Source organism: Coenobita brevimanus, chromosome 49, assembly GCF_032717465.1.
Source record: "Coenobita brevimanus isolate Jiangsu-jjx chromosome 49, ASM3271746v2, whole genome shotgun sequence".
Lineage (NCBI taxonomy): Eukaryota > Metazoa > Arthropoda > Malacostraca > Decapoda > Coenobitidae > Coenobita > Coenobita brevimanus.
Window position 1 is genome coordinate 6,645,383 of NC_137002.1, and position 72,089 is coordinate 6,717,471.

At 39.7% G+C, this 72,089-nt stretch overlaps 2 protein-coding genes across 2 annotated transcripts; one reads left to right on the forward strand and one right to left on the reverse strand.

The window, feature by feature from the left end:
- Nucleotides 1-10,331: 10,331 nt before the first annotated feature.
- On the reverse strand, nt 10,332-15,928 carry mRpL22 (mitochondrial ribosomal protein L22). The gene is made up of 5 exons (XM_080272046.1): nt 15,895-15,928; nt 14,747-14,850; nt 13,718-13,843; nt 12,859-13,072; nt 10,332-12,263 (listed from the first exon to the last, which is right to left on the reverse strand). The coding sequence occupies exons 1-5, from the start codon at nt 15,920-15,922 to the stop codon at nt 12,040-12,042; spliced, it is 696 nt and encodes a 231-aa protein (XP_080128172.1). The 5' UTR covers nt 15,923-15,928; the 3' UTR covers nt 10,332-12,039.
- A 5,487-nt stretch (nt 15,929-21,415) lies between these two features.
- LOC145399486 (uncharacterized) lies at nt 21,416-51,440 on the forward strand. The gene is made up of 24 exons (XM_080272092.1): nt 21,416-21,458; nt 21,501-21,575; nt 26,148-26,271; nt 30,625-30,658; nt 31,083-31,302; nt 31,719-31,814; nt 32,067-32,235; nt 32,980-33,106; nt 33,861-33,969; nt 37,826-37,834; nt 39,788-39,915; nt 40,469-40,580; nt 40,860-41,032; nt 41,676-41,956; nt 42,116-42,311; nt 43,268-43,546; nt 43,839-44,138; nt 44,266-44,269; nt 44,301-44,560; nt 49,072-49,269; nt 49,702-49,820; nt 50,317-50,491; nt 50,940-51,103; nt 51,221-51,440. Exons 1-24 carry the CDS (start codon nt 21,416-21,418, stop codon nt 51,438-51,440), a joined length of 3,615 nt encoding a protein of 1,204 aa, XP_080128218.1.
- The last annotated feature ends 20,649 nt before the right edge of the window (nt 51,441-72,089 follow it).

Genomic DNA, 72,089 nt, shown 5'->3' on the forward strand with positions numbered 1-72,089 from the left:
ATTTTCGTCCCTTCGCAGCTTAGCCCACGTAGCTCAGTGGCAGAAAAAGACAGTACTACGGCTCTATATCCTTCCACGGCAGATTTTTCGTGTCTAGTGCCATTTTCTTGTGTTTATCTTTGGTTACTGCCCAACACTCGAGATGCTGAACTAATTTCTTTTATATCGGCAAATTCGAGTGTCGCGGATTTTGGCGGGAAAATTCCGAGTCAGCCCCAGAATGTAAACAATTCCTCTGCAGCGATGCCAAGTCACGGAGATTGGACGTGTTGATTTTTTTCGTTATTACTTGCTTCAAATTTGACTTTGTTCGAAATGATTGCAAACGTAATAAAGGTTCGTTTTTATTTTGTATTTTTGTGTAGGCTCTGGCAAAAATGGGGTAAATAGAGTGATTATTTCTTTTTTGTCAGGACTGGTAACACCGCCCTTACCTGGCCAAACATGCAATTTGTGTGGCCATGTGTGCGTGATGTGAAGCTGTGTGTGTGTGTGTGTGTGTGTGTGTGTGTGATCTGTATGGCGGGTGCGGTCAACCTTGTGTGTGTGCGCACATGTATGGTGTACTAAGGAGTAGTTGATGTGCTACACGTGTAGACTGTACTGATATTTACCTTTTGTGTGTAGGGTACTGTGTGCGATTATGGAGAAACACGATTTTACTCGAGTTAGTAGAGACTTTTGCACCTGGAGGGATTAGAGAAAGAGTAAGAAATTCCCAAACACCTTTTCCGAAGCGACTTATTTTGCTTATTGGTGTTGTGTAATTATATAGAAACAGACGATTTTATTCAGATTTTATTCGGGTCTGCAGAAACTTTTGCACCTGGAGGGGTTAGATAAAGGATAAGAAAGGTCCCTAACACCTTTCCAGAAGCGACTTATTTTGCTTATTGGTGTTGTGTAATTATATAGAAACAGACGATTTTTTCAGACGATTTTATTCAGCTAAGCAAAGACTATTTAAACTGGAGGGGTTAGATAAAGAGTAAGAAAGCTCCCTGATACCTTTTCCTAAGCGACTTATTTTGCTTATTACATCATACTCTCCACTTCTGTTATGTTTGACCTTCCAATCTCGTCACACTCGGCATAAATAACGTACACTAGTTGATTAACCAGCCATATCCAGAAATAAATCGCTAAGGAAGAGGTGGTAGGGAGCTTCCTTACCTTCATTAACCCTTTCACTACGAGACTCCAAGCTGAATAAAATCGACTAGCAATACAAATAATAAATAGTTCACTTTATCCCGTATTCTCCCTAACACCTCTTCCTAAGCGATTTATTTTGCTCGTTACTCCTTACTGTCCTATTCTGTGCCATTCAGCTAATTCTAATACCACGATTTTCAACATAAATATCATACGGATTGATATTAACCAGCCATAGCCAAAATAAATCGCTCAGGGAAATTTGTTAGAGAGCTTCTTTAACCGACGAGAAAGCGGAGCAGCGTAGTTTCCTCTCTCTCTCTCTCTCTCTCTCTCTCTCTCTCTCTCTCTCTCTCTCGGCGTAAAACTGCCATCCCTCCATCTTGAATGTTTAGCTGTAAAAAGAGACAAATACTAGAATACGATGCTAGTCACGAAGAAGTGCTATGGAGAGGTTGTAGGACCATAGTATTATAAACAAACAAACCTTTAACATTGCTATCAGTGAGTCAGGTAGTGATGGGATGAGGTAACGAGAGAGAGAGAGAGAGAGAGAGAGAGAGAGAGAGAGAGAGAGAGAGAGAGAGAGAGAGAGAGAGAGAGAGAGAGAGAATAATATCACTTGGGATGAGAAGAGGAAGATAATTCTCTGTCTGTCTGTCTGTCTGTGTCTGTCTGTCTGTCTCTCTCTCTCTCTCTCTCTCTCTCTCTCTCTCTCTCTCTCTCTCTCTCTCTCTCTCGGCACCTGAGTATACCGAGTTATAACAAATTAAACTACGATACTAGTCACGAAGAAGCGCAACCTGAACCACGTAAAAACAACTATAGCATTAAAAAGCACCACACAGGGCCTCCAGATCTGTAAGGTCTATGTAACCCCCCCTATCCCACACAAGGCCACCCATAATCTCCCCACTGTCCGCGGTTAATGACAAGGATAGCAAGAATTTCGGATAGGAAGTAAGGATAGGGAAGGTGGCGGAACTGATTACTGTGTACGTGAGTGGATGGATGAATGGGTGGATTAGTTGGTGGATGGATGAATGAATGGATTAGTTGGTGGATGGATGGATGGTTGGGTTAGTTGGTGGGTGGGTGGGTGGATGGGTGGGGTAGTGGGTGGGTGAGTGGGTGGATGGATGGTTGGGTTAGTGGGTGGATGGATGGATGGTTGGGTTAGTGGGTGGGTGGATGGATGGGTGGGTTTGTGGTCGGGTGGATGGATGGGTGGGTTACTGGGTGGATGGATGGATGGTTGGTTGGGTTAGTTGGTGGATGGGTGGATGGATGGGTGGGCTTGTGGGTGGGTGGATGGATGGATGGTTGGGTTAGTGGGTGGATGGATGGATGGTTGGGTTTGTGGGTGGGTGGATGGATGGGTGAGTTTGTGGTCGGGTGGATGGATGGGTGGGTTACTGGGTGGATGGATGGGTGGGTTACTGGGTGGATGGATGGATGGGTTTGTGGGTGGGTGGATGGATGGGTAGGTTTGTGGGTGGGTGGATGGTTGGGTTAGTGGCTGGATGGGTGGATGGTTGGGTTAGTGGGTGGATGGATGGATGGTTGAGTTAGTGGGTGGATGGATGGATGGTTGGGTTAGTGGGTGGATGGATGGATGGATGGATGGATGAGTGGGTGACTGGCTGGATGGATGAGCATATAGATAGAGGGATGGATGAGTCAGTGAATGGATAGACCAGCGTTCCTCAAACTTTTTCACTTCCTTCTCCACTTGTGGGCATCTTATCATCCTTGTGACCCCTCTTCAGTTATCTCTCAAGCTCCTCACAAATAATGATAAGAGAGATAAGAGAGAGAGAGAGAGAGAGAGAGAGAGAGAGAGAGGCCTGTTTTGGTGCTGTCCACTTACTGTTTACAGCTGTCAGTCAGAATGTATATATCGTTACATATCAGTGGGATGCATGACGCTGTTTGCTTTCAGTCAGTCCAGTGATTCCAGCTGTCTCTGATAACGCACATCTCATATCTGGGTGCACATCATATCTGGGTGCACATCTCATACCTGGGTGCACATCTCATACCTGGGTGCACATCCAACCGGTTACGGCTTTTACTTCTTATGTATGGGTGGTGGAGGAAACAGATTGACTTAAATATGTTGTGGAAAATGACAAGAGGACTCTAAATGTGATTTCACCAACACACTCTGGTATGCCACTTACATCAGCCCGCCATGACCCCCCTAAAATCCTGCCTTGACCTCCTTGGGGGGCCACAACACCCAGTGTGAGAACCAGTGGGATAGATAGAGAATGAGATGAATACACAGACAGATACACAGATGGATACACAGACAGAGAATGAGATACACAGCCAAATAAATGGTTGGATAGATTGATGGGAGGCTGGACAGAGATATACACTGAGTTCGGTACAGTGCATAGAGTGATGAATGGATGGATAGAAGGTTGGATAGATAAAAGATGGATGATCAGATGTATGGATTGATAGATACAGATAGAAACTTATACAGATGAATGCATGGATGAGCCGATAGATGGATGGATAGATGAGTGGATGAATGACTGACATTTCTTAATATTTCATTCAATACCATGACGACTTTACTCAGCTTTGGGGAAATGACTCGTTGTGGATGGGTTAATGGAGGTGATATCTTACCCCTGCACTACGACAGGTCACATCTGTAAGCTTACCCCTTCACTACGACAGATCACATATAAGCCACATGTTGTTATTAACCACGTGCTTGTGTTTACATTGACCACGTGCTAGTGTTTACATTGACCACGTGCTTGTGTTTACATTGACCACGTGCTTGTGTTTACATTGACCACGTGCTAGTGTTTACATCGACCACATTCTTGTGCATACACTGACAACGTGATTGTATTGACTCTCTCTCTCTCTCTATCACTCACTCAGTCATGTTAGTAAATACTGAAAGCAGGTGTTTGAGCTTACTCTTTGAATTTATGTGGTGGTATTTTTTCAACATTCGAGAGAGAGAGAGAGAGAGAGAGAGACAGACAGAGAGAGAGAGAGAGAGAGAGAGAGAGAGAGAGAGAGAGTTAAAGGCCGAACCTCTACGAATAAATTCTTCGGAGACATCCCACCATGTTTTAAATTGGAAAGGTAGATAGATACAATAGATAAATAGATAGCAAATAAATAGGTAGGCAGATAGATGGATTGACCGACCTACCAATAGACAGGCAGACAGAAAAATATATAGATAGGTAGATAGATGGAGAGATAGATAGATAGACATTACAGAGAGTAGGCTATAAAATAATGGAAGTGTAAGAAATGCAGTGTGAATGAATAGGAAGTCAGTAGTTAAATAAAAGATAGATAGATAGATAGATAGACAAACAGACAGATAGATAGACAGACAGACAGATAGATAGATAGATAGATAGATAATTGATGGGAGTGTATCAATAGGAAACAAGAAACGTATGCAAAATAAGATAAAGGAAGTCTGCAGTTGGTATGAATGGAGGTAATTGGGTGGTAACTGATATATGAATGATTATCTCCACCCTTATTTATTGGTTATTGTGTGTGTGTGTGTGTGTGTGTGTGTGAGAGAGAGAGAGAGAGAGAGAGAGAGAGAGAGAGAGAGAGAGAGAGAGAGAGAGAGAGAGAGAGAGAGAGAGAGAGTCGAAATAGCAATGTTAATATGATAAATACTTGTGTACACCTTCATTTCGTGGTATTGTGGAGAGAGAGAGAGAGAGAGAGAGAGAGAGAGAGAGAGAGAGAGAGAGAGAGAGAAATATGAGTGATTTGAATGCTGATATAGTGATCCAGGCTGAACCCAGTATATGCCAAGGAATATCTATCGATTTTCATATACACGTGTCAGCTCCGAGAGAGAGAGAGAGAGAGAGAGAGAGAGAGAGAGAGAGGAGAGGGGGTGGGGGCTCAAAAACTGTTTCATGTCTGTTCTGTATCACCATAGCATGTGAGAGGAAATGAAAGAATTGAAACCACATATGTTTTTGTTGAGTTGCCATAAGAGTGTATCATTGTGTGTGTGTGTGTGTGTGTGTGTGTGTGTGTGTGTGTGTGTGTGTGTGTGTGTGATTTTTGTATACTGTGCTCTCTGTGTATGTGCAGTATGTGTGTAGGCTTTTTGCTGTGTATATATGTGTGTACAGGAAGATATGGCTGTGTGTGTACGTGTGTGTGTGTATGTGTAAACAGATGTGTGAACGTGTGTACTCAGGAGGCATGATATATGTGTGTGGTTAGGTTTCTGAATAGCTTGTGTACATAGGTGTGTGTGTGTGTGTGTGTGTGTGTGTGTGTGTGTTATATAAGCGTACTTGTAAGCCTCTTAAGTAACACTATGTGCTGTGTGTTACTGATCAGTCTGCTCTTCCTGCTTCCCTCTTCCTTCTTCCCTCTTCCTTCTTCCCTCTTCCTTCTTCCCTCTTCCTTCTTCCCTCTTCCTTCTTCCCTCTTCCTTCTTCCCTCTTCCTGCTTCCCTCTTCCCTCTTCCTTCTTCCCTCTTCCTTCTTCCCTCTTCCTTCTTCCCTCTTCCTGCTTCCCTCTTCCTTCTTCCCTCTTCCTTCTTCCCTCTTCCTGCTTCCCTCTTCCTTCTTCCCTCTTCCTTCTTCCCTCTTCCTTCTCTTCCCTTCCTTCTTCCCTCTTCCTTCTCTTCCCTTCCTTCTCTTCTTCCCTCCCTCCCTTCCACATAAATGGAATAATATATACAGTATGAGATGATGATGATGATGATGATGATGATGATGATTGTTATTATTATTATTACTATTAATATTATTGTTATTATTATTATTATTATTATTATTATTATTATCATTGTTCTTATTATTTCCTTGGGGTATGAATTTTGTAAGGGGTAGGGGCATATATTTGGCATGAGAGAGAGAGAGCGAGAGAGAGAGAGAGAGAGAGAGAGAGAGAGAGGGTTAAAAACTAAAACACACACACACACACACACACACACACACACACACACACACACACACACACACACACACACACACACACACACACACACACACACACACACACACAATAAAACACTGTAAAAAGTCTTCCTGTATTTTGCATATGCCAGGGTGGAGTAATACATCACCACCAACCACAGCCACCACCACAACCACCACAGCTACCACCATAACCACCACAACTACTAAAATAACCATCACCACTACAGATAAAACCACTTCCACCACTAAATCAGTCACATCATCATCATCATCATCATCATCATCATCATTATCATCATCATCATCATTACTACTACCACAACTACCGCCACTAAAACAGCTACATCCATCATCGCAACCACCACTACTACCACAACCACGACTACTACTACAACCACTACCACCATTACAACCACTACCGCTACTACCACAACCACTACTACCACCATCCTAGCACCACCATCACGATTATCACCACTACCATCAAAACTACTAACATTACTACTACCATCACCAATCCCATACCAACACAGCACACCAGACTACCACCACCATCACCACCACAACTACCACCTCAACAACAACAACAACAACAACAACAAGATGACGATATGGTTGAAACAGGTCTATGAGATGTAACCTTGATGTCAACTTTTAGTAAGAGGCTCACCTCTCTCTCTCTCTCTCTCTCTCTCTCTCTCTCTCTCTCTCTCTCTCTCTCTCTCTCTCTCTCTCTCTCATCTAATCCATCTTGGCCTAAAATTGCCATCTCTCCATCTTGAATGCTGAGTTAAAAGGATGGATGAACTCTACAATATGATGCTAGGCATGAAGAAGTGCTATAGACTTCTAGGATGCAGAGTTGTAGCATTGTCTTTTTCAACCACTGAGATGTAACAATAAATTATCACTGGAATTTGATGCTAGTCACGAAGTGCTGTGGAAAGGATGTAGCACCGTCTCAGCGTGGCACGGAGTGGGGATGTCAAGCTTGTTATGTTGTCTTGGTGCTGGGCTGCGGTTCCGTTATAAATCCTTCTCTTTTTAAGGCAGTGGTGATGGAGTTGATACTGGCTCTGACGTGATGCCGATGGTCCAGGTTACAAGCATCCGTCTAATGTCCCTTTTTTTATTTGGATACAAGCATCCGTCTAATGTCCCTTTTTTTATTTGGATACAAGCATCCGTCTAATGTCCCTTTTTTTATTTGGATACAAGCATCCGTCTAATGTCCCTTTTTTTTTTTTAGGCCAACACACGCAGGCAAGTTGGAGCCTTTATAAATGATAGGATACAAGCTATGTGAAGTAAGCCGCAAAAAAGGTGACACTCTGGGCCAGGCTAAAGTATACTAGCTACCAAATAACTCATCATCATCATCATCATCATCATCCATATCTCTCTTCTCACCCTTGTTGGGGTAAGGTAGGATCTAGAGAGCCAGGGAAAAAACATGATAGAGGGAAAAACTAGCCAAATTCTGCCCAATTGAATGAGCACACTCACTCACCATTCAAGCCCTCGGAATCCTGCCTTAGATCATTATTTGCCCTACATAACTTACATTAATTTTAAGCCTTGGACTCCCACTGCCTTCCCTTCCCAACATGGCTGTCTGAACCTAGTGTTTATCAATGCTGGTGCAGGGTTGAGTGGCCTGGCCTGCAAGGGAATGATGTAGTTATTGGATGGTAACGAGAGAATCACAATGTTGCTGCAGTCACTCCAGGTGATGGAGAGGAATGCCTTCACGTGGTGGCACCCATCTGACAGGGAGTTAGAACTGCCTGGAAATGCAAACGTCCCTCATTTCCCTCCTTATCCCCTGAAAGGAGGTGGTAAGCTGTGGAATGAGGGGAGCTATGGCCTGTGGTCCCTGAGTTTGCATTCACGTGAGCACTGTGTCAAAATAAGTCTGTTCTCAACCATTTTACCATTTCACCCTTAAATGTTGTTATTATTTTATTATTACTAGGAATGCTGTTGCTCAAAATCTGGCAACTTCTCAATTCAGTCCTGTGACCTCAGGAATAAGAGACAGAATCGGGAGGCAGCAGAGTCTGAGCAGCATGGAAAGCTATCACAGACCAAGGTCGATGCATGCAAGCATGTTAGAGCCTTTATAAACGATACGATACGAGTGAACGATACCTTCAGATGATTTTATCTAGTTAGAAGACACTTTTCACAATGGTAGGGTCAGATATAACCTTCATCAGCTCCTTCACTAACAGAGGTCCTTTCTGCACTGAGTAAAATTGCCTGGTGGAAGAATGAACGTAACTGAAAATATATCACTGGTTTGAATAAAGTCAACATGTGTGAGGACGAAATGCAGTATTAACACTCTGGCATTGACCTACCTACTGTTTCCTGCATTTAATTTTCGGTGATGTCACGTGATTTTGCTGTGTTCATCAGAAACCTAGAAAAAACTTTGTAACTACAGTATTTCGTTCCAACTTAGGATGGAATATATTCATCACCATACAGACCTCTCTTCCCATCAAAGAATGGAGTGAGGAAGGGTCCGGAGATCAAGAAAAGAAAAAAAACAGTAGGGGAAACTAACTAAAAATCTACCCATTTGAATGAGCACACTCTCATTCATTCACCATTCAACCTCACAGAATCCTGACTCCACCCCAAAGGCTTTAACATCCACACTTATGCATTCACAGAAACTCACTGCAGCCAAAGGGTTATGTGGAACAGCTTCAAATGAACAGTGTCCAGTGACCCCTGCTTTTGGTTTATGATTGAAAGGTGAAAAGCCCTTCAAAAAACACCAGTTTCTAATTATGAAATACTGTATAATAAGCTACAAACAGTGTTCAGTGAAGAATTGGTGTCAAATCATTGGCAGTTTATTAATGAAACAACCTTTAGTGAAAAATAAAATTGCATGGGTTACCTACATGATGGGCGGACAACAACCTTGAGGTTCATGTTTTAATATTCCTTTCATGTGCCACCCACCATATACAGCACCATAAGTGACGTAAGAGCTGGGGAACTGCTCAGTGGGATTCATGCTTTTTTCCTGTACAGAAATAGCAAACTACCAAATAATCATTGAATTTAAATTTATGCCACTACTATTACCCCTGGGAATAGAGAGAAAAAGAATATTGCTCATTATTTCTTGCAGCTTGTAATAGGTAACCAAATGGGCAGGAATGGGGATATAAATCTCCTTTTCTTGTATTGAGGAATATCACAATCTCAATATCCATTATATGTGTCAAGCCACCTATGATAGTTCATATCCCCACCTAATCCTTTATTCGTTTCCATAGTCCTAGGCTCTCTTTTGGGAGTCCGCCATCCTCCTTTTGAGGAAGGGAGAGAATTGAGGGATATTGGTATAACCAGGCAACAGAGCTGCCTGGTTACATCACTGCCATTGCGTGATGGCATCCGTCTATAGCACCAAGTGTCCCTCCAGCATACCATCCCAGTTAAACAAGAGAAACAGGTTTAGGAAGGTGAATGGTACCATATTCAGTCAGTATCACTATTCAACCAGACAGTAAGACACTGAAACTTTCATAGTACAGTATTTAAAAATATATCCATAATCACCAATGTTGCACTGAACCAGCACTGTACAGTATTTGTTATAACTGATGACATAACCACTCATCTTTCATCATGTCTTAAAGGCATACTTCCAGTGAAAATATAAGTAAATAAATAAAAATTACTAATGTGAAGATAAAAAAAAATATTATTTACAAGCTCATCATTTCCCCCAACCCCTCTCTCAAAAATATCAAACTGGAAATGAAACCATGTAATATAGGGTAATTTAAAAAATTTATTCTCAGCAATAATGTACACACTTTACTTACAATAAACAATGTCATCTGTACAAGAGGAATGATGCCATCAATCCACCATCTTCGATATCAAAATCCATTCAGATTCATGCAACAATCTGTGTGAGTGTCCTTGAAGGGATACTTTGTGTTCCACCAGCAACTCATCCATTGTCATTACACTCAATAACAGACAACTGCCTCCCTTCCACCACACACTGTCATTACCATAATTAAAGTCCATCCTTCTTTTTTTATCAATAATTTTTGCTTTCAATTCTTCTTGTGTGTATGTGTGTGTGTATTTTTACTGCCTGATAAAATACTTTCCATGCTCATCCAGGGTGACTAAAAAATACCTGCACACACGCATGCATTAGTGTGTGTGTGTGTGTGCACACACACACACATATTGATGATAACTGTTATCTTCATTATTCTGCTCAGCTCTACCTTCATTTCATCTTTCCTGCACACCAGGAAACCACTTACTACACTGGGTGGTAACCATACAGTAATCCTTCAATTATCCGACGTAACAGAGCCAAAGGCATATCCGGATAGTGGATCCATCTGGATAATGAACTTCTCCCCTGGCCCCCCCTTGTCCAGTCGCGTTCAGGAGAAACGATGCACGCATATTTGTTTAGCATACAATAGCATCCTTTGCTGGTAAGATCTGGAACCAAATCCCTCACTTATTGGCACACTGATGACCAGTACACCAGGCAGTATGTGAAATTATTCCAAATTTCACCAGCAGTAGACTCTACAGTAGATAATATGAGCAGATGTGTATCCCTACTTATGAACACGGCTGTACATACCCTAACTTTGAAAGGCATTGTGGAAGGTTACCATTGTACATTGTTTAACACTTATTCCTGGTGTTTGACATTACCCTATCTGGCAAGCAGACCTATAAACCACAGCCAAGCAATAATCAGTCAACCAGACCCATCAACCACAGGCAAGCAATCAGCATGGCCCTAAAAAACATGAAAAAACCAGCCCAGCCGGGCGCAGCCATTATTTCCACCTGGATGCAAGCACTTTGTCTGCATAAAAATGGAAAAATATACAAATAATGGTTTTGAACAACCAGATCACTGCATCCTAATAATGAATGTGTCAGGTAATGGACGACCGGGTAATAAAGGGATTACTGTAGAGCCAAATTATGGCACATGGTGGTTTAGTGGATAATTAAGGTGCTCCAAACGGACTGAGCCAGGGCAGGTTTATATTTAAGTGGTGGCTGGAGTTTATTGCTCGCATAATGCCACTCAGGGATGAGTAAGGCTGGTCACTCTCATCTTAAATGTCAGGACCAACTTGCCTAGTCCAGGGCTTCTATGCTTCTCATGGGGCAATACAGGATTGGAAGATGGGGGGGGAGGAAATGGCTTTTGAATGAAAGTACAAATGAGCAGCACCTGATAAGCTGTCTGAATAACAAGTTCTACCGTAACTAACATTCAGCTCGTTAATACTCTACCATTCACCGCTCCATCATCAACACCTTGTGCCACAGTGAAACAGGACAGACCTGCCTCGAGGATTAGGCCAACCTTCTCCTTATACATTCCCTTCCTCTACAATGCACCTTTTTTATCCTCCTCTCTCCTCCCACTCTGTCACTCATTCATCCCTCAGTCATTTCACTCTGTCACTTCTCTCTCTTATTCCTCTCTTTGCTCTCACCTTTTCTTCCTCTTCCCTCTCCTCTCACTTTCTACCACTATTCCTCATTTTCCTTTCCCATTTCCTTTTCCCCCCTCCTCAGTCACTCTTCTTCCTCTTCCCCCTCAGCATGTCAGCTCCTCTTCCTCCTCTCTGCTCTTCTTCATCTACAGTACTCAGGGTATTCTTCTCACGTGCTGTTTGTCACACGACTCCTGAATCATCTCTCGTGGTGCAAGGGGTTGGCACTAATAGTAATAGCATTCTGGTGGCTCCCTGTCATTGATAATGCTCCCCACTTCACTCTTCTTCCTTGTCCCTCTCTCCTCTCTCTTTTCCTTCACTCTCAATAATTGTTTTCCTTTTTCCTCTCTCCTCTCACACTCTATCATTCCTCCTCCTGTTCTTTCCCTTTTCCTTTCCACTGCCATCTACAGTGACTGAGGTATTCTTCTCATGCGCTGTTCATCAAGCCACTCCTGAACCATCTCCTGTGGTGTTAGGGGTCGGCGGTAGTAGTAGTAATGTTCTGGTGGGTCCCCTTCTTCCAGAGTTACAAAATAATGGCAGTGTTTGTACTCCACCCTGCCATACCTCCGTCTGGCATGGCGGCGGTAACCTTTGAACACGATGCCCTTACCCACGAATGATTCAGCTGCAGAAAGAAAAGTTATTATTACCATTATTATTGTCATCTTGAAGGAAAAGTTATCACTCATGTTTTAGTGAATATCATCATCTAAATGAATAATCACTATTGTCATGTAAGAGTAAAATAATGTAAATACTGTACTCACTATCATCACCATCTTTAAAAGAAAGAAAGAAAAAAAAAAAGCACCACCACCATCATCACCATCTTCTTTTTTGGTTCCCAGTGCTGTGAACTGTTAAAATGATGAACTGTACCCACAAACTTTAACTGAAAATTAGGTTCCAGTTAGGGTAATTGTTTTGTTTTGTTTCGTTTAGAAGGCTCTAACATGCTTGCATGCAATGGCCTTGGTAGCCTAATGGTGGCTCTTCATGCTGCTTTATCTCTGGCAGCTTCTTTATTTAGTCTTTTATCCCTGAGGACACACTTAATGACCTCCTCCCAGGTTGTTTTCAGGCTACCTCTCGCTACCCTACCCCCGATATTAACAGTTCTCACTTTCTGCACCCAAATATCAACCCCCATCCTCTCCACATGCCCAAACCATCTCAAACTACCTCTCCTCATCACAACATTAAAACACCGTGATACTCACAAACCCATAAGTTACTCGGATACTCAACACAGTGTTCTTTCACAGCCAGCTCCCGTGCCTCCTCCAGTGTCTCCCTGGCTGCCACTGCACCCTTCTTGTGGACAAACTTAAGCTGTGCAATGGCATCATCAATCCTCAACCCTCGCACCAAACAAGCCACATACCACATCTTTGATGGACTGTACTTGATGTTGGTTTTTTGGTGGCAGATGAACTGAAATATCACAGGAATAAGAGTAAGTAAAGGATTAATGAAGTCTATATAAATTTAACTCCTCCAGTTCCTAAAACCTCTCTTATGTTGAACAAATTTGTCTGATGGCACATGAGCTGAAACCATGTTTTTTTTTTTTTTTTATTAATCCTTTTATTATAATGACATTTTAAATTTTACTTTTGGTATTGCCAGATGAGGTTTTCTGCAGTATACTGGGTTCACTTCTAGATGAGCCTGACATCACAACACCTGCAAAAACATAAGAGCAACATAAATGCCCTTTGGATAAACATGAGACAGAAATGCGTGATGTGATAGGAATCGTTATGAGGAACACACTGAGGTGGTTTGGCCATGTGGAGAGGATGGAGGGTGAAAGACTGACGAAGAGAGTGTATGTGAGTGAGGTGGAAGGGGGAAGAGGGAGGGGGAGGCCGAGGATGAGATGGAGGGATGGGGTGGAGAGGTATATGAGAGAGAGGGGTGTGAGTTGGGAGCAGGGCAGTGAAATGGCGGGGGACAGGGCGACTTGGAGGCGATTTGTTTGTGGCCACCCCAAACGGGATTGAGGCATCTGGCAATAGATAGACAGATAGATAGAAATGCGTCATACAGTACTATATTGCTCCACAAGACACTCACAGCCGGTCTCTCCTTCTCCCCATGTGGTGTTGGTGGGTAGATCTTCTTATTGTTGTTCAGGAACTTGGTTGGGACAAAGGGCCTCTGCCAAGACTGATCCACAGCTGAGGTGTGTAGTAACTGACTCTGTGGATGGTGAAGCTGTGAGGTAGGGGATACTACAGTCTGGGAATCCATCATCTTTCCAATTTTGTTTAAAAATTAAGACATAACCATAGTGTTAAATGGGCTGATGCAGTTCTCTCTGAGGGTCATTTGAAATTAGCAGCCAAAGTTTCCACTAGATTAACATGGGTCTTCAATGGCTAGACTTTTTCACAAAGTCTACATCAAATATTTTGAAGAGATTTTATTTCCTTAGTGCACAAGCTTCATGGAGTAGATGCACACTGATTTCTGGCTTCACAGCATCCATATAAATGAATAAAAGCTACTTTCAACAAACAAAAATGCCAGTGAGAATGTTAAATACTCCGCAATACAATTTTGAGTACTAGTAGTCCTCACGGTTGCTGCATAACCCTGGTCCAACTGATTCCGCAGACCAGTCAACCACTGGTAAGCAACTGCCTTTATGTAAATCATGGATGTATTATACTCAAAAACTGAAATTCAAAATAATTTCTGCATGTGGTGCTGTAAACTAGGAAGAAAATTTCAAATTAGCTATATATATAATTGCAATAGATCTTTAACAGGAAATTTTTATGTAAATTACCACACACTGAAAAAATATACAGTACTGGTACAAAAAGGCAACTCAAAATGAGGACTTAATGTACTATACTTAATATGAATATCAAAATGGGACATACCAAGGACTTCTGTAATTAACATGAGCATCAAAAGTAAGCTCTTTTTATATAACAAGAGTTTATTGGTAATACAGATAGACAGAGACACAGGGACAGATAGATAGGTAGATAGACATAGATATATGTAGATAAATTGATATGTATCTTACTCTGTTTAATATAACATCAATAACATCAAAAAAGAGGATTTATAACAAGGAGTGTCTGCATTTACCTTAGCACCAACATGTTCTGTAAGAAGACCTGTGGGTTGGTGTGCATGTTGCAGAATTACAGAGGCCAGGGGTCCCAGTCTGCTCACCACACTACTCCTCACACCTGTGTAGGAAAATAAGTAAAGCACAGCAATATACTCTTTTTCTTTAATTTGGCCTATAATTTCCATGTCCCCATCCTAAGCAATGAGCTATAACAGTAGATTAAAACTAGAAAATGTTGCTTGTCATGTTGAGTGCTATGGAGAGTTTGTAGAGTTGTAGCTAGTACTGTTTTTTATCTGCCACTGAGTCTCGTAAAACAGGGTAACTATATAGTAGTGCCAATTAGGTATTTCTTCTTTATTTGGGAGCTACTACTTATTTCAACTCAGATGAAGGTAAAAGTCCTTGGTTAGGTTAGGTTAGTTAATTTTTTGTTTCATTTGGTTAGGATTTCGTCTTCCACAGAGGTGTTGTCCAAAATGGCAAATTTACCATCAATTCTGTGTCAGGAACTGAACCCGGGACTATCTATATGTGAGCCAAGCGGCTTGCCACTGCACCATAACGAGGCACAAGTTGTCTCTGCTTGTCACACACACTTAAAACCAACGTACCCCCACCGAACTTCCACATATTTAATATAATCAGGTAAATATGCAGTTCTGGGCAGTTAAGGTTAATCAGATGTATTTTTCTACCTAATTACTCTAGCATAATATCTAACCTAACTTTACGAAATTAACCAAGGTGTGACAGAAACTACAATAACACCTCAAATACTGGTAGTTTGTTTGAAAATAAATAAATGCATCATATTAAAGGGGTTAAAGGGCATTGCTTCTAATTCCAGTAAGAATTTAGCAAGATGGATATAAAGGTCCTACAACTCAACAATGACCAGAAACATGGATTACTTGTAAAGTCCCCAGTTGCAGTTTTTAGGCAGATTTTCATGCTACTACCAAATGATTTTTAAACTGCAAAACATAAACATATTATTCGAGAGAGAGAGAGAATGCTTTGGTAGAGCTCAAACTAAGTACACCAGCAAATTCATGACAGTCCACGTAGCAGGTATGTAATCATCTTAGTATCTAAAGTCAAGAAGTGACGTGTTCTTTTAATGATTATAGTTGTAAATAATTGCTCTGGTATTATTTACCGAGTATTCGTGTTAAAGGGGCAGCCATCTTGCAAGAAAGTGAACCCGTATGTAATGTTTATGGTCTATTTAGTTTACGTGTATTAAAATCTGAGCAACTTATAATTATGCTTTACAATGATGTCAAACATCCCTAACAGTGTTAGATATTTTTGCTTACTAACATTGAAAATATAATGTTGCTGGGGTCAGCAAGACCCGTATTTATCAACTATCTTAACTAGTGCAAATGAAAAATGTCTCCTTAGTAGTTAATTGTTGTCATAAATAGTGACTTTTATGTATTTTTCCACTTTAATGTTCGGTTGTGAAGAGTATGGCAGTCGTATGAGTCAAGGCCTACGTGTAAACAAGCACCTCATAGGTAAGGTGACCCAAACAATGTTTATAAAACTGAGATCAAGGATATATTCATAAACTTTTTAATCCAAGGTGTGTTCAGGTTCAAGTTCGTTGTTAATAGTACTGTTAATTCGTACAGCAACCAAACACTTCAAAGCTGAACCACAATGAATATATAAGTGAAAAATACGACAAAACAACATTATTCCTGGTGTTAATTTACCATTGAGATATTGTTCAAATTTGCTAAGACCTTTTTTATAAGTACTCCTTCCGATTATCCCAGGTGGTGTCGTCTGCTTGTTTGTCATGACGTCACTCAAGCTTATGACACTCATTCTGAAAGTAAATTAGTTTTTAAAAGGAAACAACATTGTGGAAATACGTTAAATTGTTCTTGTAATTATATTTGTTTTTACAACATGATAATATCTGTGGGACAGATCATATACGTAGTCAAATATAAAGCAGAAATACATTCAGAAATTGCTCTCTGAATGTAATTGCTGAGTTACATTTGCGTTTTTGAGATGCATGATGTTTGCTGGATGCTGAGATAGATTTCTATTTGATAGAAATTAGAATGAGCTGGAGCTGAGATGTGATGAAAGACTTTTGTTTTTACAAAATCTCGAGTCGTATTTTTTTGTGAGTTATAAAAGCCTGATACAAACACACGTTAATGCCACCGATTTTGGTGATATTCTTAATGATTATCATTGCCACGCGATACCAATTCAATTTTGATTAATTTTTATTGTAAGTATATGAAGAAAGGTTTATTAATTATATATAAAAGGCCTTATTTATTATCTTGCCGTAAAATAAAAGCTTAGACAAAGGAAAATTATAACCCGAAGTCAAAGCCAATCAAACTCGGACAAAGGCGACCAAGGCAGCCATCGATATTTGACATCTCATATATGGTAAGGCTTTTGTGCCATTTATCGCTGATTTAGGGATACTGAGGACCTGCAGCCTTATTGATAGTTAAGTTAAGGTATTGTGCTTCATTCTGTTCTATTTGGGGTATTCATGGGACGAAAAATGGCTTTGAAAATCAGGTTAAGAGGTGAGCTACTGGGAATTTGCATCATTGTATTGTTTACCGAGAAATGGGTTCAGTTTTGTTTACTGTAGAGTGTTTGTATTCAGCTGATAGATCTGTAACCCCTTTAAGCCCAGTTAATGGTCAGGTGAAATCAGATTTGAGGATTAATTTGATCAGTAACTAAAGGAGACTGTCCTACATATAACTAAGGCTCATCGAATTCCACGATCACAACTAAGTATTCAGGCAGTGAGAGTGGCCCAGTTCCTTCAGATGAAATCAAGCCAAAGATAATTGATCTTGAGTTGTTACCTTGATGGTGTTGGTGATGCCTGGGGGTGAGTCCATGTTTTAATGTTTTTAGGTGGAGAGGAACAGGCAGGGTAAAAATGTAGAACTTCCAGAAGTTTGTGTGTGTGTGTGTGTGTGTGTGTGTGGTGTGTATTTAATGCAACTTGATTATTAGGTTGACAGGTTAAGAAAGTTGTAGGAATGCATAATTTTTAAGTTACTATAAGTCCGCATCATCCTCCACTGAATCCAGGCCAAAAGAGACCTAACTCAGTTTTGAAACTGATATTCTTTGGTTCTGAGCTTGGTGTCATATCAATTACCAGTACCACATCCACAGAATTTTGGTGTCAAGTGAATTACATTATGATTAAAAACCTTATCATATGCTTATTAGCATCTGTGAATGATTTTTTTTTTTTTTTTTTTTTTTTTTTTTTTTTTTTTAAATAATATACAGTAGTTACGTTTAAGTTTTATTGTAAGCCCCAAGATCAGTTGACTTAATTGGGGGATAGACTGTCGGTATATCAGATGATTTGATACAGGCTGTTTAGTATGGAGAATCATCCCCTTCTCCCGAAAGGAGGATGGTGGACTGCTGGGGAGAGGCATCTTCATCCTGCAGTCCACCAGGTTCACCCTTCATATGAACCTGGGGCTACAACTCCTACAACTAGCTTACACTTTGTTCCTGCTACCCTCATATGCATTTATTCAGTGTAGGAGAAGGTTTTTGAACTGTAAGAGTTAGATACAGCCCCCATGAGCTCCATAAGTGTGTCTTGCCATGATGAGTAAAATTGTGAGGTACTGTACTAAAAAGAATAAAATGGTCAGTTTGTGGTTATATATAAGTGTGGAATCTGGGAAAACAGAAACAGATGCCAATGATTACTGTAGTTACGGTACTGTAGAAAGGATATATGGCTGGACTGGGGGGAAAGGCTTGTATGAGGGGGGGGAGAGGTTGTATCTGGGAAAATAGTATTATAGGTAGTAGTAGTAGAGGTAGCAATGGTACTGTAGTAGTAGTAGTAATGCTACTATAGTATTAGAACAGGTACTGTAATGATGGTACTGTAGTAGTAGTGGTAGCAGTAAAGTTAATGAATTGTATATCCTGTTCCCTAACAGTTCATATCAGGTTCACTGCAGGACCAGACCATCTGCTTAGAGGGAGTGTGATTGTCATCAGGTTTACCCTCCATGGTGGCAGAGTATGAATGAGGATTGGGTATTTGTAGGAAAAGTGATGCCTGTGAAAGTGGAAGTGGTGTATTGGCTTTGTTTAGGTGTGTGAAGAGACTTTATGTCATCAGAAGAACCAACAATGTTTGAGGATATGGTGGCAGTAGAAAAGGACAGACTATAACCAGTTTCTTATGTAACAGTTCCCTGACTTGTTTCATTGCAGTTCCTGGCCAAGCTTCATTTTCACTGATAACCACACAACCTCAGTCCAACTTCATAATTGAGGTTCAGTATATTAAATGCAACTACCACTTAGTATTCAGGTTACAGGAGTGGCCTAGTTCTGTCTGATGAAAGCAAACCATCTGCACCAGCTTCCACTTAAAATGTCCAACATAATTTGGGCTTGAACCCTTGACGTAGAGCACATATATCATAAGATAAGTACACTGACTGCTGAACCACTGCATCTCCATCATAAACTTGTTATTGTTGTGACCCTTGGATCATCTGGCCGTGAACCAGCTGGATAGCAGACTAATGCTACCCATATGATACAGTCCACCATCCTCTTCTTGGGCGATAGGGAGGTTTAGGTCTGGTAGTACTGTAAAGAGGTTGGCCAGTGTAATACCAGTACAGTCTGTGGGAAAGTTGCATTGTCATCATCGTCATCTAGTTGTGGGGCGAGCATGTTATGATTCTCAGATGGGAGATTAAACATACGTGTGGCTTGTATCTCATTAGGGTCTAGAGAGAGAGAGAGAGAAACCCTGCCTTAACCAAGTATTCCCATGCATATCTTAATTTTACCCAGCTTCACCCCCATTTTGCCTACACTAACATATCTTAATCAGTCCTACTAAAGCATGCCCTAACCTTTTACCTTAACAACAGCCATGCTGGTGTGGGTGGTGATGCCTGGGGGGTGGTAGGAGTGGAGCCTGGATGAGGGGGATGTAATATGGACTAATTGACTACTCAGGGAAGATTGGAACTTAGCAAATGTTGATCATCTACTTTCAGGATCCCCCTGTGGAGTAACTTGGCATACGTAATAAATCACATTCTGTACTGGACCTACTTTAGCAATTTGTTTTGTTGTTTATAGAGTGCTTTGATTATGGATATTCCATGGTAGGACCAGACCTCTCCCTCTAGCAGTCTCTTTAACCAAATTCTAATCAGGCTTTCCCAGTGTTAAGAAACTGTTTTCCATTCAGAGTGTGACGCTAAGTGAAGATGACTGTTGACAGCAGTGAAATCTGCTTTTTATCTAACATATTCAGATCAGAGACCCACATTCTTGTCAGTTATGGAAGCTCCATAACACCTCTTCCTTAGTGATTTCATTTTTCTTACTATACATTACAGTCTCCTTGTGTGTTACTTAAATCATTCCAATATTACTGTATTCTGTGTAAGATACAGTATGACATTAATCTGCCATATTAAAAAATAAGTTGTTGAGGAAGAGGCATGAGGGAGCCTCTAAGTGATGAGAATACTTTTGGGGGGAGGGTGCCATGTTAAGGTAAATCATTGACTGCAGAGAAAGCTACTGTAAATCAAACCCGTGTAACTTAAAATATTGTTGTGTGATAAAGTGGAGTCACATGGAGAGACAGGCTGACGAAGGAGAATATAAAGGAGCGTTGTGGTGTTGATGTGGATGTGATAGGAAGCGTTATGAGGAACACACTGAGGTGGTTTGGCCATGTGGAGAGGATGGAGGGTGAAAGACTGACGAAGAGAGTGTATGTGAGTGAGGTGGAGGGGGGAAAAGAGAGGGGGAGGCCGAGGATGAGGTGGAGAGGTATATGAGAGAGGGGGGTGTGAGTTGGGAGCAGGGCAGTGAAATGGCGGGGGACAGGGCGATTTGTATGTGGCCACCCCAAACGGGATTGAGGCATCTGGCAATAGATAGATAGATAGATAAAGTATGGAAGTTAAGCTTGGACGTTGTTGGAAGGACATAAGTCAAGAGTGAGAGCAGTGGAAATGAGTTACTTGAGAGGAGCCTCTGGAGTCACATGGATATAAAGGAGCATTGTGGTGTGGATGTGGATGTGATAGGAAGTGCTAGGAGGAACACACTGAGGTGGTTTGGTCATTTGGAGAGGATGGAGGGTGAGAGACTGATGAGGAGAGTGTATGTGAGTGAGGTGGAGGGGGTGAGAGAGAGGGGGAGGCCGAGGATGAGATGGAGTGGAGAGGTATATGAGAGAGGGGGGTGTGAGTTGGGAGCAGGGCAGTGAAATGGTGGGGGACAGGGCAACATGGAGGTGCTTTGTCTGTGGCCACCCTGTATGGGATTGAGGCGTCTGGCAATAGATAGATAAAGTGCACTTATTCAAACTGGACAACAATACATGATGGTTTTCAGCTCAGTTAATGGCTAGGTGGAGTCAGATTGGAGGTCTGATTTGACTGTAAACCAAGGAGACTCAAAACTGCCTCATAATTAAAGCTCATTGAATATCATGCAACTCTGACATAGTACAGTATACAAGTTGTGAGAGGGCCCAGTTGTGTCAGATGAAAACAAACACCTGCAGTCAGAAAAAGAGGTGAGTCACATGAGTGAAGGGATAGCTGTAAACAAATCCATCTTTCCCTTTCAGAGTGTGGTGCCATGTTAAGATGACCGTTGACAGCGGCGGTGTGGGGGTTGGCGGTGGTGGTGGTGGGGGGCGGGGAGGCATGGGGGAGCCTGGAGGTGTGGGAGAGACAGAGACCAAGGAGATGGAGAAGGAGCTGAGGGCAAGACTCATACACTACCCATCATCCTACAGTTCTCAGGGTAAGTTATGGTTTCCCATCCATGCACACTTGTCTTGTGCTCATTTTCTGTAGTCTGTTAAGTAGTGATCCTTAACTAGTTTCCGTTGATATTCCACTGCATTTAATGTACCTGACACTTTCCATTGATTTTCCTTTGTGTACATTGTCCCAGACTCATTTATGGCGACTCATATCCTCATTGTATCTTACGCAGATTTTGGAACACTTACGATGTCCACAATTAATTTTATACTGAACTTTTTGTAACCATAATGTCCTGTTTTGTTTGACATGTATATTATTGCCGACTTATTTTATTTTCTGGTGTGTATAATGTCCAGAACTTAATTTACCATGTTAATGTTCCCAGTACAGTAAAAGTCCGTTTTTTCGGCATCTATGGGACCAGGCAAGTGCCGAAATATCAAAATTGCCGAATTATCGAAAACCCTACCCACTCAGTACCTTATATGTTTCGGTGAACACTATCATCATTACTCATATCATTACAAATGTGTTTGGAGAGAGTACTGTATACTGTTTGATACTGTACAATACTGTAATGAATACAGTACTATACATGAATATGAAAAATAAAGAAATTAGTGAACATACTGTATATAAATGTAATGGTACAGTAGGCCTACAAGTTCACATGCACTTACCTAAACTTATAGTAGGTTCCTTATTTACATATGTACAATAGAAGGGGTTGATTGGAGTCTGCTACTGCTGGAAGAAGTCCCCAGCAGTAGAGGGTCCTGCAACAGGCTCTAAGGACTCTTCTCCCTGTTGCTGCGGCAGTAGAGCTTGAGGTTCAGAGACTGCTGTTGGTGATGGAGAGGAGGGAGCAGAGGAGCTTACGTTAAACTCATCCATAATCTGTTTCCTACTCATGCCAGCCTCTAATTTTTTCAACAGCTCAATTTTCCGAGCAATAGTCAACATCTTATGTGTACGCTTCTTGCTAACACCAGTTAACTTTCCACACGTGGAGGCCATTTTCAAAGCACGCAGAAGATGTTTATACTGTTCACAACACATGGCTGGTCCATTCAGGTGTTACAAAGCTCCTGTCTGATGTTACGGTGCTTACAGCACACTCGAATAGTAATTTCAGAGGTATTTCGGTACGAAGTTCACAAAGCACACAGAAGAAACAAGAGAAGTCGGCAGTAGCACGGCAACAACTCGGAAGAATGGCGAAACAGATTCTCTTTCCCATGCTAGACTCACTACATGTTTGTCCTCTCTTTATGCTATAGGAGAAAGAGCTAGCCTCTGAGCTTCATGGCAGTGGTAGACTCGTTCCATCACTTTCACTATCTCACTCACTAAGGCGGGTAAAGGCGGGTAGCTAGCTGGCGAGCCTCATGGAGAATTTCAAGACTGACGAAAAAAATCGGAGAATCTGCCGAATGATCGGAGATTTTCGTAAATGGGACTATTTCTCAAAACTGCCGAAATGTCAGATTTGCCGGGGAATTGGATGCCGAAATATTGGACTTTTACTGTATATAATTAAGTGGTTTTACCCATTTTTCATTTTACAGTAGCTTCTCTCTTCATGTTTTGTTTCTTTTTCCCATTTCCCAGTCAGATTCATTCCGTTTCCTATTTTTGAAAAGTTTTATTAACCATTTCTGTTTTCCTTCAGACTGGTTTTTACACATTGAGATATAACATCATTTTTATTGTTTTTTTCACTTATCGTTGTTACATGATGTGAAGTTAGTAGAGTGTATGGTAAATTCCTACAGACTGGGAGGCTATCAAGACCCTAGATTAACTTGTTTAAAACTTATCCATCCAAAATCTACCAAACCTAATACAGCTAAGAATAATTGATTTAACCTTGCCAGAATCTAACCATGTAACCCCATGAGGCTGACCATATCATTATTATATTCGTGCCATCACTCAATGATTTTATTCAGCATCGGAGACTTTTTAAAGCTTGAGGAGTTAGATATAGTGAAGGCTTGACTAACTCCTTCACTGTTTGGGTACTGTCCTGAGCTGATTATAACTGTACGGCAGTGATGTGGATGAAATGAAAGTGAAGTTGTCTGGCAAAATGGGTTAATAGCAATTATCGTGTAACAAAATGGCTGCCTACTCTGCAGGAATGTGCCAAATTTTATTGTTTGGTAACAGTTTACCCTGTATTTACTGAAAATGTTAAGTATTATCTCATTGGAAGCATTGTATATTATGGACCATACTTTTATCAACTTATGAGGCTTCCTTAGTAATTTATTTTATGTAGGAGGCTTCCTTGTACCTTAGTAAGTTATTTTATGTAGGAGGCTTCCTTGTACCTTACTGAGTCATTTTGCATAGAGTATCTTAACATTCTTTCTTATGTTATTTGTGTTATTTTACTCTTTACGTAGTTGACATACGTATCATAATATATAAGGGACTATTAGTGCACCATGTGTAGATGTACTGTATATTTTATTAAGGAAGAGTCACAGTGAAGCCTCCTAAGCGTAGAAGATTATGGTCATAAGTCCTTAGTAGGTTTTGGTATGTGTCATGTATCACTGATTATAATTCCCAGATGTTAGTAAGTTGTTCTTATTTCATGGATTATTCCCTACAGTATCCCTCCACAGAAGCACCAGACCAGTGTACAAACAGTCCTCATTAGAAGTCAGATGTGGTAAAAAAAATTCACAACTTTTTCCATATAGTTGCCAGTGTAAAGATAGGAAAACTGGCCAACCAGTTTTAAAGGTACCTAGGGAACTTAAATCCCATTAGACTGGGTATACATGTATTTTATGCTGGGTAATGCTGGACAGTTTTATTCAGCTTTGTTAAGGTGTCTCTTGGCACTAGGGTTTGTAGACATTCTTAGTAACCCCTTCAGCTTGGATATGACTTTTATATGTCCCACATCCGGTAATGCTTTTTCTTTTCTTTTTTTTCATCTATGCTGAGAGTTAATAAGTGACTTGTAATGAGGACTTGTTGTACAGTACTGAGTGTAGTAGAGCTTATTGTGATCAGCCTGGATGTCACTTAGATATAGGCCAACCCTGGGACAGAGTACAGCAGAGCTGCAACTCAACATGATTATAGGCATACTGATATGGTGCTAATGCCATCTAGGAGGTACATAAATTTGTTCAAATTGTAACATTAACTGCCCAGATTCAGATATTTTGTATAAACAGTGTACATAATTAGGTACCTGCAGGCCTAAGAGTCCATTTTAAGTTTACCCAGTTGATTATAAAAAATGAATGGAGTACAATATCGTACTATATTTTATGCCGAAATTGTACTTTATTCTCATTTTACCCCAACCTGTGGAGTTCATCAACCAGCAAAAGATTGCCAACAGTTCCCTACCAACATAAAGTTTACAAACATTCCCTAGTGTTCCTCAAGCATCTTAGAATATCCTACCTTCTCATGGTTTTCTGTTGTGTACCTCTTACTGCTATCCGTTCCATGTAGGGTACTCTTCTTATAACACCTTACATTGTCACAACCAGCAGGGAGGTGTCAGCAAACCTTTGATCATAATAAAACCACTTAATATTGTGGACCATGGTAGCTAGCTTGGAACCCCTACACCTCACAAAGGGTAATATGGGACTGGCTGTTAACATTGTAATAAGCCCCTCCAGCCTGTATGCCTATAAACATGGTGCATTGTCAGGTGTGAATGAATTCATATTGATACTCAGCCTGGCAGTGGCTCTGAGATGCTCTTAGTGCAGTACAAATACTCCTCACATGCATCTAGGATGTGGCACAATGTTGCATAAGGTGAAATAATTAATAATTTTCATACAGTGATGCATATTTTATTTTCTTGGTGCTGCCTGATTGCTTTATTCAGCCTAGTAGCACCTAAAGGTTCATATGAAACATGAACCTGGTGGACTGCAGGCTGAAGTTGCCCTTCACTAACAAACCACCATCCTCCTTTTGAGGGAAGGGAGGGAGTTGAGGAACTTTTGTATAACCAGAGAGAGAGAGGAGCCTCTCTTTTATAAAGCAGCCACCATGTTAAAGTGTCCGTCTCCAACATCTGTTCAGTTTACTAAAAACCTATATACAGTACATTCCTTTGTCACTCTCCTAGGCTGAGTAAAAATGTAGGAGAGGTAACCAAAATAAAATGAAAATGGCATTCTCGTTTTGAAATGGTTAATGATGCACATAACATAATCTGCTTCATGGTGGAGAGGCTGTAAGTACAAAGAACTCATACTGAATCATGACAACTTTACCCAGTCCCATATTAATTTAACTAATTTTCCTGAGGTGTAGGTGCCTGAAACCAGGCTTTTTAGAACCATGTGGATTATGCACATTGACTGGTATGTTTTTAATACATAATCCCATCAGGAACATAGGCAGGTCATGTACTCCAAATTTTTTTGAACTGTTGTAGCATGCATCTTCATACCATGGTATCTTGCAAGGAGTAAGAAGACTAGTGTCAATTCTTTGTCAGTTTATTGATTAAAGATAAGTAGCAAAGCAGTTGTTAAGTGAGGAATATTTGGTACTGTTTATAAGCTTGAGGTTCAGATGATGTTTAGCTTTGTTGTGGCGTGCCCCGCAGTTGCCCCTTCCCTGTGCTGCCTGGCGCGGCCCCTCTTCTCCACCACCCCGTCAGAACCCTTTTCCTACCTCATACAGTACCAGATACAGGACAAGCCGGGCTCACAAGGTACCATCCACGCCCCGCTGCCGCCTTGCTTTGAACGATTGGGAGTTCCCCGACCCCGTTTTGGGATATCCCATGCCTGATGCTGGCAGGCTTATGGTGTGGGATGGCTTGGTTGTGTAAACTGATGCAAGTACAGTAGTTTATAATGCACAGACATGGCAATAAAGATTCAAATAGATTTTGTTGTGGATGCAGTCACCTCCTAACCTCATAAAAGACATACAATGCAGAAGATAACACACGTACGCTATGTAAAGCTGTACCTTACAGCGTACACCACTGATGTTATATTGTGCAGCAGTTACACAAGACAGCAATAGCACATCTTGAGTGTTGTGGACCATTGATCCACCCCAGTGCAACTGGTCAGTTATCTCCAGGCCACATAGCAGCTTAGTCAGAGCAGATCTGGAGGTTGTTCAAAAACCTCAGTGAATATTAACAAGATGCAAAAGAAACTAAATTTAGGGAGGGAAGCAGAAAAACTTACAAGACATGTATACTGTAGCATACAGTACTGTACTACAATGAATACCAAGAAAATTATCTTAGGAGACAGTAATATAAGAAGATAATCAAAGTTGCAGCATATTAATTAACAAACTGTAGATAAAATGCTGTATTGTATAGTAATTTGCCAACCTCACTTACTCCCATCACCAAGAGCCTGCCAGTACAGCTTAGCACGCCACTGAATGATCCGCAACTCTACAGGAATCCGGCCTGTCTCCCTCTGACCTGGTTGTTTTTAGTTGTTTCTACACAGCACCACCAAGTTGACCTTTTCTTTCTCTGTCTCTCATTTACAAGGGCCTAAGATTTTTCCAGGATATATATATAGGCAGAAATTTAATACTGTACTTTATTGTTATTGTGTTTTTGTGAGATTTCAAATATCAAGTTCCTCTTGACTTGCACTTGAGTTTTGGGATCTTACCAAAATAATAATATTTTAAATATTGTTTTATTGCTTTGAAGTCGCAGGATTCTTTTAAAAAGGTAAATTACAATGCACATTTAGGAGCAAGGTTGAAAAGACTTCAGGTTTGTATGCAAACTGGAAGTTGTTATCAAAGTCAGATGGTAGTCATGTTACATTGAGACCATCAGGGTTTCTTGATTTCATGTTTTTTTTTATGTGGACTTGCTCAAACATTTTTCAGCAGAAAATCAAAATGAGAAAATCTTGACTTTTTATTCTCACAAAAACATAGTAGTAGTATTTGAATGATATTGATTGCTGTATTAATTTTACCACTCTGCAAATTGATGATGATATAAGGGAAAACTTGTTGTTGCATGTAAGAAGAGAGCTAAATATGCAGTAGGCTGAGACAGTTATCAAAGGAAGAAGAGTGCTTGAGAGAACAGGATAGATGTACCAGGGATAGAGCAGCCTTGAAGTCTTTCACAGGACTAGGCAAGCAGTGAGATATTCAGTGGGTGGGTAACTCGACCCTGGCCCAGTTTTCCAGCACCTGTTGCTTTCTCCCTTCACCATGATCCCCTTGGTTTGTGTTGATGTTGTGTTCACACTGTACACTACACTGCCAGCATGTTTCTTGTCTGCACCTGGGAGGGGGGATGGGAGGGATTTTTAGGGTATTTGTTGGGTCGTGTAGGAAGTGCCAGGCAGTTAGAGAGTCTGAATAAATTGTATGCAAAAAGGTTGAAACTCCTAGTAAGCCAAGAAAGAGCTGTGAAATAAAACTTCATTAGAGAAGCATTTGAAGATTTGGAGATGAAATGATGTCGTCTTATGAATTTGTGGGATTACAATTTTGTACTGCTGTTAAGTGTACCCTCATTTTATTTGATTAGATTTAAATGATATGTGTGTTATATCTGTGTGGGTATGTTTGCTTTTATGTATGTATACTGGAAATTTTTGTAGATGTAGCAGTACACTTACAGCACAATACTGTACAAGTGTATAGAAATTTGTGTATAGTGTGTGTGTGAATGTATGTTTCTTATTAGTTAGAGAAATCACTGAGTAATATTTATGATGTTAATATAGTGTATAATTTGAATAAAAACTTTGCACTGAACCCACACATTTTTTTCAATATATTGCACACAGCACAAACAATTATTAAAATTTACCCCAGCAGACATATTATACTGATTACAGTTACATTTTTCAGCATCCAGGCCTTCTCAACAACTGTATAACTAATCCAAAGATTTGTTTTTGTGTTGGGAGTGTAATGGTGTAAGGTAGTGAGACTTGGGCAGTAAAGTGATACATCCTTGAATGACAATCCTGGGGGGGTTAAGACTGTGAATGAAAAGTTGAGAGGAAGGTTGGGACTTGAATGTATTATTGCTGGTTCTTTGAAAGCAGTAATAAGAAACAGGGAAGTGAGCATGGAAGTGAAAAAGTTACTACATGACAGTATTGTGATACCAACTCTAACGTATGGAAGTGAAGCTTGGACGTTGTTGGAAGGACACAAGTCAAGAGTGAGAGCAGTGGAAATGAGTTATTTAAGAGGAGCCTGTGGAGTCACATGGAGAGACAGGCTGACGAATGAGGATATAAAGGAGCGTTGTGGTGTTGATGTGGATGTGATAGGAAGTGTTATGAGGAACACACTGAGGTGGTTTGGCCATGTGGAGAGGATGGAGGGTGAAAGACTGACGAAGAGAGTGTATGTGAGTAAGGTGGAGGGGGAAAGAGGGAGGGGGAGGCCGAGGATGAGATGGAGAGATGGGGTGGAGAGGTATATGAGAGAGGGGGGTGTGAGTTGGGAGCAGGGGAGTGAAATGGCGGGGGACAGGGCGACTTGGAGGCGATTTGTTTGTGGCCACCCCAAACGGGATTGAGGCGTCTGGCAATAGATAGAATAGATAGATTGTGATGAGAAGGAGTAGAGTGACATATAATGAGTTAGTGAAGGGTAGGAGGAGGCATGTAACTTTTGGAGGGAGCTGTGCATGATCAGATTGAAGGGGTTTACTCTTTCAGGATAGTGATTTCCAAACTTTTTCATTAAATTCCACCTTCATGAGCCCTCTGGATCCCATGAATCCTTGGAGTTATTCCCCAGACTTGTAAAATAATTATGAACAGTAAATGATTCTGATGAAAGTAGTGTTAACATTATGCCAGTTAATTATTTATTGCTAACTACAGTACTTGTGTAAATTATGCATATAGAGGATGTTACTGAACTTTATTAATAAAATGTACTGGATTATGCTCATCATTAGCATGCAAACTGAAATAACTTTGACATTGCTAGCTTTACAGCAAATTTGAATTGGGTTGGGAAGATTTTCTTATTGCTTCTCTTCATCTGAGAGTGAAAGAAAATGAGATGTTAAGTGTATTTTTTATTTGTTATTGCTGTTATTTATTTATAGGGGTTGGAAGGAAATGATTATCAAGCAATTATTAATATATTTTTCCCTGTAAAACAACTAACTCAGTGTCAAATGGCCACCCTTTACGGGATTATGGTGTCTGGCAATAGATAGATAGATAGACTTTTTTGTGTAAGAAAAATTATTCAATTTTTAGAACCATATTTTTAGGAGGGAAGGAAGGAACATCAATATGGTTATTCTCTGTAAATGAAGAAAATGGTACTGTGTTTTTGTTGCCCTCCGTTAATGGGATGGAAGGAAATAATACGTAATGGGAAATGAAAGTGTGCAAATGTGAGGTATGGAGGTTGATGAGGCTAGGCAATTAACAAGGAATTTAGTTGGTTGGATGGATTATTAGTATTATTAGTATTTTTATTTGATAGTTGACAGATTGATTGGCAGGTGTATCTAAAGGCATATCTTAAAGAAAAATGATGATATTGCAGAGTGTTAGGCTTGTAAGGTAGAGCCAGGACTTTGCAGGCTTGAATGGTACGTGAATGTTTGTGTGGCCCATTTCGCGGGACATGCTGTTGATAGTTCTTCCACTTGCATATTGTCTGTGTTCTTGTATCCTGCTTCATACCATCTTTTGACTGGAATAAGGGTCTGGATGATGATGAGAAGTATTTGTTGTACCTGCAGTAGTCATGGGGGTCCTGTGAAAGTTTCTTAATCTTGGGGTGTGAAACAAAATTGTGTTTAAGTCCAGGCAGTCTCTTTTGGTTGAAAGGAAATTATTGTCTTAAATTTTGTAGGTTTTCTTGTGTTTTTTTTATTTATTTATTTATTTAATATATGTGGAAGGAAGATAATGGTGGTGTTAACTTGAAGTGGAGGAAAATGTTACCCTTTTTGTATTGTTTCTCTTGGAAAAATGTAATAGCATAACATGTAAATATAATGATGTGCCTGGCCCATCCCTGCCCCCAGACTCCTCCCAACCCAACCACATCAATGGCAATGGCAGTGGCAATGGCAGCAGTAATGGCAGCGCTGCTCTAATGGGATGGACCAATCAGTCACAGGTATGGCTGCCAGTCCACCTTCACACAACTTTGTAAACTTGAACGCCACTGTTGTTAGAACAGCCACTCTATAGTAATGTGGTTTAACTTTCACTTATATATTGATGGTAACTTTTTAATACTGTAATAACTGTCTCATGTACAGTATATTAGTAGTTAGTTTTTTGTATTGACACAGTGTGCATTAATGACATAGAAGAGGTTATTGGTGTTTAATTTCCAGAATGAACTGCAAAGAGAGATACATTATGAAGTTTCCAAAACCACCTGTATATATTATTTACAACTCTTTATTATTGACAGCTTGCATCTGTAATGTATAAGGGGATATTGATGCATCCAGAATAAATCACAAAGGAAGAGGTGTTAAAAAATCTCCAGGTCCTCTCAGAACATGACCCTAAACCTGCCACACTAATCTCAGGACAATGACACCTCAGCCAACGGTCTCCCTGATGATTTCCCTGTGGACGACCCAGATAATTTGACGACGCTGTGGCCTGATGACCCTGATGCCAGCCACCCATTCACCAAGGCGGCGTTGCAGGGGGACACCAAGACCATCAAGGAGTACGTGGCACGGCAAACCTTCGACCCAAACTCCAAGAAGGCACAGCACGCGCTATTAGTTGCTTGTCGTGCTGGTAAGTGGGGGAATATTTTTGTTTGCTGGTCAGGAATTGTCAGTGAACTTTTGGTTTTGATCGTACATCCTGTAGTTTTTATGTGTAGTATGGTAGTAATAATAAAAAATAGTGTTTAGTAGTAGTGCAAGATTGGTATTAAAATTGGAGTGGCTGTACTTTAAACCTGACAAAGATCCTTCACTTCTTTCAGCTCAGTTGATGGCCAGGTTTAGTCAGCTTGGAGGGCTGATTTAACTAGTAACTAAGGAGATTCATTCCTGCCTGATGATTAAGGCACAGTGAATTTCATGCAACTACACCATAGTACTCGAGATGTAAGAAGGAAATAGTATTCAGGTTGTGGAAGTTGTCTAGTTCCATCAGATGACAACAGACTGAGTCTAACTCTAATCATCTTATCTGTTAACCTACAGGATACACTGAGATGACACAAGTGCTCCTGAATGCGGGTGTTGACGTACATTGCAAGGATGCAAAGTCAGGGTGGCAGCCTATACACATTGCAACTTGTAAGTCAATACCATACTCTGCATTTTCAGTTACTGTAGAATAGTGTGTACCTATTTACTTTTTGTTGTTGTTGCATGTTTTGTATTATTTTTTATTTTGTTGTGTATAGTAAATATTAATTATAAAAGCCGTAGTGCTTATGATAGGGGCTTATTGTATTAATGACGATAATCCTTACATGGGTTTATGATAAAGGTTGAGGGGATGATGATGGTGATGATGACAACATGTTTCTTTCCCACACCTCAAAGATCGGGACCATGTGGCAGTAGTAGAGTGCCTGGCGATGCATGGTGAGTGGCGTCGCGGTGTGGGTCTTGTGAGGTACCGCGGCATCACCTGTAATCTTCTACACCTTGCTGCGTCATGTGGATGTCTGGCCGTCCTGCGCTACCTCCTATCACACACTGTCAGGCTTGGGTGAGTGCTGTGTGATTGACCAGGGCCCTTTCATGGAGGTTGTTGAATTCTCCTTTTTGTTTTTTCTCAGTGGTAGGTTTGGTTTGGACTTGGGTGTAAAGCCTTGAAATTGGTTAGGAGATTGTTAGAGAGAGCTTGATAATTGAATTCCTTCTATACTGCAGTCATTTATTTATTTATTCATTGAAGAACCAAGCAATAACTTGAGCCTGCAAGACATTCCTTTTCAAAGAAAATTCTCTGTCTGTCTCTATCTACCGTACTGCACATGAAAACTATCTCTGTCTATCAAAGAAAATTGATTGAAGAAATTCAAGATCTGTTAATTTTGGATGCATGGAAACATTTCATTTAAAAGACTGGAACTGATCAGCAGTGTGAAAACTGACCAGTTCTGTACGTGAAAGACAGGGTGCTGGTTAACTAGTGCATCAGAGTTAGACAGAAAATAGTGGAGTGTGTGTAGCTGCAGTTGTTTCACCCTAACTTGGCTCGGATTTTGTACTTTTTTATCTCATTTCACGTAGCTCAGTGCAGAAAAAAATTGCCTTGGCGCTATACACTTTCCATGGCACTTCATCATGATTGACATCATATTCAGTCATTAATCTGTTGTTACAATCCTGCATTCAAGATAGAGAGATGGCAATTTGAGGTGAAGTTGGAGTAAAAGGAGTGTAGCTGGGTATTGGGTTCAAGTGACAGTAACCATTTGTGTAAGAGTTGTTGTTTCCCTTCCGACAGGCTGCACATCCACACAAGAGACGCAGCACACTGGACACCCCTGCACCATGCGGCATTGGAGGGCCAGCAGCAGGCAGTTACTCTGTTATTGCAAGCTGGTGCAGAAATTAATATGGCAGACCCACACGTAAGCAGCCATGCTTTGTTTTCACATTATGAGTGTTTTTCCTACTTGTACTCTTCGTTGTAATCGTCCTGTCTGCTGCAGGGGAGCATCAGTTCACTGCCTGGGATGGCCCTGCAGGAGTGGTTGCTTGTCTGCGGTTGATGGGTGTGCTCGGTCAGACAGATTGGGATTACTCAGCAGCAATGACAGCTTTACATATACAGGGTAGACTTTACATTTAGTGGGTAAACTTTATGTATGCAGTGCACATGCTAGTTTCACGCCTAATTGGTATCACAATTGTGTTGCGAAACAAAAACTCACGAAACTCATGCTTGTACTTTACATGTAATAAGTAGTAATTAGTTCCGGGATTAGTCACTTCTTAGGCTGGGAGCAGTGGTTAGTTACCACCTGCCCCCTCACTGCTCCCCACCACCACTGTTGAGTCCGATGCCTCAACATCAAAGCCCTCAAAATCCAGTGGGAGCTCATCAAGCTCACCAATGTCATGAACAAGTGACTGAGGAGATGCATGTGCATGCAATCACTCGCTGCCGGGACTTGTGAAACACTCAATAAAACGGCGAGACTCCTTGCAGAAGAACATTCCTTTGCGTCGCTAAAGTATATTTTGCAAAACTAGTGATCACTCTGTACCATGGTAAACTTTACATATACAGTACTAGAGTAAACTTTACATATACGGTACTAAGATAAACTTTATGTAAACTTGTAGCATTGACTTATTTCCACTTTCATACATTTTTTACAGGGTGTGACAGCACTGCACGTGGCGGCATATAAGGACCACATAGGCATCGTACGCTTTCTGCTGTCGCGCGGTGCCAACCCTAAGATGATTGTACGCTCACCCACGTCAGGTTAGTCTCAGCTGCTGTATAGTTTGTTCAGCCGTTTGGTTCTCATGGCCTTGAAATACGGTTGGCCTATGAGATTGATCCAAGAATAATTTAAAGGCTTGAATTATCAGTGTATGGAAAGACACTGGGTTACAGTCTGCCACTCAGGGATGAGTGAGGCTTGTCACTCCGACCTTAAATGTCAGGACCAACTTGGCTAGCCGCGGTCTCCTATGCCCCTCATGGGGCAACACAGGATTAGATGATGTATGTGATGTATGTATGTACTGTACTAAGCTCAGTACATGACACAGGATATAGCTGAAATCTTCTGCTTACCCTCTTGTCCAACCCCATGCAGGAAGGGAGTTCTGTCAGAGTTTTGTAGGCAGTTGAAATTTTTTCTAGACTGGATAAGTAGCAGTGTCATCATGAACTTGTTTCTTATGCTCTGTAGTAAAACTTCAGTCTACCATGCTGAAATTGGTACTTTAGAGGGACACCTTAATATGGTGGCACCAATACAACTAGGCAGTGTCTGTACCGACATCCCTGAACTTCATTGTCCCCTGAAAGAAGGATGATAGACAACAGAAGGGCAGCTTCACCCAGCAGTCCTCTGGATTCACATTCAGAAGAGCCTGGGGCCAAAACAACAGCAGCAGCCTTGAAAGAGAGGAGTAGCTCTTTGTTTAGTATGGAATCCTGGCTGTGATAAGAAACTACAGTATAGCTCTCAAGTATACCATTATGCCCATTTCTATTGGGATTGGGATCTGAGTCATCCTGTTCTGTGTTTTTATTTCCCAGTTTATGGAGTCCAACCCACCTCTTTATAAATAAGAAACAGGGTTATAGTGATGATGATTTTGAAATAATTTTTTGTATCACTGAGTACTTTCATGATAGTTCTCCTAATTTTGTGTTTTCCTTTTCATGTTTATTCAGTATTGCTCACTTCATAAGTTAGAGAAAAGGTTTTGATGATGGTGATGATGATGATGTATGATGTAAGAATTATTGAACTGCAGGACATCTTAATCGTAGTTGTCTTATGTTTGTGTTTTCTTTTTTTGTGTTTTTGAATCCTACCCACCTCATTCATAAACAGAAAAATGGGTTTGGATGATGATGTTGCAGTAATGTACTTGACTTGCAGGACATTTTAGTTATAGTTCTTCTTTTGCGATTTTTTGTTTTTGTTTTTTAATCATTCCCACCTCATGCATAAGTGAAAAAAAAAAAAAAAAAAAAAGATAAATAAAGGATAGGTGATGATGAAAAAAAGGATATGGTGATGGTGGTTGTGATGGTGGTGGTGGTGGTGTTGAAAGAATTATGTTACAGTCTTAGAATTAGTGGGCACCCTTTTGTGTTTGTCATTTTCTGCTTATTAATTCCTACTCATCTCACTGATAAGTGAGAAAATGGGATAGGATGTTGGTGATAACTTTGATGATGATGAAAGAATTGAAGTACAGTATTAAAATCAGTGGGCATTGTTTTATGTATTTCATTTTCTTCTTATTGATTCCTACCCACTTCATTCATAAGTGAAAAAAGGGATGGGATGATGAAGACTGAAATGTGAGGCAAGACTGGCCCTTTCATAGGTACGCCTAGCAGATTGCGTCACCGCCGACCCACACGAGCGTCATGTGAGGAACGTATGCCTGTTAGCGGACCGGGCATGGCCTTCCGCACGTCCTCCCTGGACAACCTATTCCGCCGACGCAAACAGTGGACCCCACAGCAGGTCCAGGAGGGCTGGATTAAGTTCATGGCAGCTCAAGATGACAGCTCAGTCAGAGGAAGCAAGTGGAAGGAGAAGATACCAGCCAATGCTTCCATACATCGAACTCTCTCCAGTGACCTCCCACCCCCTTCACCAACCTCAAACAGGAAGATGGACTTGCCATTCTCCTCAAGCTCACACTCCCTCCCGGTGAAAGTGGCGCTGAACAGACTGAGCCGAACGTCACAGTCATCCGCACATGCACATGGAAAGTTGATTGCTTGAGCAAAATGCCAATTCCCTATGCTTTGCGGCAGCCCTCACTGCCAGCCCATCAAACAGCAGCTTTGTTTTTTAAGAGTGGAATAACAGACTCGCACATCTGCCTCACTATAGCCAGATGCCATCATTCCAGAGGAGGTGACCATGAAAATTTGCCTTCATGTCACCCTTGCCACAGTTTTGTTTTTTGAGAGTGGATTAACAAACTTGCACATCCATCTGTCTGCTGTATAGCCAGTTAGATTTGTTATTCCAGAAGGGGTGGCCATGAAAAAATTGTGGGCATGCCACCTTGTCCTCCACTATCAGACTGCCTTGTGTTTTTTGAGAGTGGATTAACAAACTCGTAACACCTATCCATCCATAGCCAAATGCTGTGATCGCAGAGGAGATAGCCATGAAAAAATCACCTCCATATCTTCCCTGTTCTTCAGCATCAGGCTGTCCATCCTCCATCTCATACTACCCTCATTCCCATACCTCTCCACCCCAGGCCTCACACACATGCCAAGGTAATTTTCTGCTTGACTGATAGGGAAAAAATGTGATTTTGTCGCTGCTGCCACCAGGAAGTGTGATGCTAACGGCTCTCGTCTGGTTTTGATTTACTGATTGTGTCTTGTACTCTCATCAGCTTACAAGGCTTGCTAGCACATCATTCCCACCTGTTATTAGTATGTGTGGCATATTTATTATATTTCAGCCCCTTCACTGGTGATGCAGAGGGATTCCATATCACTGTGGCACTGACCTAACACCTTCACTGTTATACATATGCCCCTCATCTCACTCCCTATCCCCTTAAAAGGTGATGGTAGGCTGGAGAAGGGTTATGTCATCCTCCAGTCATTATGTTCAGTTGTGCTTGGGGCCACAGCAACAACAACCCCTTCAGAATAGTGATGTACTTATAATTTAATTGTGCTGTATCCAGACATAATATTTTTAACTTCAGATGACTTTTTTGAACTGAAGGTGTTACATAAAGCCTTCATTAACTCTTTCACTACCATACAAGAGGACTCACCTAAGCTTATTAAAACCATCAGTAGCAGTAATACCAAAAAAGATGTGACCAGATTGAAGGGGCTAGTTTTTGAAGTTCATGTCACTATTAAATTGAAATAAAATACTAAAGAACAGTAAGATTTAGTACTAATATGCAAAAATGAATCAGTAAGGAAGAAGTGCAAGAAAGCCACCAAATCTGATGGGTGTGTGGGCTTCTGTGTTTGTACATGAATTACTGTTGTGTTACTAATTGACTTTGCTGTGGTCTTGTCACAGTTACTTACTACACTTTCTTTGATATTAAGGTAGACAGTTTCTATGTACTGTATACTTACCAACTTACCAACCTGTATAGTTATATCCATACTTACCCAGCTGTCTACAGCACCTACCCATCCATTATAGTGCTAATAGTATTTACCTACCTACCTACCTACCTACCTATTAGCACATACAGTACTTATCTACTTGCATACTTTCATGTTTTACCTGTCAACCTGCTTTCCCAGCCATCAACCTTCCCACTTCCTCATCTCCCTACCCACTGACAATATTACATAACTACTGGTGATTTGGTTAACAAACAAGTTAGTGGTGTGAAAATCATTACAATCATTCCATTACAGTATATTGCTGATTTGAGCCAAGATTTGGGATTTTAAATTAGTATGGCATGTAATAGTAAGCAGTTCTTTGGCTGAGTGATAGGTGAAGAAAGTGACAAATTAGCCTACTGTCATTTGTGTGTGTGTGTGTGTGTGTGTGTGTGTGTGTGTGTGTGTGCTTGCATTCATGCTGCTGAGAGTTTCTGGTTTTAAAGTTAATATTCTCTTTCTCTCTTTCCTGCAGGCCTTTGTCGTAAGTAACATGCCTCTGTGGTTGTGTTTTGTCATCACTGTAGTTTTGTAGTTTGTGCTGTTATTAAAAAGTTGTTGATTTGTTGAGTTGGCTTATACATTGCCTTATTTCCAAATTGCTCATGCTGCAAAAATCTATAAAAGGAGATATAATTGCAGAAATGATTTTCATTGTGGTGCTATAGTCTGCCACTGTATAATGCATAGCTTTTACTTGTATACTCCCATTTTGAGAGGAATGTCATGTTTGTGTTAATCACTGGCTTAGTTCAGTAATCCCAAGGTTTTTAGCACATAACCCCTTCAGCCTTAGGATATCATTTACAGTATATACTTGCTAATTCCATAAGATTAGGAAAGTACTGTACTTTATAATGATGAAGGTAATGATGAAGTTAATGAAGGGTATATCTAACCCCCACTATTTCAAAAAATCTCTCCTGAGTTTATTAAAATCATCTGTGTATGGCAACAACACAATTTAAATGAAATCTTCAAGCTGAAAGGGTAAGCGATTACTGTAGGTCACGTTTCAGGATTAATGATTCCTTTCTTTGACTATTCCGCATATTGATTAAAGTTGTGTGCTGGAGAATGGCCTGCACTTGTTCACATGTTGTTTCTTGTTTTTATTGTGTTTTGGGATGTACTGTACATTACGTTCCTACAGTTATTTTTGTAGTTTTAGTCAGTCTTCATTAATTTTTGATGGCTTTTTGTTTGTATTTGTTCACCATTTTTTAAAATATTAAGCTGTTATTTGAGGCACATTATTTTTGTTAGTTATTATTGCAGTTTTAGTCAGTCTTCATTCACTTTTGTTTATATTGTACTATGTTTATAAGATATTTTAGATGTGTTCCTTAAACTTCATTTATCTCTTAGAAATCTATGAGTTAATTTTAGTAATCCTTTTGGCTCAAATTCTGTGTCACATATAGAGTTAGTTCTTGTCATAACTTGCCTTCTTTGATGCTCCTCTGGTATAAAGTCCATAATGAATAACAGAAAAAAGTTTCATTGCTACTTATAAGCTCATTTGCGAGTCTCCAGTTTGCAGTACCGGTTGTATGGAAGATGCCCTGTAATGTACACGGCTTTAAAAAAAGAAAAGGTATGGTACCACTTGGGTTTGATGGTTATGGGACTGAGAATATCCCAAAGACACTGATGGATTTATTACGCTTTTACCCGAGACTATACAGCTTGACCTGCAGAATTTTTCAGAAACTGCAGGGGCTGATCATTGGCTAATTTTGAGTAAGAAATGCTGTATCAGAATGAAACCAATTCTCAGCTGTTTTAGAGCTACTTATTGATGACCTTACAAATTAAAACTGTTCCCTTATAATTAACCTATTAAAGCATCAGTAACTGTAGCTCTGTGATGGCTCAAAATTTGATCATGGTTTTACAGCAATTTTTACTCAGCACTAACCAAAGAATAACTTACTAGAGATTCTGAAAAATCACTTGGGACACGCTGTATGACATCCTTGATTGGGTCATTTAATGTAGTTTTTTTGTACTGTACCCCATTTACTCAAACTTGGCCTAAAATTGCCATCACTCCTTCATGAATTGTAGGCTGTTAGAAGAGGTTAACACTAGAACTTGATGCCAGTCACAGAGAAGTGCAGTGGAATGAACGTAGAGTCACAGCATTGTCTTTCTTCCAGTAAGCTATGAGAAATAAACCATAAAAGAATGGAAATGTGGGCCAAGATATAGTAAAAGAAGTATGATATACATTCCAAAAATAATATTGGCACTATAATCATGGCGTGGGCCCGTGTTTCACAATATTTCATGTCCACATTTCAAAATCTTGAGAGCTTGAAGTGGTGCAGTACTGTTTAGAGGAGTGTGTAGTGTTAAAAATTGTGACACATTCAGGTAACTGAGAATGTACTATGTGTTGCAACTCCTTAACCAGCCCCTCAACCCCTAACAGGCACGGAACGAGGTATGGAGCGTGTGGAATCAATTGTCAAATTCCACTCTGGCTCCACCCTGCTCCACTGGGCTGCTGCCAGGGGATACGAGGATTTGGTGGTTGATCTCTTGGCCCGGGGATTGCTGGTGAGTCATTTGTTGAATCTGGCTGCCATCGTGCTAATTACTTTTGAAAAGTCTGTAAATTGAATGACATTTTTATTTAACTTTTGAAAGAACCCTGAACTGAAGGACATTTATATTCGCTTCAGACAACTTTAAACAAAATAGCAAGATATTATTCATTTTTTGAAAAGAACTCAAACTCACACTTTTATTCAGCTTTTTTTTTTTTTTTTTTTTTTTTTTTTTTTTGAGCATTGGAAGGATCTTTGAATTGAGTGCCTCATGCTGTAGTGTTAGAATAGCCTTTAGATGGAATGTGTTAGGAATGAGCTCCAGTGGCCCCTTTCACATAGATGACTTTTTTCCATATTTCTCAACTTGTGCTACTGCCAGACAGTTAGGTTTAACCGAGGGGATATGTGTTGTAGTGAAGGGGTGATGGAGGCTACAGTGTCTCTAACCTGTAAAGTCTCTCCTAAGATTAATAAAATCGTTTGGTAACAGCAGGAATAAAACTAAAAATACCTTGGTATAGGGGTTAAGCCTAAGTTAACCTACTCTTTGTACTATACAGGGTGATACTGGTGACCGTCTGGGTAAAACACCACTGGGTAAGGCTGTTTGGAATGGCCATACTAATATTGTCAACTTGCTACTGCCGGAGAACATCACACTCTCAGAGGAAGGTTTGTCAGCCGTCACTGTTGTTCATATTCCAGATTCTAAAGATCTTTTTTTTTTTTTTTTTCCAACCTGTACTTTGTGTAGTGGATCCATGCCTTTATTTTAGGAATGATTAGCCTGAAATTTATTACTGATATTCATGAACCTGAACCTGTTATCTAGCCTCTTCCAGATAGTTTATAATGGTTTTATAGCTTAAGCAAGCGTAAACAAGGCAGGCAGAAACAGTACTGTAGTGTAATGATATCCCCCCCTCCCTCCATCCTTCTTAATCAACTCAGACAAGGACTGGCGAGAGATCACGAGAGAAGAGGTAGGGCTTAGCATCGTGAAGGTGATAGAAGAGACTGCTGTGTGTCCACTGAATGCATGTCGCACAGATGGGTTCACACTCCTACATCTGGCAGCACACAATGGATACCCCAACATGATGCATCGCCTACTCTCCCTTAAGGTTAGTGTACAGTTGCCCTTTCACCTTAACTTTGCCTAGATTTTTATTCTTTTGTTTCATTCACATAACTCAGTGGCAAAAATACCTTACCATGATGCATCTGTTATTATCACTTAAGGTTAGTTTAGTCCATTCGTCTTAACTTGGCCCAGATTTTTGTCCTTTCATAGCATATTTCATGTAACTCAGTGGTAGGAGAACAAATTGCTGTGGCTGTACTGCCTTTTCCATAGTACTGTACTTCCTCATGACTAGCATCATATTGCTGCCCATATCCCTCTTTCCTTTCTCTCTTACTCCATATTCTCCTTTTCCTTCCAGTCTGTCTTGACTTGCCTTTGTCTCCTACTTCCCTTTCTTTTTCATCTGTCCTCTTCTTCCCTTCCCCTCCCATTTTCATATTCTCTTACCACCTTCAAAACCTTCCTCCTCCCCTGTTCTTCACTTACCTTCCCCCTCGTCTCTGAACCCTTGCTCCTCCCTTCATCCTCCTCTCTCTTTTCCCCTTCTTCCTGCTGTTCCCTCTTTTCTTCTTTCTCCTACTTCCTCTTTTCTTCTTTCTCGTCACTCCTTCCTCTCCTCTGCCCCAGTCCATGCCTTCATCCTCCATTAGTCTTATTTCTTATACTTTCTCATTTTTCAGATGTCCCCCGATGTGAGGAACAACCAGGGTGAGACTCCTCTCTTTGTGGCCATTCGCAGCAACCAGTTAGCCTGCGTCCAGCAGCTTATTAACGCTGGCACCAGGCTAAGTATATTTGACAACTGTGGGGGCACGGCCTTGCATATGGCAGCTAAGAATGGGAATGTTACAGTGATTGATATGCTGTTGACGACACTGGAGCAGGAGGAAAAAGATATCGACATCAACCGCTGTGATAATATTGGTTACACGCCCATATATTATGCTATTAATTCAAGCAGGTAGGTGGAGGAGATATGTATATCCTGTTTAGGTCAGACATACTGCAAACATTCTTGGGTGATGATGATGATGATGGTATGGGAGTTGTGATGTAGGTTATGATGATGATGAACTGTTTTGTGTATAGTATTTGTTAAGCTCATATAATGTTTTGACAGGTACGACATAGTTCAAAGGTTCCTGGAGTTCAGCCTGGTACGCAAAGTCCACGTTAAAGCAACAAACAGCGAGACCTTACTGCAGTTCTACACAGAGAGAAATAACCTGGGCCAGTACGACAATGCTGTGGTCAGGGTGTTGGAATGCGAGAAGTTATTACATAGCACCAAGGCCAGCGCCGAGATGTGTTTGAGGGTAGGTTGACCTTGAGACTGCACTTGTTTGTTTAAAGGAACAGCTATATTCCTGTCACACTAACTCGGCCCAAAATTGCTATATCTCCTTCTTGAATGCTGAAGTGTGGAAAGTTCTGACATAGCACCAAGGCCAGTGCTGATATTTGTTTGAGAGTAGGTTGAACTTCAGACTGTAGCAGTGGTGTTCAGTAGGGCTTCTTGTAGCATAGGGCTATAATGCATTTACTCTAACCTGACATAGATCTGTATCCTCTTGGTTGATGGCCTAGTCAGGTACTGCAATATGTTTCCTTAGGCAGCTAGAGTAGAACTGTTACACATTTACTTTAACCTGACCAAATCCCTACGTTCTTTCAGCATTATTGATAGGCAAGTGTTATCAGAATGGAGGGTTGATTTAACTGTTAACTAGTGAGGCTTATTTCTGCATCATAACTAATGTTCATCCAATTTAATGCAGCTGTGACTTAGTATTTAAGTTGTGAGTGACCCAATCTTGTCAGGTGAAAACATGCTGACTGTACCATTATGTCCTTAGGAAACCATACATAAGTAGTACTGTGTACTGTATATTGTATCTGTATGTTATGCTATGCCCCTTAAGTTACAGTATATCTCTCTGTGTATTCTGTTATGACATTTAGGTTATATCTATCTTTTGTATACTGCTGTTATGCCCCATAGGCTACTGTGTATTTATCTGTGTATTTTACTATTGTGCTCACTGTGTTGCGTTTTAATGTTTTCTACAGTACTGGGTACCATTATGCTCTGTGTGTTATTCCATATTTATGTATGTTTTTTGCTGTGATGCCTGGTAGGTTATGTCTCTGAATGAATCATTATTATTTTTCTGTGTAGGTACGTTACTCTATATTTATGTACGATATGTTTTCTGCAATGACGTCCTCTAGGTTATATCTCTATATGAATTGTCATTATTTTGCCATGTAGGTACAGCTAGGGACCACCGAGGCCAGTTCAAAGGCGCGCGCACAACTGCAGGCCATGTACGAGTCCACCAAGGCCCAGAGGCATTGCTGGAATTTCTGGTTCTTCCTCTCCTGCTTCCTCCTGCCATCAGTGTTCTACTACCTGGATGTATACACGGATATTCTCCTGGCCGTGGAATATTACCAGGACTACAAGTATTTAAACTCATCCCTGGAGACCATACAACAAGGCTTCAATAACACAAATTCCACAGAGGATTGTTACAGAGATGTGCCTGAGGTAAGTAGGGAGTAGATTGAGAAGGGATCCCATGAGGTGTCTTTTCCTTTAAGTCTGTCTCATCTTTTGGTAGGTAGGGGGTTGGATGATTATGATAATAGGGTTGATTATAATGATGATGATGAAAATAAGGATGACAATGATGAAAGAGGTGATGATGGTAATGAGGTTGAAGATGGTTGGGACAAGAATAGGGTTGATTATAATAATGATGCTAATGAGAGGAAGGATGATTATGATGATGGATGAAAGTGACAGTGTTAATGATGATGACAATTTCTTTTCCCCACAGGAAGACCGTGACGAATTCATCTACATATTTTACAACATCACAGACTGCCAGTTCAAGATCAACTTTGTGCTCACCCTCTTCTTCATCCTCCTTCCCATCACCCTACTGTCCATGTGGAACCTCTACATCCACGTGACTCAGCCAGACATCCTCCCGATCATCCACAATCTCCCAAGCTTCATGCGTGTCTCATTCTACACAGTTATATTCCTCACACCATTAGCTCCAGTTATGGCATACTTAGAAAATACCTACGCGCAGATGAAGCACATGAATGTGACAGCCAAACAGATGCAGGAGGTGAATGTCATGGGAGGAGGAGGAAAGAGAGAGAGAGAGAAATTGCTTCTCTCCCATTCTAGCCTGACTTCAGTTTTGGTATTGAAATAGTTTGCATCAATGACATACAAAAGGTTAAAGGTATCAGAAGTGTTATATGCAGACTAATTTGCTTAAGAACAGGTTTTATGAAAGTGACTCATACCCACATTGTATTCCAGGTTGACTCTAAGTCCTACTACTCCTTCCCAACACACGCAGGGGCAACCAAAACCTACCGTCATGCCATCAGGGACAAGGAGATCCGCAAGTGCTACGACCTTAAGCATGTGGCACAGATGCGTGTGGCCATAACCAATGTGATGGAGGCAACGCTGGAATCTGCCTTCCAGCTGATTCTCCAGCTGTATATTGTTGGCACAAGATATAATGAACTCAACAAGGTAAAAAAACAATAATGCTGACTCTCATGGAAGGATTTCCCAGGGCTTAATCTGAGAGCTGCAGGCTATATCACTTGATACCCAGTGAGACCAAACTATGAGAGAGATTTGCCATTTATTTGATGCACCTTTACCCATACCTTGTACTGTATATTAAAATATGCTCTTTCATCTCATCATGATAAAGAAGAAAGGTATTAACTTCATATTAGACATATCCATACTTCAGCATCATATCTCTGATGTCGGGGTAGTCAGACTAGCGTTTAATGAACTTGGAAAACATTTTCTTTCCCCTTCACCAGGATTGAGCAATAACCACACCATGGGAGGAGCAGGAAATCCTAATGTCAAAATATACAGATTAAAGGACTCTCTTGAACCACTGTCTTACTAGTTGGTGTATGCATGTTAGACACTGACACTTAAACTTTAAGAGATAGCAAATGTATTTTACTCTAGCTATGGCCAGATGATTTTATGTACCACTGGGAAACTTCACAAGGACTGAGGGTGGAGTAACTATTCCATTTCATTCCTTCAACCCTGTGAGATAACGAACATAACTGTATTTCACTTGGGTAATTTGGAATAATTTTTTCCGTCTTAGAGAATTTTCCCAAATGCTAAGAATTAACATCTTTTTTTGTGAATGTGTATTATGTGAGCTTAAAGAACCAATTTTGGTACTTGTACTGACAAAAGGTAAAGGTGTTGCATCTTTGAGGCCGTGGAGCCTGTGTTGGATTATTCACCTGCTGTCCTGGAATACAAGGCCATTGCTTCATCCAGGTTACCACAGTTTCCTTGCATTGTGCGCCACCCTTGGCATTCATTTTTATCTATCAGCACGAGGGACTAGACTCTTCAGTTGAGTGGAACCATCATCCCACACCAGGATTCAAACCCTGACACTAACAGGCTGGTGGCAATGTAACTTGTATCACTGACCACTCAGCTACCATGATAGTGTTTTGATATCTTGGAACACACTGCTGAGCCATGTTGAGGACTGCTTGCTTCTTCTTCTTCTTCTTCTTCTTCTTATTCTTCTTTTTTTTTTTTTTTTTTTTTTTTTTTAGCTGCGATGAAATGAAAGGCAACATATCATCATCATCATCATCCCCCATTTTCCCATTATTTCAAAGGGGTGGCTCAGATCCACGTAGTGGAAAATGAAAGCAAAAATAGAGGAGATTGTCATAATAGTACTAAGGAAATATGGCCATACATTTATTCATCATTCAAAGCTTTGATAGTTTTCTTACCCAACTGATTTCATCCTTCATTTATATTTTTCAATCTCTCTAATCTGATGACATGTATACAAGGTCTGTCCAGAAAATATCCAGCCATTTGATATAAAAAAAGTATATGGCATACCTAATACAGTGGCACCTTAGTCACCTTCAAAGTCACTCACTTCTTCCAGTGTCCCTTGTGCTTTTGAAAACAGTCTTCAAAGTCCTCTTTCGGGACCTCCGTCAGCTGTCTCGTCGCATTCTGCCTTAATCTCGTCCGTGGTCTGAAATCTCCTCCCTTTCAATGGCAATTTTAGCTTTGGGAAAAGCCAGAAGCTGCTTGGAGCCAGATGTGGGCTGTAAGGGTAGGCTGAGAGACCTGGGTGATGCGATATTCCGCCAAAAAACCCTGCACAAGACGTGAAGAATGGGCGGGTGCATTGTCATGATGAAGCTGCCAGTCACCACTTGCCCACAGTTGCAGCCCTTTTCTTACTGCATCCCTCAGCCTGCGAAGAACTTGGATGTAGTACTCCTTCGTTATTGTCTGGCCAAGAGGAGTGTATTCGTGGTGAGCAAGACCTTCATGATCATAAAACATCGTCAACATGGCCATGACGTTGCTCCGGCTTTGCCGTGCCTTCTTCAGATGTGCAGATGCAGGCGACTTCCACTGGGAAGACTTTGCTTTTGTTTCAGGGTCATAGCTGTAGGCCCACAACTCATCTCCAGTTATGACCTGTTTGAGGAAATCTGGATTTTGTTAGCGGTTTGAAGCAAGTCCTCTGCAACCTCAGCACAAAGTTCCTTCTGCTTTCGTGACAGGAGCCACAGAACAAATTTTGCTACCACACTTTTCATGCTTAGATCCTCCATCAAAGTCTCTGAAACACTAGTGTGGGGAACCCCTAGATCTTCTTCTAATTCTTGCATTGTCAATCCCCTATTTTCATTGATTGCAGCCTCACATGTTCAAAATTTTCAGATGTTCTGCTTGTTGAAGGCCTTCCAGAACATGGATCACTCAGAGGAATGCCACCCATCTTTAAAGTGTTTGTTCCTCAATTTTGTCTGTGCTTCACTTATTGAATCATCCCTGAAAGCCTTCATAATCACTCCAATAGTTTCTGCAGAGAAATGTTCAAGTTTGTAGCAAAACTTGATGCAGATTCGTTGATCTACTCACTCGGTCATTGTGAATGCGATGGTCACCCAGTTCCCATGCTCACTTACCGGCGTCTGCTGGCCAACTGAGTTTTCTCATGGGAATGTGGCTGGTCACACATGGGCAGTACAGTCCCCGCTGAATGCCTGCCAAGTTACATCAAGGCTGTATGACCACTTCTCGAGTTATTCATAGTGGCGGGATATGTTATAGACAGACCTTGTATGTACTGCATTTTATTCTTGCCACCTCTGCATTTTTATCCAGCCAAGGAGAAAACTGTCACACTAAAGTAGTTAACAAAGTGCACATCTAACCTGTCCAATTGAAAGCGTGTCTCCGAAACTGAATTTAATCATTTGATGGTACTGTTTTAAAATGAAAATCATGTCATTGAGCTAAAAGGGCATATGCTGTATGGATGTTATTTTTTTTTATTGTTTTATTTTTTTTAGCATTAGTTTTGCATCTGGTTTTTCCATAGTTACCTTGAATGTTCTGAGTTTCTCGTTTTCTTTCAGGGGTTCGGCATATACTATATGAATGTAAGTCTTGGAACAGTTTGTACCATAAAGTGGTCACTATCTCTATGCTCTTTTCACTCTAACTTGAACTAAAATTGCTGTCTGTAGATTTGTCACTAACTCAATACTCTTTTCACTTTCATGTGGCCTAAAATTGGCATCTTAAAGGTCACCAACTCTATGCTTTTTTATTTAACTTGGTCAGTGATTGTCATCTCTCCAATGGTCAGAAACGTTACACTCTGTTCACTTTAACTTGGCCATAAAATGCTATCTGTCCATCTTGAATATTGAATTGTAACAATAGATTAACAATAGCTTATGACACTAGCTATGAAGTAGGTTGGAAAGGATGTAGAGCCGTAGGATTGTCTTTTTTCATCACTGATGTACTTAAAATAAGCCAAAAATGGATGAATATCTCCACCAAGTTAAATTGAAAAGCATATAGTTGTCTGTATTTCAGAATGGTGGTGGTGGACTAATGGTACAACTCATCCCCTTCACCCCAGGGATGTCTGTTTTGTTTTATTGTGGCCAATGTTGTATGTTGTAATCAGCTTATGAACGACATCCATGGGTTGAAGGAGATTAAACTGTATTTGACCTTCTTAGGGTTTAGGAACTGTGTGATTTTTTAACTTCTTGGATCCAGTAACATACTTTTTATTTAATTCATGCTACCTTGATGATTAACTTAGTAAAAGATATCTTTTATTAAGTGTGTTAACGGAGACTGTATCTAACTGTTCCAGTTCAAAAAGTCTCTCTTAAGCTGAATAAATTTGTCAAGGTAGCAAGAATAAAATGCAAAATACATCACCTGTTTGAATGAGCTAAGGTGGCTGGTGGTTTTGCTTATTGCACCCAAAATCCTCATGACATGGTCCTGCCCACCCTCCTGCAATCAAACTGTTAGTGTGCTGCAGTGCCATGCCCAAGGAACCATAGCAGATATGAATGATCTTCATATTTTATTTGTTTTTAGGTGCAGGAGCATTTCTTGGAGTGGCCCTGATCATCAGACACTCCCTGAGGTTGTTTGGACATGAGGTGCATCGCTTCTGTAGATTTTAGTGATGCTCCATATCACAGTCCTGATGGTCCTGCATCTGTCTAGTCCATACTTAAAAGATGCATAAGAAGACCCAGAGAGGGTTAATATATGTAGCCATAATTAGTAATACTTTAGTGGTAGATTCAGAGTGGAAATTAACAATACACAGTATGTTGTCAGGTTGTCAGGTCAGTTGTATGGTGATTTATGAGTGGGCTGCAGTTGCTAACCTTGTGTGTTAGCAGTGTGATTGAGAAGGATTAAGAGGAGGAAGAGAAGGGGAATGATGATGAGTGTGTAGTGGATGATTAATGATGCATATTCCAGGTAAGAGAAGCAATGAGAAAGTAGAGGAGGAGGAGAAAAAGAAGGATCATGATGATGATAGGAAGAGAAGGAACATGATGATGATACTGAGAAGAGGAGGAGAAGGATGATGACAATAGTAAGGAAGAAGAAGAAAAGAATGCTGATGCTGATGGTGGTAATAGTGAATATGTTTACACTAATGATGGGTATTCCAGGTAAAAGAAGCCACACTGGGATCAATCCTATCGCTGTCATCGCGGGGCAGTGAGACACAGATGTCCAAACAGGTGTTCTCCGTCCTCATCTCCCTTGTCTCACTCACTTGGTCCTTCACCTCGTATCATCGCTTCTCTAAGCTCGGCGGACTCACCATCATCAATGCACTCCCTCTCCTTTTTGCTATATTCTTTCAGGTAAGGTACTAATATTATAACCTTTTGAAGATACGTAACCCCTTTGTGCCTCATATCACCATTTCTCTAAGTTCAGCGGCATTACCATCCTCATTGCACTCCCTCTCCATTTTGCTGTATTATTTCAAGTAAGAGTCTGCATGTAAAGGAAACAGAAATATTCGCCTAAAGAAAAAACTTGATGAGCAGCAGTGTTCAGTGAGGAAGTGAGAGATAGTTTTTTGATCAAGTGTATAGTAGTCAGCCTGCATCCTACACAGTAAGAGCATAGTCAGCAATGATACAGAAATATCAGACATGTTCTATTAATATCGCTTGGTTCAGAGGTTATTGTAAAATGTTTTGAGCTTGTCCATATTTTTTGCACTTTCAGTTTTAATAAGATGGCAAGTAGAATATGACCCCATGCAAATTTGTGTCTGTGTTATACAGGTGGTGTCAAGAGCCATTGCATGTACAGTGTTTACATTGGCGTTCACATGGAAGGTGTTTGTGGTGCTGGGTGTTCATTTCATCATCGTCCTTGTCATCAAACTCAAACTAGAGGAGAGGTGAGCCCACTGTTTTTATAGTAGTAGTTCAGTAGTAGTAATCTTAGTAGTAGTAGTAGTAGAAATAATGGTGCTATTCTTTGTTTATTCTAACTTGGCTTAAAATTTACCATCTCTCCATCTAAATGCTGAGCTGTAAGGAAATATTAACTCAAGAGCATGATGCTAGTCACAGACAAATGCTCTGGAAAGGATGTACATCCATAGTACAGTAGTGTCTTATTCTGCCATTGAGCTGTGGGAAGTGAACTGCAAAAAGACAAAAATTTCTGTCAGGTTATGATGAAAGAACTTTACAGTTGTAATGGTCATAACTGTGTCCAGTCCCAGGCTCAAATATAACCATTACTATAGTTATTTCTCCTTACCTTGTTGAAAATTTTCTGTCCTTTTTACAATTTTCAGCCAGTATATTAAGAGTTGAAAAAATGGGAGAGGCCTGTGTCTTGCCGATGTTGATGATGATAATGGTGATGATATTTGTGTATTGGGTCAGGTCTATCCTACCGGTGCGTCACTACATGTGCTGTTCGTGTGTGCTGGAGTACCTGCGTCCCTACTTCTACGTCTTCCTGGGCACCATTGCCTCCACACTGGTGTACTTCCGGCTGGAACGCCCATCAGCTGTTAAGAAGCAGCTCTCAAGACGACACTCCACTGTTGTTATACAGGTCTGTCTAATACACATTTGTACATACATTACATCTAATACATAAGAACATAATATAAAGATGATGCTCTGTTTCCCGTATATTCATGCTGTACATAAAAATGATCCTATACTTCCCCTTCCATACACACTCAGCTGTAATATATCAATACAGTATAGGCCCACTTCACCCATGCTATACAGGTTTGTCTAGTATACTTTCAGTTATAATTTACAGTATTAATATATGCTCATCCCACTTGATTTACAGGTCTGTTCATTATACACTTAGCTGTAATTTTTTAGTATAGGCTTGTTCCACAGTTGTTATACAGGTAGCCTTCTATTTACATAAGCATTAGGTTTGTTGAGATGGTGTAAAATGGATATTCTGTAATATTGTAAATAGAAGTCACTATATTCAAGGGCTTAAGACAGCCTGATATTCTTCACTTCAATAATCCTGACAGGTGTTGTTTCTGGTGCTGGCATTTTTTGAGAACCTGATATTGCTGTCGCTGGGCATTGTGTACTTGGACAAGACCCGCTACGATAACACCTTCATCATACTCTCTGCCATACTCTGTGCCATCAGCTACCTTACCGGCGTTATCCTTCATGCTGTATATTACAGGTATGTACATCTCTGTCCATTGAGACCCTTAGAATCCTGACTCAGTTTCACAGCCATAACTTTCCATACGTGCACTTCCGTAATACTGTACCCAACTATCTGTTTAATCTCCTGCAGCTGTTTTGGCCATCCATGGGTGGACATCAATGGTCCGTCAGTGTCCCGTGACCCCGATGAAGGTACGCTGGTTCTAACATACTATCGACAGGGCCAGGTGTCCAAGTGGTCGGTACACTCCTGTTGCAACATCCTACATCATGTTGAGGCCCCCACTGACAACATCTACCGAACAAACCTCCAGCCTTGTGATACTAACCGACAAGTGAAGGACCTGTGAGACAAATGTTTGGGTGTGTGAGGTATGATAAGTCTTTGTTAGGTCTCCATGAATAAACCCAAGACGATGGCATGAAACAACTTTAACTGAGAGCACACACACACCTTCAGTCATGTGATACTGATTGCCAAGTTAAGGTCCTATGAGCTAGAAGTGTGTGGGTCTTGTGAGGTGTGGTAATTTCTTAAGTAAACACAAGATGAACCGAAACAACATCAAATAGAGCATGTGATGCCACTACACTCAAACGGCTCCTCTAATCAACCAAAGAAGAGGACATCAAGCTGCCTAAAATGAGACCATAAAAAAAGTCACCACAGATGACTTCAGACAATCTCAGCAACCACAAACAGCACCACCACCCTCTAGAAGATGACAGTAAGTGACCCAAGCAAGCCTAAATGGCACCACTACACCCTGTCCACCAGTCAACCAAAGAAGATGACCTTGAGCAACCTTGAGTGATACCACCATGAAGAAAATCACTCTAAGTGACCTCAAATTCGGTTATCAAACAACGTAAATACCCACTAGAGGATGACAGTGACCCAAATATATCCAAACAACACCACACATTTGGAGATCTGACAAGTAAACCTGAGAAAATGACCTTAAGCAACCTGAAATGACACCACCATCAAGAAAATCACCCTAAATGACCCCTGACAAACTCAAACGACCCCCAGATGACGCCACCACAAACTCTGAACAATCCCACAGCAAATGTGTACAATACTGGTGGCCAGGTGAACTGTGCCATAGTTTCAAGTGATTAACCAAGACAATCCGTAAAGACATTCTAGTGTTACCTAGTCGGCTCAGTCACAAAGCTGGAGAAAGAGAGAGACTAAAGTGTTATGCAGTATACAGTGATATTATGTGTTAGCCCCTTTACTACGAGAGATCTTCATGCTGGGAAAAATAGCAGTAGGAGGAATAGAGTATAGAACAGAATATAGAAAAAGCCTTTGTATATATAATTAACTGATGCCATTGCAGTGAAGGGGTTAGTGGTATAGTTGCATTGTTTTCATCTGACAGAACTGGGTCACTGTCAGACTTAACCCGTTCAGTGCCAGAGCCTTTGTCGGCTTATGTGCCTAGATTGCTGGAGGTCTGGGTGGCAAAGTTATCTAAAATGCCAGAAACTTTCTTAACCCCCCCCCCCCCTGAATACGTACTGATGGCACAGGGAGGGAGGCCTCTTCCCCACATCCCACCCATGGGAGGGAAGGAAGGGTTTCTGTCCCCCCATTTTCTGTCAAGCAACTAGGGCTGACTCAAATAATTATACACAAATGTGCGGAAAACCATGTCTGTACGTACACAGACACGGCAGTTTAGCGTACTGTAAGTTTGTCTGTATATATATGGACTCGGCAATTTTAACACATTTGGTTTGTCCGTACATGTACAGACATGGCACAGATCGGGTTAAATACTAAGTTGTGGTTGTGTGAAATTCACTGAGCCTTAGTTATGAGGTACAAATGAGTCTCCTTGGTTACTAGGCAGATTTATCCTTGAGTCTGACCACACCTGGCCACCAACTGACCTGAAAGAGGTTACAAATGTTTGCCTGATGAAAACAAACCAACTGTAGTAGGTAATCCCTTCATTACATATAGTCTCTGTAGGTATATATAGAATCATCTGTTGGTAGCAATATAATGCCAAAGAAGTCATTGTATTGAAGGGGCTAACAGAGAAGGTGATAACTATGTAACTCATTCTAGCCATTTCGGTCTAGTCACAAACTCAGTCAAATACAGTACACTACCGTACGAAGGTGTACACGTTGTAAATATTGTACGTAACACATGCGCGGTACCCGGCAGCCTGTACAGTCTCAGCACATCGGACTGCAGAACAGTACAGTAGTTAGTACATGTAATACCACCATTCTAAGCCAGAGAGCAATCAGTGTGTTCCTTTGTGGTCGGGGAATGTAAAATGTGTGTTTTGAATAATGGCTATATACTGTATATTGTTTTAAGTCATGATGATGATGATGGAGACGATGTTCCTTTAAGGCAAATGATGAATCGATGGTGATGATAATCAATTATCATGTTCCTTAATGAGGGGAAATCACAGTTGGATGTTTGGTGCCACAAGATGATGATGATGATGATGATAGTGGTGATGCTCGATATTAAGTCCATTTAAGAAGGCAAATGTATGTAAAAAAATTGCAGTCTGTGTTCTGTGATGATGTTATTGTTCCTTGTTTTAAAAATCAGTCAGGTGTGTATGCTGTCATGGTAAAGATATTCATGATGATAATGATGATCCTCTTGGGCAAGTGTTTTGTGTCAGGAAATGCACAATCAGGTATCTTCAGTACCCTTGCTGCTGTGCCCTCGGCTGCATCCCATCATTTTGTTTTTGTTGTGTTTGCCATGAATGACAGGTACATGTGTTTAGCGTGAACCATTTTTTTTTTTTTTTTCCTCTCTCTCATGGTGACTTTATTCAGCTGAGGATATATATTTTGAACTGTAGGGGTTAGGTATAGCCTTCCTTAACCCCAGCAGTGTGAGAGAGCCCTCCCAAGCTGAATACAATTGTCTGGTAGTAGCAAGAATATCATTAAAGTGACAGCACCAGACTTTAGTTCAGTTAAGTATTTTTCCTTCTGTTCTTGCCTGTCTCCTTGTGATTATATTTAATTTAGGAAAGATACATTGTAGTGAGGAAGTCATTGTAGGCAGTATCTATCCCCTCCAGTTTAAAAAAGTCCATCGTGAACCAGAATACTCTTGAGATCATTTGGAGGTAGCAAGGATAATACTCAAAGATATATCCATCAGCAGATCCAAGGAATTAACACAAGTCTCAACCATTGCTGTTTTTTGCTGGTTATAAGTTACTGTAGAATTTTAACACCTTCAGTGCAATGATGTTACTTTTATTTCAATTGGCACACCAGGTGATTATATTTAGATCACCTGGCTATAGGAAGAAGGAAATAGATAAATCAAAATTGTATTGAAGGGGTGCATCATGAGTTGTAAAATTTTAATGCTGTGGAGGTTGAATGAATTTCTTGTTTGATCTTAGAGAGAGAGAGAGAGAGAGAGAGAGATGGCTGTTTTACCATTTGTGTTTCAGTGATACGTATGAACTCAGATGCATTTGTAGGTAAGTTTATTGTGTATGCTTATCTTTAGCCATTTTGCCCTGATATTTTTTTATCTTATTCCTGTTAACTTCAGATGATCTTTTCCAGCTTAGGAGAAACATTTCCAACTGGAGGGGTTAGATATAGCCTTCATTAACCTGTTCAGCATGGGAGATTTTTTGCAAGCTGGTGAAAATCATCAGTAAAAAGCAGAAAACAAAACAAAAAAAGAGTACTTGGATGGAGGGGATTAAGAGTTCTGTGTATGTAGGATCTGATAGTGCAGCTCAGGATGTTACCAGGTAAGTTTATATGCATTTTTTGTCACTTAAGTTTTTAGCTTTCACTGTTTTACATACAGTATTTGTATATAACTTCGTACGATGATATGTTTTTCATTTATTTTATTTATTATTATTATTATGATTATTGATATTGATATAACTTTATATTCAAGACTTGGGCCCACATACACCCTGAAAAATTTTGATAAAGGATCGGTTCGACTGTTAATAATTTTTTAGGTAGTCAAGTTTTAGATTTGACCCTTTGAGTTACTTTAGATTTGCATGGTGTTGATATCTTGCTTATATTATTTTTATCGTATTTAGGTGACCAAGGCTGATGCGTGCAAACACACTGGAGTCTTTATAACCATTATGATTTACTGTATGTATTGTACTAGTTTCTTGCCATTTTTTAAAATTAACCATAAATTTAGATCTAACTTTTGAAGTTATTTTTATCTTACTATATATAAATATGGTCATAATATTTTTAAATTTTATGTAGTATTTATGTTTCTCATCATGTATTTTAGTACTGGTGATGTGATTGGTAGAGTGCTTGGTTTGAAGTGAACTTTGACCTACATGTCATGGTTCTAGTCAATGGGATAGCCAGTTTTTTTTTTTTTTATATATATATATATATATATATATATATCACGTAGGTGCTACTAGGGGCAGACGTTGGTCTCTGCACTGAATTGCTTTGGACTAACGATAGCTATCCTCAGGCCCGTACGCTCGTAAGTGGGCATAATGGGATATGGCAGCCACAAAGTTTCACGGTCACTAGGTTTAATAAGGCACAAAAGTCAGTAGAGCAGCTTATGTTTAGTGGGTCATGGGATTTCTCTATCAGCTTGGATGTTAGAAGTATCTTGGTGTAATGCTTCCTGCTTACAGAATGTGTTGGAGAGTGAAGTTATAGCAAGGTGGAAGTGAACTCTGTGATGGTGTGTGATATATGGCAGCCTACTTTTGAATTTCTGTTTTCACTTATCTGAGTCGTGTTTCTATTTATTATTTTTTATCTGCTCTTTATAGTCTGCTTTTATTCTTTCTTTATTGTCATGTTCTAATTTGACGTCAGTTTTATTTTAGTTTTATTTCAGTCAGTCAGTCACTCAGTTAATTTCTGAGTTGGCTTCATCCCATGTAATAGGATTTGGATGGTGAAGATGATGATGATGACACATTCTGGTTTTTAAGTGTATTTTCAGTGATGTTTAAGATATTTAGCACATTTTTTTTTTTTATATATATTTTGCCATTTTTATGTTTTGTTCACAGTTTCTTTTACTGATATTGGATTGTAGCTTCATGCATTAAGGAGGAATGAGGCCTTGGGATAAGTGTATGATGTAATTACTGTGAGTCTGTAAGATTTAATAACCCTGAAAAACTTTTGATTTGAAAATTGGAAATTCAGTTAGAAAGTTTTTACCTACATGTATTGCATTTTCGCCGGAATATCCATCATCGTTTACTATTTTTCAAAAATTTCTCTAAATGTGTAGATTTTTACCCGACGTAATTTCATCCGGTAGCTGGTTCCAAATGTTATTTGCTCTCAATAGAAATCTGTGTGTGTGTATGCATGTGTTTATATGTGTGCTTTTATTAGCAGTATGAACAGAGAGACAACTCCAAGATATGAGTGGATATCTTTAATTGTAGGTGTATGAATTGCATTGCCTTTTAGGCTGTGCAGCAAATCATTTTAAAATTGACATTACAGGTATGTATATATTGCTGTTTAGCATTGTTTTTGTGGACCTTGTGCCAATTCTAGTATGTACAGTGCTGGATACTGTGTTACATTAATTTGTTCAGTAATGACACTGGCAGTAATTAATATCCAGGTGAGGGGATGGGAAGGGTTATGTCATTAATGATAGAGCTCAATTGGGGTCACAGATTAAAGTTACAGTAGAGAATATATAGTAAAAAGAGATGGTAGACTCTACCATCCAGCATTGTGGCCGTTTCAGGTAATAGTGGACAACAGTCAGATGGATGGCAGTGCACCACACAAGCACAAATGGTCTAGTCTCTGTTTACTGTATGATCTCTAGGCTGTACGTACATGCATGTCTCAAAACTAATCACAAAATACATCAATACATTGACATCAGCCAGAGTTGTATCCTTGTTGTGTCAGGATGGTTAATATTGGTGAAAGCCAGGAGATTTATTCAGCGTAGGGGAGACTTTTGTAGTGAATGGATTAATGGTGATTGTAACCACATAAACTACAAGTTTTTTTCCCCAAGTTAAATGAAATTGGTTGGGGTTCATTGCGTACCTGATGCTATGCATGGGTGACCCAAGTTGATCACCCTCATCTTAAAGATTGGAATTGAGTAACCTGGGCCTTGGATCTTATGTTTATAATGGGACAAAAGAGGATTAGATGATAGATTGATAGATAAATTGGCATATGTACAAGTAAAGTAATATAGAGGTCATTGGGTGGATGGGATTAGTGAGGTTTAAAACAAAATTAGGCACTCTTTGGCAATAATTTGGTTCAAGATATCACATGACAATCGAAGAAAGTATTAAATGAATGTTGTGCTTGACTATCATTGCTGTCATTACTTATAACTACCCTGTACTATCATTATAACTATCATCAATCTTAGTAATTGTCACCATTTCCTTATCAGCTATCATAATTTTTATAATAGCATAACTACTGTCATCACCAAATCTGCCATAACCTTATTGATCTCCACCATTACCATAACTACCACCATGACCACAGCTGCCACCATTATCCATAACTATCACCATTACAACTACCATCATCACTACATCTCCCACCATCATAACCACCACCACTACCATACATACTACCATATACAGTATCCATAACTACCTGTTTCACCATAATGACTAATCGCTGCCCATTTTCATACTATTCATACTGAGCTCACAAAACCTAAATATCCTCCTCCATGACCACAGGCGCCATTACAAACCCGTACGACATATGTTTATTATAGTTTAATTCATTGACATATTGATATGCTGCTTTTACTCAAACTCGGCCTAAATTTTCCATCCTTCCATCTTGAATTTTACTCATACTCAGCCTAAATTCTCCATCCTTCCATCTTGAATGCTGAGACATAATAATAGGTTAATAATAAAATATGGTGCTAGTCACGAAGAGGTGTAATGAAAATAATATTGAGTCATAGTATCGTCTTTTTGTGCCACTGAGCTATGCGAAATAAGTTGCAGAATGGCTAAACTCAGGCCAGGTTCATGTAAAATGGGTATAGTATGCATGAATGAGGTGTCTGGGTAAATCCATAGTGTTTGATTTCAAGAATTTTTTTGCATTTGAACAAAAAACATCTTGTGTTAACCTGAATGGAATAGGTGAATGTGTCTATAGTAGTGGAAGTGTTTATTGGGGTAATTTTTTAGTTTTTGACAGCTAGCATTAGTCACAGCTAAACAGTCGTGTACTGCCCTGTTAGCCTGGTGTATCATGCATTTAGATATGACAAAGAGAGTAGACTACTTAGCATTCCCTTTATCAGGCTTGTTTGGTTGCTTGGATTAGTTTTGCCCCTTGTTCCTGGCGGTGTCTTTTTTTTGTGAGTTATTTCCAGATTATTTTATTCAGCTTAAGTAGGACCCATACCAGTGAAGGGGTTAAGGAATGCTATATCTGACCCTCCAGTTCTAAAATTCATTCCTGAGCTGAAGAAAATTATGTGGATATAGCAGAACCGAAAAAGACCACCAGATTAAAGGGGTAAAAGATGAACTTAATTTCTTCTGAGTTCCATCGACATTATTTTAGCATTCAGTTGATATTACAATCGACCCCTGCCGTTTGTGGGAGTTACACACGAGACCCATATGTGAATGGGCGAAATCCGTGAATAATCCATACTTTCGGCAAAAATAACCGGTTTCACTATTTTAACTATTCCCGTTACGTACAGACCTACTATAAGTCCTGTAAATGCATTTTATGGCACGTTAATACTTCGTAAAAGGACAGTACAGGATGATACACAAGCCTTTCTAGATACAGTGCACTGTACTCACCCATGCAGTGATGAGAGTTTGCCGTGCAGTACATGATGGACAATGAATGATGAATATTCTGTACTGCTTGGCAGGATCAGTTCTAGTTGAGCAAGATGAACCACTAGGAAGAGCTGATGCAGTGGGAAAAGCAGGCAATAACTTCCAGTGAATTTTTGAAATAATTTCCTGGAAAATTCTGTGAACCTGCAAGTAGCTGGGGTTGACTGTATTTTAGTGTTTGTGTTCTGCAGACTGTTCAGATGCTAAAAAATTGTCCACTTTGTATAGTAGGTTCTGCCTCAGGTTTCAGTTTATGTTTTAGAAAATAATTATTAATAACCATAAGTTTTGGTATGCATTTATATTGCAGTTTACAGATGTCTTTCAGCATACAGTACTGTACCAGTATTTTGTTTAATTTACGTTTTAGCATAGTGTATTTGATTTTATGTGTGCTGACTTTTTTTTTTCCTGTTAATAGTTTTATCTTCATGTTTTCTTATTTCTGTTATATACCTATCCCATTCATTAGTAGGAAAGATGATGATGATGATAATGATGCTTCTATATTGAACTGTGCTGTGCTTGTTTTAGCTTTAAGTTTAAATAGTTTGTGTTCCATTTCTTTATCATATCAATCCATCGAGTTCTACTTAAGCATGTTCTTTTATTTATGCTGAGTGAGATTATTAGTGTCTCACTCTATTTTCATCTGCGGGTATCCAGTGCAGTATTACGTAGCTTTATTATTTTGAGGCGTTTAGTGTAACCTTAGTTATTTTATACACTTGCTTATGCTTTCAGTATAAGTCGTCTGTCGTATACGCTTAGCTGAATAAAATTTGGTAGAATTAGGAGGAGTTAGGCATTATTTCAAGGCATATGGAAATTTATTGAGTCATTTTTTGTAATTTAGACGCTCAAATGTTCTGCCTGTAGCTGAATAGAACTTGGTGGAGGTAGCACCAATTAGGAAATGTTTCAAGGCATGTGTGTGTGAATAGAGGCATTTTTTATTGGTTGCTCAAGCTATTGATGGCACAAGAGTTTAAAGTTATTTTGTGGAAGGATTGAATTTCCTGTATGACTAGAACCACAATGTGAGTATAATCGTCTACTATAGGCTGTGTATATTTTTGGTCAACATTACCTAATTAGCCAACTTTATTATATATTTCAGTACCATACCATACTAGTCAGCATACATCAGCACTAGTCACAAATAGATATTAATATAGGGTGCACTATATGTACGAGTATACAGTATCGTAATGCCGTTGATGGGTACAGTTTGGGGGAGGGAATGGTTTGCTAATATAAGTTGCTGTCTCTGATATTTTTTTCTATTTTCTTAATAGTAAGTCCATGGTCAATTACAGAAAAGTTGTTTCATTAATTTTCTCTTGTTGACAATCCATGTTTATATGGTGTTCTGCGATCAGGCATAATATAAAACTTCCCTGTTATGTCACCTCTTTTGATGCCTTTTTTTTATGTTGCGTGCATAATCAGTTACAAACAAAAATGTGACTATGAAAAGTTCCATTGCAACTCATAAAGCTGGTCTGTCAAGTTGCCGCAGTTTTGTGATTTTAGAACACATCCCTGACATATGACAGTTTTCTGTTACACTGATAGAAATAAATATAATTGAATAAATGGTGATAATGATGATGGTGATGGTGATGGTTAGTTGGGATCCAGTGAATTTTTGCATCATTTTGTGCATAATATCACAGCATATAACTATGTACAGTACTGTAATACTGATTGTGTAGTATGCTGCATAACATACATACAATGAGGATGATTTTCTGTAAGGGAGAAAGTGGGTATAGGTATTTCATTTTTAATCTCAGTCTGATTTGATTACTGTACTTTTTTTTTAATGTTATAGATCAGTTACGTGGCTGAAAGGAAGGGTGCAAGGAGTGAACAGGGGCTTTGAGGGAAAGGACTGGGTTGATGTTTAAAGAGAGAAATTGTATGAAAACCAGTGTGTGTTGAATGAGCACTGCATAGAGGGGTGGGAAGGGGAGTGAGTGTTGAAGAGGTTGATGGAAGAGGGAGGGGGAGATTGATGGGAGGTTGATTATCATAAGGGTTATTAAGATGGCAAGGTGTGTTGGTGGGGTTTATCTCTGTACTGAAGGGGTTGATGGAAGAGTGAGAGGCTGTGTTGATGTGGAGGGGGTTGAGAGATTGAAAGATGTGCTGTTAGGGGCAGTTTAGAGAGTGAGTTGGTGGGAGTTGATCATTGCATTGAAAGGGTAAATGGGGGAGGGCTGAGAGGTTGAGAGAGTGGGTTAATCATTATTGCAGCTGTTGTTGCCAATCATCATATTGAAGGGGTGATGGGGGGGCTGTGGAGTTGAAGTTGAGGGGGTGGGTTGAACATAGTTGCAGAAGAAGATCCATGTTTATCATTACTGTTGTTGTTGTTCTGTATTTTATGGATGCCAATGCAGATACAGGGTAGAGTTAGGGAGAAGTACACTCTTTTACTCATAGGAAATTCAGACAGGATGGAAGAAAAATATAGTGTTTCTTTATCCCTGTCAATGTGAGAAGTCTTTCTCAGGTGAATATAAGTTTTCTGGGGAGGTAAGGTTTATAATGACTATCTCAGTGTACCACATCTGCACAATGCATATATGTGGTGTAGGCTATTAACATCTTCACAGTGAGGATGTATTACTTTGTGCTCTTTTCACTTTAACTGGGTGTAAAGTTGTCATCTCTGTGTCTTAAATGCTGAGTTGTAAGAAGAGGTTAACGTCAGAATATAATGCTGTAATCTTTTCACTCTAACTTGTCCTAAAATTGCCATCTCTTCATCTTCAGTTTATTGCAAGAGGTTAATACTGCTAGAATATGGTGCTAATCACAGAGAAGTGCTGTAGAAAGGATGCTGAGCCATAGTATTGTCTTTTCTGCCACTGCGCATTAGGAAATAAGCTGCTAAAGGACGTAAACCACAGTTAAGTAAAGAAGAAAAGAGTGCAGAGTGATAAATAGGTCATCACAGTGAAGAAGTTAATAGTGGAGTTATTAGGCTTAAATTTTATGTTTTATTGGTAGATAAATCTGGCCACAGCACTTAAATGTCTCAGGCTTATCAGTCGCTCAAAAGAGTATCCATACAACTAGGTGTGAAGGACTTTTGGATGAGTGCCATGGCTTCTGTGTATTTCAGAATGGCTGGTAATGTTTATTGTGAGGCATTTCTTAATAATTTTTGTGATTGTTTATGTGGTGCTATGGTATTATATTGCTGAAAGTATGTGTACATCTAGGCATGAAGGATTCTTGAATGAGTACAGATCTTGTCCTGCGGTATTTTGGAATGATTGGTAACTTTGAAAACGGGGTGCATTTCTTAGTAATTTTTGTGATTGTATATTTGGCTTATGATGTTTTAACAGTTTTCATGGAGTGGTTGGTGTGCCTAATTGTGAGGTGAATCTGAAATTTTGCAATAGTTCATGTGCCATTCCTTTAGTAGCAGCTAAACTCTGCTGTCTCAAAATGGTTGATGTGCCAAGGTGAATCTCTAATGGTTTTTTATTTTTTTAATTTGTTTGATCCTTTCTTTAGAACAGATGTTACAAGAATTGACCAAAATTTTATGGTTGGTAAGCTGAGGAGTGAGGTGTTTTTTGTATTGAATTTGTAATATGTTACCTGGCTCATATTTTATTTCCTTCAAAAAACAGCATAACATAGGAATTTTGTTAACATATTTGTTGATATGTTCAATTGTGAGGTGCATCTCAGTAATATAAAAGCACTGTTGTTCATGTGGTTATAACAATAGTGTTGTTTAAAGAAGTGGTGATGATGATGATAATGAGAATGATGATGTTCATTTGAGTCATCCAATAATGTAATTGTTGTGTCATTAGTCATGTCATATTGTCAGTGGGAATCAGGGTCAGGATGATGATGGCGATGATGATGATGATGGTGATGTTAGCAATGATGATATGTGTCAAATTGTAATGCTTGGCGTGTTCAGATGCTTTTTCCCTAGCTGTGCATTTTTTACCTATACACACACACAATTCTTTTTTTAGTTGTAATGGTAGGGTGAAGCATAATAACCAATAACAGTGTCTCCTTGAATCTGATGATGTATTGTATTGTTGTTGTTGTTATTTTATTATTATTATTATTATTATTATTATTATTATTATTACTACTACTACTACTTCTACTACTACAACTACTACTACTACTATTGTTATTATTATTATTATTATTATTTTTTGTTGCTAGATGATTTTCTTCACCTAGGAAGAGCATATTTGCATAACTGGTTTGTTTTCATATGATGGAACTGTGCCACTCTCATAGCTTGAATCATGGTTGTAAAATTTAGTTTGCCTTAGTTATGAGGTAAAAGTAACCCTCCATGGCAACCATACTCCATTTGCTCCAACTTGGCCTAAAATTACCATCCTTCCATCCTGAATACTGAGAATAGATTGACAGATCATGATTCTAGTCACAAAGAAGTGCTGTGGAAAGTATTTAGAGTGGTAGCATTGTCACTTTCTGCCACAGAGCTATATGAAATAAACTTCAAAGGGACAAAACTCTGGGCCAGGTTAGAGTAAAAACAATTAGATTTATCTGCCTTGCAATCAACCCAGCTGAATACTGGTTGCAGATCTTTGTCAAATAAAAACAAACCAACAATAATGAAGGAGTTCATGAAGACTATATCTAACCCTGAACTATAGAGATGGCAAGAATAAAAAAAAAAAAAAAAAAAAAAAAAAATACATCATTAAAGTCAAGGAGTAAACAGTTTGGGAATCATATGTATCTGTCAGTGAAAAAGTACAACACCTGCTCTGAATAAATCGTACCTAAAATTTCAGTATTCTCTTTAAGTTAGGTATCAGAGGTTCTTGGATGGCTGTGTGCTGTGGTTGATTTTGGATTTGGTGGAAGTGAAGAATGGAGAATCATGTGTTACTGCGCTGATGGGGTTGCTGGAGACAGCTTATAACTCCTCCAGTCTAACCCTCGTATTCTGTTTGGCAATTGAGATTTCTTGATATTTCTTCCTTAGTGACTTGCATATTACAACTCAGTATCCTCTTGTTTGTTAATGATGCCCAGTGTGTTGATATAAAATTGATATAAATAACATACAGAAGATAAGTAGTGTGATTGAACTGATTTAAAAAAAAAAAAAAAAAAAAAAAAAAAAAAAAAGTCAAGGTGTACTATTCTGCACATTTCATCCCTACATCCTCGTGTATGTTATCGATACAAACTGGGTCAATCTTAAAACGCAATAGATAATATGCAAGAAAATGTGAAGGTGTAATATGCAAAGTAAATCACCAAGGAATAGGTGTTAAGCATCCCATGACATCTAGAATAGATCCCTAATTATCCTGAGTATAACTGTTTGGTAAGATGTTATGGTGGTGATGGAGTGTACTATGGGGTGTTGGGTATGGTAGTTCATGGTAGGTCTGTTGGCTCTGGTGGCAAATCCCCACTAGTGAAGGTTTTATCAGTAGTGCTCAAATAGGTGTGTGTAGTAGCTGCCATGGGTATTGGGACAGTCGCAAGGGATCACATTCATAAACACACGTACAATAAATTCCTTCTTGTAGCAGTGTTTCTGTAGCAAAGATTAGAGATATAGTAAGTTTTTGCATTCTTGATTAGGTCCTTCTTGTGAAGTAGTTTTTGCAAGGATAGGAAGAATAGAGTGCTGGCTCTTCCTGTATGCTGTTTTCCCTGCAAATACGAACTCAAATTCCACGTTTAAAAATTTGTTCCTTCTCCTTCCAGCAGAAGCAGATCATAAACTACAACAGGGAAGCAATTTTAAGTTTGTTTGTGAATCTGCAACTTGCCCTGACTGTTGAATTTTGGGAGGCTATGGCTTGTGAGAGATATAGTAATTTACTGGGTAGTTCTTGTAGGGGTTTAGTTTAGTTACGCCTGCAAGTCTGGGCAAAGGTTTATGAACATGCATACACCCGATATCTGTTGTAAGTACAATTGGCACTTGCTGGAAGGATGAGGAGGAGAGTCAAGAATATTCCATTATTTCTGGTTCTGCCAAAAGAAGTCTTAGACACAAAAGGAAAAAATTTTAATTTTAATTGCAGGGAGGGGAAGGTAAGAAGTCTTTGAATATTTCCTTATCTTTAGTTCTTCCTACAAAAACAAGTCTCTGCTACAACAGAGAATTAGTTGTAAGTTTGTTCATGTGTCCCAGCCCCAGTAAATTTATTAGATGCTGCAGAGGAGAATTTTAACTGTACAGAACAAGTTGTACATCATTCTTTCTTAACACTGTACAGTACATTCAAAGCGTAGGGTCCCATTACTGAAACTGAGTACATGGAGGTGTTGACAAGCCCTGGATTTTTGCATTAATTTCTGGTGCATGTGATGGTGATAGAACATGTCTGACCTTCCTGTATCACTGCCATCTGCACTGTGTAATGTGGGATGCAGGCAGGTCATGTATTTTTTTATGATAATTTCTGAATAATATGATGATAGAGTTAGATATCAAGTTGCTTCTGACTACACTGTGGCACTGGATATAGGCCCATCACATCTAACATTAGAGGTGTTTCAGAAATTAAAGCATATTTAGTATACTGTAATATGGGCAGACTGAGCACATATACCATTTACAGGTGTTCATAAATGTGACGATGATAGAACATAGCTAATCTTCCTGCATCACTACAGGAATACACTACGTAATGTGGGATGCAGGCTGGTCACACCTAACAGTTACAAGTGTTCCATAAATGACTGTCAAAGATTATGGGCTTGTTAAACCTATGTGTGTACAGTTTTGATAAAATGGCTGTTAGAATCTAGGGCCATAGGATATTCTTGATGGTTCTGGAAATTTTGAAATGCCTCTTCCTTAGCAGGTTATTTTGCACATCATTCCTTAACTTCTTTCACAAGTGGGAGGTTTTCTTGGCGTATTTTATTTGTGCTACACTCAGATGATTTTATTTAGCATAGGAGAGACATTTTGAACTGTAAGGGCTAGAGACTGCCACTATTAACCCATTATGAGAGATATTTCCCATTCACAATTAAATCACTTGTTGATAGCAAGAACAAAATAAAATACTGTGTCACATGGTTGAAGTAGTTAACCCCACAAGCCAGAGAACATCATATGTATTTTATAAATGCTGTTACTAGATGATTTAATTTAGCCTGGGAAGAGTCACCAGTAAGTAAGGGGTTGGTGGAGGCTTTATCTGAATCTCTCCTAAACTGAATAAAATAGTCTGGAAGTGGCAAGACTTTAATGAGAGAATGTCATTGCACTGAAGAGGTTAAGGTGTAATATGCAGAATAAGCCACTAGTCGGTGTAGGTGACTTCTGATCAACTCTTCCTAAGCAATTTATTCTACATTACACCTAAGTATCCTCTTGTATGTTATTGGTACAATCACTTGGTCAATATTAAAGTGATATGCCTAAATAACACAAGAGGATGCCAAGGTGTAAGAGGCAGAGTTAACCACCTAGGAAGGCGTGCTATGGAGACTTCTATCCCACCTAGAATACAGATCTGAGGCCCCTAGCCCTAACCTAATGATGGTATTTTGGTAGTGTATTTAGGAGATCATGTAGTTAGTGACCTTGTGTGGTATTCTAGTCAGCGTAGGAGGGTTCCCAGCACTTCTTCCTTACTTTTTTGCTTATGACTTATTAACTTTCTCAGGCTCCCGTGACTCAATCTTCAGTGTATTCCAGCATGGGGGGATTTTAACAGTCAGACGTCTGTGATTTGTTCCCAGTTGAATAAGATGTGATGGAATGAGCTGTAATAAAATAATAGGGTCAGCCAGATCATGAGAGGGTCATGGTACAGTATTAACACTCTCCGGTTCATGTGACAGGGTCATGTGCTTAAGCCTGAAATCAAGTGGGATGCAAATCAAAAAATGTTGATGTTGATTTTCGAACTAGCTGACAATGATATAACGTATTTGGCCTTCCTATGTGGTTGCTGACTGCATTCTGTAGTATGGGATGCAGGCTAACTGTACCTAGTAACCACAGGCATTCCATAAATGACTGTAAAAGAATGGGGGTTTGCACTCCACTGCGATTTAAGATTTAAACATATAACCAATACCCTCAGCTGAATTAAACTGCATTGTCTAGAGTTGTCTTTCAGAGAGCTGAGATGAAATAAGCAAAATAAATCACTAAGGTAAAGGTGCTAGGAGGCCTCTGAACCATACTAGAATATCCCTAGTCAGATGTACAGTACAATAGTCACAGTGTAGAAGCAACCTTTAGCAGGAAGCAATCAGTGGGTCTTGCTTTGTAAATCTGGTGTTTTGAATGGAGTACACACAGAGATTTATTATATTGTTGTTATTTTTTAGGCCACAAAGGGGAGTAGGCTGGTCATCTACCCCTGAAATGTACTGGAGTAAGGTAGACTAGACTCCTTTTACTCTAACTTGGCCTGAAATTGCCATCTCTCCACCTTAAATGCTGTAGCAAAAGATTAACACTAAAATATGATGCTAGTCTCAAAGAAGTGCTATGAAAAGGACGCACAGTCACAACTTTGTCTTTTTCTGCAGTGAGCTACATGAAGTAAGCTGTAAAAGGACAAAAATCAGGTTCAGTTTAGAGTGAAAGGAGTATGGCATTAGGCCCATAAATCTCATAGGGGAGTAATATGGCTGTTACAGTTTTATTTTTATTTTTTGCCACCAAGGGAGTAGGCTGGTCAACTACCCCCACATATACTGGACAGCAGCAGCCTTGTCTCGGGCCCCCACACCTCAGTGGGGGTAAAATGGGATTGGCTGTCACTGCGTGTTTTTATTGTTTGGTAAATGATACTGAAGGTCCTCATTATAGTATATGTTGGCTTTTTAATGTTACTTTTTTTTTATGTTATTTTCCTTATTAAGTCCACAGTAACACAATGAAAAATGGCCAATTACAGCTCAGTTTTTACCTATAGAGCTGATTTGCCTTTTTCCCCCCCTACTTGGTGCTGGAGTGGGACACCTTCACCAGGTGACACCGATATGACCAGGCAGTGGAACTGCCAGGTTATGTAAATGTCCTTCAGTTCCCCTCCCTACTGACCCAAAAGGATGATGATGGACTGCAAGGGAGGGGCATCTTCACCCTGCAGTCCACTGGGTTCACATTCAGATGAGTCTGGGATGGCAACTACTGCTACTGCCATTTCCCCTCAGTTCACAGTACCAGTTATTCTGAAATAGTTGTGATGTTGTTATTTATTAGTTTTATTTATTATATTTTAACACATCCGTGGCCTATAACGAGGGCCTCCTCTATACAGTAATTGGGTGAAGGCACAACGCAACTCTGTGGGTGATGGGGGAAGGTGCCACAAGTCACATATAAGGTGCATCACTGTACTCTTAGGATGTTAGGAAGCTCCCAAGAACCTCATCCCTACCAATTTATTTTTGCATATGACACATTAACATTCTGTTGTATTTTATTTACCATATTGTTGGTGCAAGTTAAAGTCTGGAGGTTCATGACAATGATGATAAACTTAGATATGGTAACTGCGTCGATATTGTGTATCCATGTGAACCTTCTCCTTGAAGGAAGAGTCATAAGCAGACAACCCTACCCCACACTGGACAAGTACACTATACTTGACAAATGAGTGTAGTGTAGTGAGAGCATTGTGTGTGAAAGATGAAGCCGTTAATACTTAAATGATACAAGCAACACAACAGAACAGTGAGAGCAGTGCAAGTGAAATTCCAAGGTGTTGATACAAGTACAGTACAATGCAACCAACAAGAGAATATGCATTGAGAGCAGTACATAGGAAAATCTAAGGCACTGATGTTGAAATGTTTGATGTGATACAAACAACACAAGAGAATATTATGTGAGTGCAGTGCATGTGGAAATATAAGGTGTTGATGGTGAAATTATATAAATAGGTGTTGTTGGTGAAATTATATAAATAGATGATAACATTATCAGTGAGAGTAGTGTAATGAAAAATAGTGTTATTGAGAGTAAAACACATAAAGAGCAAGATAATACTGAAGGTATAAATGTAAAATAAATAACCAAGGAACAGATGTTAGATCAAGAAAATACTAAGGGAGAGATGCTAGATGAAAGAGCATGTTAGGGTGTCATATGCAAAAATACACTGGCAAGGACAAGATGCTAGGGAGGCTACTAAGTCTAAGAGAACATTGCCCTCAGACCTCTCATACTGCATTTATATTCACTTGTATGTAAGGAAGTAAAGTCAGTAACATGGCTCTAGGATTCTCACACTGCACAGACACCTGTAAATTTCTTATGGGGTTGACTGGGGAGAGGGATGGGAGCTTGCTATCTGAGAAATGAGTGTGGGAGTAAGGGGTCATGTGGCATTTGGTTGTGGGTGGATGCATGTTGAGTTGAATCTTAAGTGGGTTAAAGAGTCTTTGTTACTTATAAAGCTTATATGCTATACTCTTTTTCTACTAACTTGGCCTAAAAATTACCATCTTTCCATCTTGAATGCTGAATTGTAACACTAGAATATGATGTTAACTACAAAGAAGTGCTGCAGAAAGGCTGTAGAGCCACAAAATTTCCTATATTTGCCATAGAGCTATGTGAAAGAAGCTGAAAAAGGCAAAAAATCCAGCCAGGTTAAGGTAAAAAGGATAGTTTATCTCATTTACAGTAGCAGATGTTTGGGAAAAATTCTTTTATTTTGAAACATCCATGACCTCTGTTGCATTGCAGTACCACTTGCAAATGTGCTGGAAAGGGATGCTTTCACCTGGTGGCACTGACATAACTGGATGGTTCTGCTGCCTAGTTATACAATCATTCCTCAGCTCTCTCGCAACCCTGAAAGGAGGTTGGTGGACCGCAGAAGGGCACTGGGTTCATGTCTAGATGAACCAAGGGCCACAGCCCACGTAGGTGGGCCTGAGTGTCTGTGTATGTGTGGGATGTGTTAGTGCCAGCTGCATCAGAACTAGGAAACATTGCAATAATTGTATGTAATAAAACCAGCCATGTGTATTGCAGTGGCTTAGCATAAGTTTGAATCATCAGGTCTTGCCATATCATGTTATCAGCCCTTTGTATGATGGCATCTGTTTTATTCTTGGTATCTACAGGTGATTTTATTCAGCTCTAGACTCTGAATGCAGGGGATTAGCTTTCATTAACCTCCCTCACGGCCAAAGATCCTTCCTGATATGATGTGAATATCCTGGTTTGTTTTCATCTAGCAGAATTTGGCCACTCACAGCTTTTATTACTAAGCACTGGTTGAGTGAAATTCAGTGTTTTGATTATGAGGTATGAATGAGTCTCCTTGGTAACTAGTCAGATTTATTTTTCAGTCTAACTACACCTGGCCATCAAGGAGCTGAAAGGAGTTAGGGATCTTTGTCAGGTGAAAACAAACTGAGCATAGTACTGAAAGGGTTAGAGAAGGCAGTATCTAACTCCTCCAGGTCAAAGTCCTTCAAAGCTGAATAAAATTATGTTTGGAGATGGCTTGAATGAAACAGAAAATGTCATCTGTTTGAATGGGGTATTAAGCCAGACTTAGACACTCCTTGCATTTTACCAAAGTACCTTATTGTTATGTCTTTAGCAATAAATAATATATATGTATCTCCTTAAAGTGTCTCCCATCAGCACAGTAGATACCTAAATTTAATTATGTTTACTGTACAGGATTTCATGTTGCACCTATAATGATGTTATCACTAAATGTCATAAAGTTAAAAATATATTAATTTTTGGTAAAATGGAATTCTCTAAGTCAAGGCTTCAAGGGTACAACCACCAAAACCATGTATAGAAAGTCCTTGTTATGTGTCTCTTTCATTTATTGATTTTTTTTTTAATATATTCTGCTGTAAATTACAAAAGCGTTTGTTGTCAAAGTTCCATTGCTGACTCTGAATCTGGCTTGCTGATTTCCCTCCATTTACAGGACTGTTTGTATGGAAAAACTTGTGGTATTTTTGGAACACATTGCCTGCCTATGGAGCCAATTTGCTAGCTTCCTGTAATATTTTGTAATACATTAGTGACATATAGCAAGGACTTATTGTGTTGTGTCCAAGCAAGCATCCCTCATTTTCTAATAACTGCTGGAATCTGTTTGAATTTTAACAGCTTGGAATGTTTGAATTAATTTAAAATTTAATTACTTTTCTGGAATGTTTGAATTACATTACTGTGCTTTGAAATTTAATGACTTCCCCATCATTTCACTGTGAGGTGGAAATATTATCTGTATTATTGACGTAGTCATGAATTAGTATTTTGGTAATTTTCTTTTTTATTTCAAATTTCAAATAAGATTTTAATTGACCTTTTCATCCAAAGTCCAAATCACACAGAGAGAAAATAAGGGAAACTTGCTATGGTGTTTCATAATATCAGGACTTTGGGCGTCTTCCTTCATATCTTCAGACATTTGTCATGTGTGGCCCAAACTGGTGTCATTAAATCATCTAGTTCAGTGGTGGTATATATATATATTTTTTTTTGTTTATTCCTGCTACTTTCCAAGGCTTTCATTCAATTTAGGAAAGATCTCTTGTACTGAAGGGATTAATTGACTTAATCTAACACCTTTAGTTTGAAAAATCTTTCTTAAAAGGGTTGAAATTGTCTTAGGAGAAATATCGTTTACTGAGAGGATTAGTAAAACACGAACCTAATCTCTCATGGTTCAGATCTCTCTTAATAGGAATAAAATCATCTAACATAGGAGATCTCTTGTACTGAAGGGATGAATTAAGGTTCTTTTTAATCCCTCCAGTTCAAAAAGGCTCCCCTAAAAGAAATAAAATTGTTTGACAGTAGCAAGAATAAATGAGAACAACTACATCATCGGGTTTGAGTGATAATCTTGTGGAGGAAGTCTGTATAAATGTTAGTTGTGATGATATTGGGTCTCATGTTTTCTCTAGTTAACATGTCTTCCCAGCACCTCTTCATAATAAGTTTATTTTTTGGATATAGTAATTCACTTTAATCTTAAATGCCAGGACCAACTTGCCTAGCCCCAGGCTCCTACGCTCCTCGTTGGGCAACATAAGATTGGATGATGGATGGATGGAAGTTAGTATCCTCATCTGTGTTATTTGTGCAGAGTATGTTGATATTAT

Excerpts from the sequence above, each read along its gene's own strand:
- mRpL22 (XM_080272046.1), bottom strand. The coding sequence starts at position 15,922 with ATGGCTGCCCCTTTAACACGAATACTCG. Across the intron at positions 13,073-13,717 it reads GGGAGAAGGAGAGACCGGCT|TTCATCTGCCACCAAAAAAC; the intron begins GTGAGTGTCTTG and ends GTGATATTTCAG. Across the intron at positions 12,264-12,858 it reads TCCGAGTAACTTATGGGTTT|CTGAATCATTCGTGGGTAAG; the intron begins GTGAGTATCACG and ends TTCTTTCTGCAG.
- LOC145399486 (XM_080272092.1), top strand. The coding sequence starts at position 21,416 with ATGACCGTTGACAGCGGCGGTGTGGGGGTTGGCGGTGGTGGTG. Across the intron at positions 40,581-40,859 it reads CATCACACTCTCAGAGGAAG|ACAAGGACTGGCGAGAGATC; the intron begins GTTTGTCAGCCG and ends TAATCAACTCAG. Across the intron at positions 42,312-43,267 it reads GCGCCGAGATGTGTTTGAGG|GTACAGCTAGGGACCACCGA; the intron begins GTAGGTTGACCT and ends TTTGCCATGTAG.